This window comes from Oncorhynchus clarkii, unplaced genomic scaffold (assembly GCF_045791955.1).
Source record: "Oncorhynchus clarkii lewisi isolate Uvic-CL-2024 unplaced genomic scaffold, UVic_Ocla_1.0 unplaced_contig_13757_pilon_pilon, whole genome shotgun sequence".
Lineage (NCBI taxonomy): Eukaryota > Metazoa > Chordata > Actinopteri > Salmoniformes > Salmonidae > Oncorhynchus > Oncorhynchus clarkii.
The window spans coordinates 2,446-74,534 of NW_027260989.1; the positions used below are offsets into that span (position 1 = coordinate 2,446).

General features: G+C 44.1%; 4 protein-coding genes across 6 annotated transcripts in view; 3 read left to right on the plus strand and 1 right to left on the minus strand.

Annotated features, from left to right (window-relative positions):
- Window positions 1–7,758, plus strand: part of LOC139402812 (protein unc-93 homolog B1-like) — a 10,138-nt gene extending 2,380 nt beyond the window's left edge. The window contains exons 6-12 of one of the 3 annotated variants that reach the window (XR_011633271.1): window positions 1,861–1,985; window positions 2,168–2,350; window positions 2,889–3,162; window positions 3,328–3,446; window positions 4,804–4,926; window positions 5,193–6,280; window positions 6,347–7,758. Coding sequence is in view for 1 of the 3 variants with exons in the window: in XM_071146738.1 (XP_071002839.1) it covers window positions 1,861–1,985; window positions 2,168–2,350; window positions 2,889–3,162; window positions 3,328–3,446; window positions 4,804–4,926; window positions 5,193–5,441 (1,073 nt within the window). In the remaining 2 variants the exon portion in view is untranslated. Of the gene's footprint in view, window positions 1–1,860; window positions 1,986–2,167; window positions 2,351–2,888; window positions 3,163–3,327; window positions 3,447–4,803; window positions 4,927–5,192 lie in introns of all 3 variants that reach the window. The other 2 variants (XR_011633270.1, XM_071146738.1) reach the window with 2 other exon arrangements.
- Window positions 7,759–13,478: 5,720 nt separating this feature from the next.
- LOC139402810 (beta-crystallin A1-like) lies at window positions 13,479–20,682 on the minus strand. The gene is made up of 6 exons (XM_071146736.1): window positions 20,586–20,682; window positions 19,749–19,825; window positions 19,355–19,473; window positions 18,425–18,566; window positions 14,479–14,621; window positions 13,479–14,068 (listed from the first exon to the last, which is right to left on the minus strand). The coding sequence occupies exons 2-6, from the start codon at window positions 19,821–19,823 to the stop codon at window positions 13,921–13,923; spliced, it is 627 nt and encodes a 208-aa protein (XP_071002837.1). The 5' UTR covers window positions 19,824–19,825; window positions 20,586–20,682; the 3' UTR covers window positions 13,479–13,920.
- Window positions 20,683–32,393: 11,711 nt separating this feature from the next.
- LOC139402813 (beta-crystallin B1-like) lies at window positions 32,394–38,321 on the plus strand. Its single transcript, XM_071146740.1, has 6 exons — window positions 32,394–32,444; window positions 33,111–33,205; window positions 34,242–34,360; window positions 34,777–34,909; window positions 35,499–35,641; window positions 37,341–38,321. The coding sequence occupies exons 2-6, from the start codon at window positions 33,116–33,118 to the stop codon at window positions 37,510–37,512; spliced, it is 657 nt and encodes a 218-aa protein (XP_071002841.1). The 5' UTR covers window positions 32,394–32,444; window positions 33,111–33,115; the 3' UTR covers window positions 37,513–38,321.
- Window positions 38,322–64,848: 26,527 nt separating this feature from the next.
- On the plus strand, window positions 64,849–68,440 carry LOC139402811 (reticulon-4 receptor-like 2). Its single transcript, XM_071146737.1, has 4 exons — window positions 64,849–64,977; window positions 66,244–66,470; window positions 66,704–66,937; window positions 67,238–68,440. The coding sequence occupies exons 1-4, from the start codon at window positions 64,920–64,922 to the stop codon at window positions 68,111–68,113; spliced, it is 1,395 nt and encodes a 464-aa protein (XP_071002838.1). The 5' UTR covers window positions 64,849–64,919; the 3' UTR covers window positions 68,114–68,440.
- The last annotated feature ends 3,649 nt before the right edge of the window (window positions 68,441–72,089 follow it).

Below are 72,089 nucleotides of genomic sequence, written 5' to 3' on the forward strand. Positions count from 1 at the left end.
CCCCCGACACATAAACTACTGCAGCATAAATACTGGAGGCTGAGACAGGAGGGGTCAGGAGACACTGTGGCCCACTCCGAGGACACCCCCGGACAGGGCCAAACAGGAAGGATATAACCCCACCCACTTTGCCAAAGCACAGCCCCCACACCACTAGAGGGATATCTTCAACCACCAACTTACCATCCTGAGACAAGGCTGAGTATAGCCCACAAGACCTCCGCCACGGCACAACTTAAGGGGGGGGGGGGGGGGGGGGGGGGCGCCAACCCAGACAGGATGACCACATCAGTGACTCAACCCACTCAGGTGACGCACCTCCTCCAGGGACGGCATGAGAGAGCCCCAGTAAAGCCAGTTAAACACTGTGGTAAACTGACCAGTAGTCTGTTATTATCTGTACAAGGTTAAACACTGTGGTAAACTGACCAGTAGTCTGTTATTATCTGTACAATGTTAAACACTGTGGTAAACTGACCAGTAGTCTGTTATTATCTGTACAATGTTAAACACTGTGGTAAACTGACCAGTAGTCTGTTATTATCTGTACAAGGTTAAACACTGTGGTAAACTGACCAGTAGTCTGTTATTATCTGTACAATGTTAAACACTGTGGTAAACTGACCAGTAGTCTGTTATTATCTGTACAATGTTAAACACTGTGCTAAACTGACCAGTAGTCTGTTATTATCTGTACAATGTTAAACACTGTGGTAAACTGACCAGTAGTCTGTTATTATCTGTACAATGTTAAACACTGTGGTAAACTGACCAGTAGTCTGTTATTATCTGTACAAGGTTAAACACTGTGGTAAACTGACCAGTAGTCTGTTATTATCTGTACAAGGTTAAACACTGTGGTAAACTGACCAGTAGTCTGTTATTATCTGTACAATGTTAAACACTGTGGTAAACTGACCAGTAGTCTGTTATTATCTGTACAATGTTAAACACTGTGGTAAACTGACCAGTAGTCTGTTATTATCTGTACAAGGTTAAACACTGTGGTAAACTGACCAGTAGTCTGTTATTATCTGTACAATGTTAAACACTGTGGTAAACTGACCAGTAGTCTGTTATTATCTGTACAATGTTAAACACTGTGGTAAACTGACCAGTAGTCTGTTATTATCTGTACAATGTTAAACACTGTGGTAAACTGACCAGTAGTCTGTTATTATCTGTACAACGTTAAACACTGTGGTAAACTGACCAGTAGTCTGTTATTATCTGTACAATGTTAAACACTGTGGTAAACTGACCAGTAGTCTGTTAACTTCCATTTCCTTACCCTGACTCTCAGGGGAGAAGCAGGATCTATGGTTTTAATAGCATTGTTTTTGTGCACCTCAATCTCTCTCATCCCCCCTCCCCACTCCTCTCTCTCTCTCTCTCTCTCTCTCTCCCCACTCCTCTCTCTCTCCCCCTCCCCACTCCTCTCTCTCTCTCATCCCCTCTCCTCCTCCCCTCCCCACTCCCCACTCCTCTCTCTCTCTCTCTCTCTCTCTCTCTCTCTCTCTCTCTCCCCACTCCTCTCTCTCTCCCCCTCCCCTTCCCACTCCTCTCTCTCTCTCTCTGATCAATGGTTTAACAAATATACAGGTTTTTGTTTCATCACTTTCTTTATCCCTCTCTCTTTATTGGGTTCAGAGGACAGTGCTATGATTGGTGGTTTTAATAACTCCTCCCCCTCCCCAGGTGCGGAGGGCAGTGGTATGATTGGTGGTTTTAATAACTCCTCCCCCTCCCCAGGTGCGGAGGGCAGTGGTATGATTGGTGGTTTTAATAACTCCTCCCCCTCCCCAGGTGCGGAGGGCAGTGCTGTGATTGGTGGGTTTAATAACTCCTCCCCCTCCCCAGGTGCGGAGGGCAGTGGTATGATCGAGGGTTTCAACAGGACCGTCCTGAAGCACCTCCCTCGCTCCCTGCTGCTCATCCAGGTGGAGAGTGTTCTCATGGGCGCCGCCTTCCTCTCCATGATCATCGTAAGACACACACACACACACACACACACACACAGGTAAAGACACGTGTGTACACGCGTACCTAAAATGATCATCCTAACAACCTAGCGTTATTTCACCCAACAATCAATACAACACCCTCCGAGATTACCCAGAGTCCATTGCTTGCTTTCCCACAGTCGTTCACTGTGTTTTACCGATAGTTCCTGGCGGTGTGCGGGGCTGCGTACCGCCCCACAGAGGAGATCGATCTGAGGAGTATCGGCTGGGGGAACATCTTCCAGTTGCCCTTCAAACACCTGAGAGACTACAGGCTGAGACTCCTCATCCCCTTCTTCATCTACAGTGGACTGGACTCACTCTTCTCTGTCACGGGACTCACTCTGGTAGTCATTACAGGAAGTCCTTTAGTAACTGTCGTAGCTGGAGTCTGAATGTTGTCCATGTAGCTTTCACAGACCTACTGTGTCACTTTACCTGGTGTGGACATAGATTCTGCTGGAGGGCAGCTATATTCATGATGCTCGATCTCTCCTCTCTCTCTCTCTCTCTCTCTCTTTCTCTCTCTTTCTCGCTCTTTCTCTCTCTCTCTCTCTCTCTCTCTTTCTCTCTCTTTCTCGCTCTTTCTCTCTCTTTCTCTCGCTTGCTCACTCACTCACCCACTCACTCACCCACTCACCCACTCACCCACTCACTCCCTCACTCACTCACTCACTCACTCACTCACTCACTCACTCACTCACTCACTCACTCAACTCACTCACTCACTCACTCACTCACTCAACTCACTCACTCAACTCACTCAACTCAACTCAACTCAACTCACTCACTCAACTCACTCTCTGTCCTGTTCAACCCCCCCTTTCTCCTACTTTCCCTGTCTTTGTCTCTCCTCTAATCTATCCTCATGTCTCCCCCTCCCAGTCGTATGGTGTGTGTACGGTGGGTCTGGAGTGGCTGTATCTCCTGGTGATGGTCTATGGTCTGTCCTGCTCCCTGTTCTCCTGCCTGTCCCTGTCCCTCCTCAGGCTGCCACGCTACGTCTCTCTGCTAGGGGGCGCTGTGATCCACGGTCCTCTGCTGGTGTTCTTGCTGTTTTGGTCCCCGGCTCCACGCTCACCTGATCAACTGCCTTACCTGCTGGTGGTGATCGCCCTCTGGGGAATGGGGTCTGCATTGAATAAGACTGGACTCAGCAGTGAGTTTTAGTACTATGATCACACACACACACACACACCTCTTTTATTTCCTAGTGTAACAGTATAACTTTAGACCGTCCCCTCGCCCATACCCGGGCGCGAACCAGGGACCCTCTGCACACATCAACAACAGTCACCCCTCTCTCTCTCTCCGTGTCTGTCAGTTCTCCTGGGTATGTTGTATGAAGATAAAGAGAGACTGGACTTTGTCTACACCATCTACCACTGGTGGCAGGCTATCGCCATCTTCATAGTCTACCTGTGGACTGGACTCATCATGAGGGTATGTGTGTGTCCCCATGTCCCCGTGTGTGTGTCCGTGTGCGTCCTCATGCGTGTGTGTCCTCATGCGTGTGTGTCCCTGTGTGCGTCCTCATGCGTGTGTGTCCTCATGCGTGTGCGTCCTCATGCGTGTGCGTCCTCATGCGTGTGTGTCCCCGTGTGCGTCCTCATGCGTGTGTGTCCCTGTGTGCGTCCTCATGCGTGTGCGTCCTCATGCGTGTGTGTCCCCGTGTGCGTCCTCATGCGTGTGTGTCCCCGTGTGCGTCCTCATGCGTGTGTGTCCCTGTGTGCGTCCTCATGCGTGTGTGTCCCCGTGTGCGTCCTCATGCGTGTGTGTCCCCGTGTGCGTCCTCATGCGTGTGTGTCCCCGTGTGCGTCCTCATGCGTGTGTGTCCCCGTGTGCGTCCTCATGCGTGTGTGTCCTCATGCATGTGTGTCCCCGTGTGCGTCCTCATGCGTGTGTGTCCCCGTGTGCGTCCTCATGCGTGTGTGTCCCCGTGTGCGTCCTCATGCATGTGTGTCCCCGTGTGTGTCCTCATGCGTGTGTGTCCCCGTGTGCGTCCTCATGCGTGTGTGTCCCCGTGTGCGTCCTCATGCGTGTGTGTCCCCGTGTGCGTCCTCATGCGTGTGTGTCCCTGTGTGTGTCCCCATGTGTCCGTGTGTGTCCACGTGTGTGTGTGTCCGTGTGTGTGTGTGTGTCTGTGTGTGTGTGTCCCCGTGTGTGTCCCCATGTGTCCGTGTGTGTCCACGTGTGTGTGTGTCCGTGTGTGTGTCCCCGTGTGCGTCCTCATGCGTGTGTGTCCCCGTGTGCGTCCTCATGCGTGTGTGTCCCTGTGTGCGTCCTCATGCGTGTGTGTCCCCGTGTGCGTCCTCATGCGTGTGTGTCCCCGTGTGCGTCCTCATGCGTGTGTGTCCCCGTGTGCGTCCTCATGCGTGTGTGTCCTCATGCATGTGTGTCCCCGTGTGCGTCCTCATGCGTGTGTGTCCCCGTGTGCGTCCTCATGCGTGTGTGTCCCCGTGTGCGTCCTCATGCGTGTGTGTCCCCGTGTGCGTCCTCATGCGTGTGTGTCCCTGTGTGTGTCCCCATGTGTCCGTGTGTGTCCACGTGTGTGTGTGTCCGTGTGTGTGTCCGTGTGTGTGTCCGTGTGTGTGTCCGTGTGTGTGTCTGTGTGTGTGTGTCCCCGTGTGTGTCCCCATGTGTCCGTGTGTGTCCACGTGTGTGTGTGTCCGTGTGTGTGTCCGTGTGTGTGTCCGTGTGTGTGTCCGTGTGTTACAACAAGTGTAAAAACGATTCATTTAAAGTGCTTATTTCACTCCTCTCTTTCTCTCCTTTCTCATTCCTGGTCCCTCCTCCTCAGGCCAAACTCTCCATTCTATTGGTCATCTTGCTGCTGGCGTGCTTCTGCTATTGGACGATGGAGCGACGCCTGGCCAAGAACATGCTTTTCAGACTGCCTCGCATTCCCCGCCCCAAACACAAGGTAACCTATCACAATCTGTACATTTTTTTCTTTAAAATACCATTTGGCTGGAGAGAAAAGTGCAAATATCACCTTCACTAGTAATGTGATAAAGACAAGCAAAACAGAACATTGAAATGAAACAGTCTTTGTTTAAGGTTTGGCATTGGCAATAAAGACAATTAAAAGAGCAATATCAATGTGTCTTCGATAGTGACACAAAGTCATCAATTGACATGTTTGGTCTGTAATGTAATATAATGTTGACTGTGTCACTTACTCCTCAGGTCAAAGGTTATCGTTACCTGGAGGAGGAAAACTCAGATGAGTCGAATTCGGAGGAGAGTGATGAGGATGATGATGAAGAGCAGCAGGAGGAGGTGATCAGGGAGGACTTTGGCGGAGACGCAGGGTCGCAGGGCTCTGATTCGACCAGGGAGAGGAGAGGAGGGGCTAGGGGTCGGCGCAGGAGGCGAGACGATGATTATGAGCAAGCAGGGGCAAGGGAGGAGAGAGAGGAGGAGAGAGAGGGATAGAGAAGGAGTGAATGAGCGAAAAATAGTTAGAGAGACAGAGAGAGAGTGAGTCCTTTAGCTATCCTCTAGGTATCCTCTAAGTATCCTCTAGGTGTCCTCTAGCTATCCTCTTGGTGTCCTCTAGCTATCCTCTAGCTATCCTCTAGGTATCCTCTAGCTATCCTCTAGGTGTCCTCTAAGTATCCTCTAGGTGTTCTCTAGCTATCCTCTTGGTGTCCTCTAGCTATCCTCTAGGTATCCTCTAGCTATCCTCTAGGTGTCCTCTAGCTATCCCCTTGGTGTCCTCTAGCTATCCTCTAGCTATCCTCTAGGTATCCTCTAGGTGTCCTCTAGCTATCCTCACGCTATCCTCTAGGTATCCTCTAGCTGTCCTCTAGCTATCCTCTAGGTGTCCTCTAGGTATCCTCTTGGTGTCCTCTAGCTATCCTCTAGCTGTCCTCTAGCTGTCCTGTAGCTATCCTCTAGCTGTCCTCTAGGTATCCTCTAGCTGTCCTCTAGGTATCCTCTAGCTGTCCTCTAGCTATCCTCTAGCTGTCCTCTAGCTATCCTCTAGGTATCCTCTAGCTGTCCTCTAGGTATCCTCTAGCTGTCCTCTAGGTATCCTCTTGCTGTCCTCTAGGTATCCTCTAGCTGTCCTCTAGCTGTCCTCTAGGTATCCTCTAGCTGTCCTCTAGCTGTCCTCTAGGTATCCTCTAGCTGTCCTCTAGCTATCCTCTAGCTGTCCTCTAGGTATCCTCTAGCTGTCCTCTAGGTATCCTCTAGCTGTCCTCTAGCTATCCTCTAGCTGTCCTCTAGGTATCCTCTAGCTGTCCTCTAGCTATCCTCTAGCTGTCCTCTAGGTATCCTCTAGCTGTCCACTAGGTATCCTCTAGCTGTCCTTTAGCTGTCCTCTAGGTATCCTCTAGCTGTCCTCTAGGTATCCTCTAGCTGTCCTCTAGCTATCCTCTAGGTATCCTCTAGGTATCCTCTAGCTGTCCTCTAGCTGTCCTCTAGGTACTTTCCCCAGTCCAGCTCTCTTACATCAGTGCAGATTAAGGAAAGGAGTTGAATCAGAAGAAGAGAAAAAACAGGTGTGTCTCAAATGTAACCCTTTTCACTTCATAGTGCCCTACTTTTGACCCCGAACTTTAACCCTGGTCAAAAGTTGTGCACTATGAATAAGGTCCCATTTGGAACGCAGACAATACTGTATGTCTAGGCTGTTGACATGCACCTAGAGGGGGATTGACATATATAGATAATAAGCCCAGTCATAATTGAAGAGGTTCATCCACAGGAGGATAAAAGAGAGCGGTACAGGAGGATAAAACAGAGTGGTACAGGAGGATAAAACAGAGCGGTACAGGAGGATAAAACAGAGCTGTACAGGAGGATAAAACAGAGCGGTGTAGGAGGATAAAACAGAGCTGTACAGGAGGATAAAACAGAGCGGTACAGGAGGATAAAACAGAGCGGTACAGGAGGATAAAACAGAGCGGTACAGGAGGATAAAACAGAGCGGTACAGGAGGATAAAACAGAGCAGTACAGGAGGATAAAACAGAGCGGTGCAGGGGGATAAAACAGAGCGGTGCAGGAGGATAAAACAGAGCGGTACAGGAGGATAAAACAGAGCGGTACAGGAGGATACAACAGAGCGGTACAGGAGGATAAAACCAGAGCGGTACAGGAGGATAAAACAGAGTGGTACAGGAGGAAAGAGAAGAACAGGGGATTTTACACAGAAGGAAAGAGGATGGAGAGAGGACAGGAATTCAGTTTCGAAGGATTCTCATAACACAACTGAAAAGGGAAGAAGTTATTTACTCCACTTCAAATATAAACCAGTTTCCCTCCGGTGCATGATCACATGGGGTATGGCCCAAATGGCACGCTATTCACTATATAGTGCACTCATTTTGAACAGGGCCCATTAGGGCTCTGGCCAAAAGTAGTGTACTATATAGGGAATGGGGTGCCATTTCGGACTCACCCATACTGTATAGACACCTGAAACATATGTGAAGTTGGGTACATCACAGGCACTTTTGACAGGGCACATACCCAGGGCTCTGGTCAAAAGTAGTGCACTATAGAGGGAATAAGGTGCCATCTGGGACATAGCCTTTGTATTTCAACAGTATCACTGTATTGTTAGTCAGCTGTGTTGTCATGGTTCCTAGCTCAGGTGTTTTGAGTGGCCTACATTTAATGTTATCAATGATTTTGAAAAAGTTTAATTATAGTCATGAATTATAATGAGAATAAATTGATTGTAATTGTTTTTTATGACTGTTTTGAAGTTGTTTTCTGAGTATAAAGCTGGTTTTGTGCCTCTTGATGTGGGTGTTCTGTTATCAAAGACCAACTAATATCACCATGGAAACTCAGTTCATAAAAGTGAACACCTTATATGCTTAGTTAAATAAAAAGTCACTCCTACACTGTAAGTAAGCCGGAAAGATATAATTAACAAAAAAATATTCACTTATTTTATAAGACTTGATCTTTATTTGTATCCCCATGAGCTGACTCCATGACAACAGCTAAATGTGTATCCAAGCATACAGTCAACACACACACAGTCATTTAAAGGTGCACCGTGAGTGTAAAATGCATTTATTTATTTTTACTAACATTTTGGTTTGAGAGGTGACTATGTTTCATATACACATATGGTATTATATGAATATGTTTTTTTCCTTGTTAAACCACACAGCCCTTAGTAGACGAGTAATAAAAGCTTTAAGTCATGGGCGTGGGGAGGTATGCCCCTTTGTGTGTGCTCCAATGAGGTCATTCCTGGGCTACTTCTGTCCATTGAGTTAAGGCAGTGTTTCCCAGCCCTCTCCTTGGGCCTCCCCAGACGTTTCACATTTTTGTTTTAACCTTAAATTGTCACACCTGGTTCAATTAGTCAAAGGCTTGACGATTAGTTGACGAATTCAATCATGCGTGCCAGTTTAAGGTTAAAACGAAAATGTGAAATGTATGGGGGAGCCCAAGGAGATGGTTGGGAAATCCTGATTTAAGGGACCTATTTTGGATCAGGAGCACCCCCCAGAGGCAAAACGGATGTATAGTACAATAGATGTTGAGTACAGATGTACAGTATAATACAAGTATATACTATATGTAGTAGATGTATTGTATATATGTGTATGAAGACATATAGTACAGTATATAGTAGATATGTGTATGAAGACATATAGTACAGTATATAGTAGATGTGTGTATGAAGACATATAGTACAGTATATAGTAGATATGTGTATGAAGACATATAGTACAGTATATAGTAATGTGTGTATGAAGACATATAGTACAGTATATAGTAGTACAGTATATAGTAGATGTGTGTATGAAGACATATAGTACAGTATATAGTAGATATGTGTATGAAGACATATAGTACAGTATATAGTAGATATGTGTATGAAGACATATAGTACAGTATATAGTAGATGTGTGTATGAAGACATATAGTACAGTATATAGTAGATGTGTGTATGAAGACATATAGTACAGTATATAGTAGATGTGTGTATGAAGACATATAGTACAGTATATAGTAGATGTGTGTATGAAGACATATAGTACAGTATATAGTAGATATGTGTATGAAGACATATAGTACAGTATATAGTAGATGTGTGTATGAAGACATATAGTACAGTATATAGTAGATATGTGTATGTAGACATAGTACAGTATATAGTAGATGTGTGTATGAAGACATATAGTACAGTATATAGTAGATATGTGTATGAAGACATATAGTACAGTATATAGTAGATATGTGTATGAAGACATATAGTACAGTATATAGTAGATATGTGTATGTAGACATAGTACAGTATATAGTAGATGTGTGTATGAAGACATAGTACAGTATATAGTAGATGTGTGTATGAAGACATATAGTACAGTATATAGTAGATGTGTGTATGAAGACATATAGTACAGTATATAGTAGATGTGTGTATGAAGACATATAGTACAGTATATAGTAGATATGTGTATGAAGACATATAGTACAGTATATAGTAGATGTGTGTATGAAGACATATAGTACAGTATATAGTAGATGTGTGTATGAAGACATATAGTACAGTATATAGTAGATGTGTGTATGAAGACATATAGTACAGTATATAGTAGATGTGTGTATGAAGACATATAGTACAGTATATAGTAGATGTGTGTATGAAGACATATAGTACAGTATATAGTAGATGTGTGTATGAAGACATATAGTACAGTATATAGTAGATGTGTGTATGAAGACATATAGTACAGTATATAGTAGATGTGTGTATGAAGACATATAGTACAGTATATAGTAGATATGTGTATGAAGACATATAGTACAGTATATAGTAGATGTGTGTATGAAGACATATAGTACAGTATATAGTAGATATGTGTATGAAGACATATAGTACAGTATATAGTAGATATGTGTATGAAGACATAGTACAGTATATAGTAGATATGTGTATGTAGACATAGTACAGTATATAGTAGATATGTGTATGAAGACATATAGTACAGTATATAGTAGATGTGTGTATGAAGACATATAGTACAGTATATAGTAGATATGTGTATGAAGACATAGTACAGTATATAGTAGATATGTGTATGAAGACATATAGTACAGTATATAGTAGATGTGTGTATGAAGACATATAGTACAGTATATAGTAGATGTGTGTATGTAGACATAGTACAGTATATAGTAGATATGTGTATGAAGACATATAGTACAGTATATAGTAGATGTGTGTATGAAGACATATAGTACAGTATATAGTAGATGTGTATGAAGACATATAGTACAGTATATAGTAGATATGTGTATGTAGACATAGTACATTATATAGTAGATATGTGTATGTAGACATAGAACAGTATATAGTAGATATGTGTATGAAGACATATAGTACAGTATATAGTAGATATGTGTATGAAGACATATAGTACAGTATATAGTAGATATGTGTATGAAGACATATAGTACAGTATATAGTAGATATGTGTATGAAGACATATAGTACAGTATATAGTAGATGTGTGTATGAAGACATATAGTACAGTATATAGTAGATATGTGTATGAAGACATATAGTACAGTATATAGTAGATATGTGTATGAAGACATATAGTACAGTATATAGTAGATGTGTGTATGAAGACATATAGTACAGTATATAGTAGATATGTGTATGAAGACATATAGTACAGTATATAGTAGTACAGTATATAGTAGATGTGTGTATGAAGACATATAGTACAGTATATAGTAGATATGTGTATGAAGACATATAGTACAGTATATAGTAGATATGTGTATGAAGACATAGTACAGTATATAGTAGATATGTGTATGTAGACATAGTACAGTATATAGTAGATATGTGTATGAAGACATATAGTACAGTATATAGTAGATGTGTGTATGAAGACATATAGTACAGTATATAGTAGATATGTGTATGAAGACATAGTACAGTATATAGTAGATATGTGTATGAAGACATATAGTACAGTATATAGTAGATGTGTGTATGAAGACATATAGTACAGTATATAGTAGATGTGTGTATGTAGACATAGTACAGTATATAGTAGATATGTGTATGAAGACATATAGTACAGTATATAGTAGATGTGTGTATGAAGACATATAGTACAGTATATAGTAGATGTGTATGAAGACATATAGTACAGTATATAGTAGATATGTGTATGTAGACATAGTACATTATATAGTAGATATGTGTATGTAGACATAGAACAGTATATAGTAGATATGTGTATGAAGACATATAGTACAGTATATAGTAGATATGTGTATGAAGACATATAGTACAGTATATAGTAGATATGTGTATGAAGACATATAGTACAGTATATAGTAGATATGTGTATGAAGACATATAGTACAGTATATAGTAGATGTGTGTATGAAGACATATAGTACAGTATATAGTAGATATGTGTATGAAGACATATAGTACAGTATATAGTAGATATGTGTATGAAGACATATAGTACAGTATATAGTAGATGTGTGTATGAAGACATATAGTACAGTATATAGTAGATATGTGTATGAAGACATATAGTACAGTATATAGTAGTACAGTATATAGTAGATGTGTGTATGAAGACATATAGTACAGTATATAGTAGATATGTGTATGAAGACATATAGTACAGGATACTGTAGATATGTGTATGAAGACATATAGTACAGTATATAGTAGATGTGTGTATGAAGACATATAGTACAGTATATAGTAGATGTGTGTATGAAGACATATAGTACTGTATATAGTAGATGTGTATGAAGACATATAGTACAGTATATAGTAGATGTGTGTATGAAGACATATAGTACAGTATATAGTAGATGTGTGTATGAAGACATATAGTACAGTATATAGTAGATGTGTGTATGAAGACATATAGTACAGTATATAGTAGATGTGTGTATGAAGACATATAGTACAGTATATAGTAGATGTGTGTATGAAGACATATAGTACAGTATATAGTAGATGTGTGTATGAAGACATATAGTACAGTATATAGTAGATATGTATATGAAGACATATAGTACAGTATATAGTAGATATGTGTATGAAGACATATAGTACAGTATATAGTAGATATGAATATGAAGACATATAGTACAGTATATAGTAGATGTGTGTATGAAGACATAGTACAGTATATAGTAGATATGTGTATGAAGACATATAGTACAGTATATAGTAGATGTGTGTATGAAGACATATAGTACAGTATATAGTAGATATGTGTATGAAGACATATAGTACAGTATATAGTAGATGTGTGTATGAAGACATATAGTACAGTATATAGTAGATATGTGTATGAAGACATATAGTACAGTATATAGTAGATATGTGTATGAAGACATATAGTACAGTATATAGTAGATGTGTGTATGAAGACATATAGTACAGTATATAGTAGATATGTGTATGAAGACATATAGTACAGTATATAGTAGTACAGTATATAGTAGATGTGTGTATGAAGACATATAGTACAGTATATAGTAGATATGTGTATGAAGACATATAGTACAGGATACTGTAGATATGTGTATGAAGACATATAGTACAGTATATAGTAGATGTGTGTACAGTATATAGTACAGTATATAGTAGATGTGTGTATGAAGACATATAGTACAGTATATAGTATGATATGTGTATACTGTATATAGTAGATGTGTATGAAGACATATAGTACAGTATATAGTAGATGTGTGTATGAAGACATATAGTACAGTATATAGTAGATGTGTGTATGAAGACATATAGTACAGTATATAGTAGATGTGTGTATGAAGACATATAGTACAGTATATAGTAGATGTGTGTATGAAGACATATAGTACAGTATATAGTAGATGTGTGTATGAAGACATATAGTACAGTATATAGTAGATGTGTGTATGAAGACATATAGTACAGTATATAGTAGATATGTATATGAAGACATATAGTACAGTATATAGTAGATATGTGTATGAAGACATATAGTACAGTATATAGTAGATATGAATATGAAGACATATAGTACAGTATATAGTAGATGTGTGTATGAAGACATAGTACAGTATATAGTAGATATGTGTATGAAGACATATAGTACAGTATATAGTAGATGTGTGTATGAAGACATATAGTACAGTATGTATCCCTTCTCTACACACCAGTCAGTGAAGCAGGTAAGTGCCCACTCTGTTTTGTTTCACGGTGTTCTTTCCGTTTTGTTTTCTCTCAAATTCATCAAACGCTTATTTTCTACATCGTCATGCCAACCTATTGTTGATGTAGCCATTTTAATAAAGGGGAAAAGACGCAACGTCATAGTCATGGTATACGGTCTCACATACACACGGCTGAATGCTGTTTTAGCCAATCATCATCCAGTATCCAAACTACCCAGTGTATAGTACAGTATATAGTGAATGTGTACAAACATATACTACCCAAGAAGAACACAGGACCCAGGTCTGAGTTGAGCATGAGTTTATTGGTCAGTGATGATCTCCCTCCTCCTCCTCTCTCACCACTACTGTCTATTGCTGTTATTGGTGCTGGTGAACCAAAGTCCCTGATATGTATCTGTGATATATATACTAGAACCTGCAAGACCGTTATTACACTATAACGGTCCTCTATAACGTGTTACAGTGATGACTTAACTCGTCTCACGTTGCTGTTGACGTTATGGCACTGATATACGAGTCGCCTCTCGTAGGAATAATACCCTGTTGTGTTATCAACCAGAGTATCTGAGGACGTCCGTGACGGAGTTGAGATGTGTTAGTAGAAACTGTGGGATGGTTCTGACTGACTGTGTTTGTGTTGGCCGTGCTGTGACAAGGCCCCAGTAGACCCAGCCCTAGGCCGAAGCCTGGGGCTCTGTTAGGGGTACGGTCCGCTCTGGGCCCGGTTAGTGCTGGATACGGCGGATAGACTGGATCTGGGGGGTCTGGCAGTGGGAGCCCCAGTTCTTCCAGTGCTGGTAATCTCCACTGTGTCTCTCACACTCCATGATGTACTGCTGGCCCCTGTAGCCAGGGAACTGGTAGCACACAAAGCTGTGGGGATGGAGGGAGAGAGGAGAGAGGGAGCGGAGGGGGAGGGATGGAGGGAGGGAGAGACATGTTTGGCTTAGAGTGGAGTTTCACTTGACATTGAATAGAATTGTCACACGTTTTTCTTTAATTGTTTCACTATAGCAAGATTGGAGTGTGTTTGTGTTTGTGTCAGTGGAGGCTGCTGAGGGGATGACGTCTCATAATAACAGCTGGATCAGAGCAAATGGAATGGCATCAAACACATAGAAACCACGTGGTTGATACCAATACACTTATTTCGATCCAACAGTCACCACAAGCCCCCCCCACACACAAAAATAAGGTACCACCAACCTCCTGAGGTTTGTGCCATTGTGTTTTTGTACAGTATCTAATTAGTGAGTGTGTGCTTGTGTTTAATGTTGACTTACGCGCCACACTGAATGTGCATGGATCCGACCTCGGGCATGCACCAGCCCATGGCCCTCAGAGAGGGGTAATCATCACACAGCTCAGCGCTGCGGCCCATGAAGTTCTCTGTCTCAAAGATCTGCATACGACTGCTCTGGTGGGACTGGGAGGGGAAGGAGGAGAGAGGATAGAGGGGGAGGGTGGAGCGAGGATACAGGGAGAGCGAGGATAGAGGGGGAGAGAGGATAGAGGGGGAGAGAGGATAGAGGGAGAGAGAGGATAGAGGGAGAGAGAGGATAGAGGAGGAGGGTGGAGCGAGGATAGAGGGAGAGCGAGGATAGAGGGGGAGAGAGGATAGAGGGAGAGAGAGGATAGAGGGGGAGAGAGGATAGAGGGGGAGAGAGGATAGAGGAGCGAGGATAGAGGGAGAGAGAGGATAGAGGGGGAGAGAGGATAGAGGGAGAGAGAGGATAGAGGGGGAGAGAGGATAGAGGGAGAGAGAGTGGGAGGGATAAACACGATAGGACACAATCTCAGTTAGTTAGTTTCCTTTTTGCTTTCTCATACAGACTGACACATACTGTACTCTATCCTTCTATCTGTCTTCTATAAACACTAACATAGAATCCTGTCTTCTATAAACACTAGCATAGAATCCTGTCTTCTATAAACACTAACATAGAATACTGACCACTGTCTTCTATAAACACTAACATAGAATACTGTCTTCTATAAACACTAAAATAGAATACTGACCCACTGTCTTCTATAAACACTAACATAGAATACTGTCTTCTATAAACACTAACATAGAAAACTGTCTTCTATAAACACTAACATAGAATACTGTCTTCTATAAACACTAACATAGAATACTGTCACGTTCTGACCTCTATTTCTGTTGTTTTGTATTTATTTAGTATGGTCAGGGCGTGAGTTGGGTGGGCAGTCTATGTTTGTTTTTCTATGTTTTGGGGCATTTTTATGTTTTCGGCCTAGTATGGTTCTCAATCAGAGGCAGGTGTCATTAGTTGTCTCTGATTGAGAATCATACTTAGGTAGCCTGGGTTTCACTGTGTTTGTGGGGGATTGTTCCTGTCTTTGTGTAGTGTTCACCAGATAGGCTGTATTAGGTTTTGAGTTCTCACGTTTCTTGTTTTTTCGTTAGTTTGTTCTTGTATAGTGTCGTAAATAAAGTACAATGAACAACCACCACGCTGCGCTTTGGTCCGCCTCTACTTCACAAGAAGAGAATCGTTACAGAATCACCCACCGCAACAGGACCAAGCGGCGTGGTAACGGGCAACAGCGGCACAAGGAGGAATGGACTTGGGATGATGTGTTGGACGGCAAGGGTTGCTACACATGGGAGGAGATCCTGGCGGGAAAGGATCGCCTTCCATGGGAACAGGTGGAGGCAGCGAGGAGAGCAGAGGCAGCCGGAGAGAGGAGCCGGCGATATGAGGGAACACGGTTGGCAAGGAAGCCCGGGAGTCAGCCCCAAAAATGTCTTGGGGGGGGGCTAACAGGGAGTATGGCTACGCCAGGTAGGAGACCTGAGCCAACTTCCTGTGGTTACCGGGGGGCTAGAGAGACCGGGCAGGCACCGTGTTATGCTGTGGAGCGCACGGTGTCCCCAGTGCGGGTGCACAGCCCGGTGCGGTACATTCCAGCTCCGCGTATCGGCCGGGCTAGAGTGGGCATCGAGCCAAGTGCCATGAAGCCGGCTCTACGCATCTGGTCTCCAGTGCGTCTCCTTGGGCCGGCTTACATGGCACCAGCCTTGCGCACGGTGTCCCCGGTTCGCCTGCATAGCCCAGTGCGGGCTATTCCACCTCGCCGCACTGGCAGGGCGACCGGGACCATTCAACCGGGTAAGGTTGGGCAGGCTCGGTGCTCAAGAGCTCCAGTGCGCCTGCACGGCCCGGTCTATCCGTCACCACCTCCACGCACCAGCCCTCCGGTGGCAGCTCCCCGTACCAGGCTGTCTCTCCGGCCCATCCTTGCAGGGGCTCTCTCCTCTCCAGCGCTGCCGGAGTCTCCCGCCTCTCCGGCGCTACCAGAGCCTTCCTCCTCTCCAGCGCTGCCGGAGTCTCCCGCCTGTTCGGCGCTACGAGAGCTACTCAGTCCGGCGCTTCCAGAGCCTTCCTCCTCTCCAGCGCCGCCAGTGCCGCTCGTCAGCCCAGCGCCGCCAACGCCGCCCGTCTGCCCAGCGCCGCCAGTGCCGCCCGTCTGCCCAGCGCCGCCAGTGCTGCCCGTCTGCCCAGCGCCGCCAGTGCTGCCCGTCTGCCCAGTGCCGCCAGTGCTGCCCGTCTGCCCAGCGCCGCCAGTGCTGCCCGTCTGCCCAGCGCCGCCAGTGCTGCCCGTCTGCCCAGCGCCGCCAGTGCTGCCCGTCTGCCCAGCGCCGCCCGTCTGCCAGGAGCCGCCAGTGCCGCCCGTCTGCCAGGAGCCGCCAGTGCCGCCCGTCTGCCAGGGGCCGCCAGTGCCGCCAGTCAGCCAGGGGCCGCCAGTGCCGCCAGTCAGCCAGGGGCCGCCAGTGCCGCCAGTCAGCCAGGGGCCGCCAGTGCCGCCAGTCAGCCAGGGGCCGCCAGTGCCGCCAGTCAGCCAGGGGCCGCCAGTCAGCCAGGGGCCGCCAGTGCCGCCAGTCAGCCAGGGGCCGCCAGTCAGCCAGGGGCCGCCAGTGCCGCCAGTCAACCAGGGGCCGCCAGTAAGCCAGGGGCCGCCAGTGCCGCCAGTCAGCCAGGGGCCGCCAGTGCCGTCAGTCAGCCAGGGGCCGCCCGAGCAGCTGCCCCTCTGTCCAGAGCTGCTGTCGCCCCTCTGTCCCGAGCTGCTGCCGCCCCTCTGTCCCGAGCTGCTGCCGCCCCTCTGTCCCGAGCAGCTGTCCCTCTGTCCCGAGCAGCTGTCCCTCTGTCCCGAGCAGCTGCCGCCCCTCTGTCCCGAGCAGCTGCCGCCCCTCTGTCCCGAGCAGCTATCGCCCCTCTGTCGCCCCTCTGTCCCGAGCAGCTATCGCCCCTCTGTCCCGAGCAGCTATCGCCCCTCTGTCCCGAGCAGCTGCCCCTCTGTCCCGAGCAGTTGTCCCTCTGTCCCGAGCAGCTTTTTTTCGTTAGTTTGTTCTTGTATAGTGTCGTAAATAAAGTACAATGAACAACCACCACGCTGCGCTTTGGTCCGCCTCTACTTCACAAGAAGAGAATCGTTACAGAATACTGTCTTCTATAAACACTAACATAGAATACTGTCTTCTATAAACACTAACATAGAATACTGTCTTCTATAAATACTAACATAGAATACTGACCCACTGTCTTCTATAAACACTAAAATAGAATACTGTCTTCTATAAACACTAACATAGAATACTGTCTTCTATAAACACTAACATAGAATACTGTCTTCTATAAACACTAACATAGAATACTGTCTTCTATAAACACTAACATAGAATACTGACCACTGTCTTCTATAAACACTAACATAGAATACTGTCTTCTATAAACACTAACATAGAATACTGTCTTATATAAACACTAACATAGAATACTGTCTTCTATAAACACTAACATAGAATACTGTCTTCTATAAACACTAACATAGAATACTGTCTTCTATAAACACTAACATAGAATACTGTCTTCTATAAACACTAAAATAGAATACTGACCCACTGTCTTCTATAAACACTAACATAGAATACTGTCTTCTATAAACACTAACATAGAATACTGTCTTCTATAAACACTAACATAGAATACTTACCACTGTCTTCTATAAACACTAACATAGAATACTGTCTTCTATAAACACTAACATAGAATACTGTCTTATATAAACACTAACATAGAATACTGTCTTTTATAAACACTAACATAGAATACTGACACTCTTTCCCACGCTCTCTATGTATCCATCTCTCGCTGTATTTCTCTCCCACACACACACACACACACACACACACACAGTCCTCACAGCGCAGTAGATGGGGCGCAGGGACATGAGGCGCTCCACGTGGTAGGACAGGGAGCCGCTGTAGGCGTCCCAGTGGGGGTACTCTCCTCTCTCCAGGATGAACTGCTGGCCCTGGAAGTCATGATGTTCAAAGCCCACCCAGCTACAGGGGTAGGGAGAGAGAGTTACTGACATGTTACATTCAGAGATAGAAGGGGACAGAGAGGGTGGAGAGAGAGTTACTGATATGTTACATTCAGAGATAGAAGGGGACAGAGAGGGAGGAGAAAGTTACTGATATGTTACATTCAGATATAGAAGGGGACAGAGAGGGAGGAGAGAGAGTTACTGATATGTTACATTCAGAGATAGAAGGGGACAGAGAGGGAGGAGAAAGTTACTGATATGTTACATTCAGAGATAGAAGGGGACAGAGAGGGAGGAGAGAGAGTTACTGATATGTTACATTCAGAGATAGAAGGGGACAGAGAGGGAGGAGAAAGTTACTGATATGTTACATTCAGAGATAGAAGAGGACAGAGAGGAGAGAGTTACTGACACGTTGCATTTCATTCAACGAGAGAAGGGGACAGATGAAAATACAATGAGAAAAGAGCAGGACAGAGGGACACCACCCTGGTGGTCAATGGTTGACCATGCATGACAACAGGCTACAGCACAGAGAATCATACCCCCACCCACACAGACAAACACCAAACACAGATACCCCCACTCACCAACACACACACACACACCGATACCTCCACTCACACACACAGCCTCCACAGACAACCAGGGTTGTAAGAGACTCACGCTCCACCAACACACACACACAGATACCTCCACTAACACACACAGCCTCCACAGACAACCAGGGTTGTAAGAGACTCACGCTCCACCACCACACACACACACAGCCTCCACAGACAACCAGGGTTGTAAGAGACTCACGCTCCACTCTCCACTCTGATAGAACGGATGTTGTCCAGACCACAGTTCTGGATGTTACAGCACTCAGAGGTAAACTCCTGGCACTTGCCCTGGAAGTGCTCCTGCTCAAACACAGTCACCTACAGGGACAGATAGATAGATATTAGTGTGTTTGTGTAAATCATATAATCGATTATTTAAATATGTGTGTGTGTGTGGGTGTGTGTGTGTGTGTGTGTGTGTGTGTGTGTGTGTGTGTGTGTGTGTGTGTGTGTGTGTGTGTGTGTGTGTGTGTGTGTGTGTGTGTGTGTGTGTGTGTGTGTGTGTGTGTGTGTGTGGGTGTGTGTGTGTGTGTGTGTGTGTGTGTGTGTGTTTGTGTGTGTGTGTGTGTGTGTGTGTGTGTGTGTGAGATCACCTTGAAAAAAGGGGCCATACCCATGCCAGGGAAAAACATGGGGGAGGTCATGTGGGTTTTAGTAGCTCTATTCATGTCTATAGAGAGAGGGGGAGGGAGAGAGGGGAGAGAGAGAGGGGACAGATGAAAATACAATGAGAAAAGAGCAGGACAGATGAAAATACAATGAGAAAAGAGAGGGGGAGAGGGGGAGAGAGAGCGAGAGAGGAGAGAGCGAGAGAGGTGGCATGAGAGGGAAGTTTCATCATTTAAACTAGGTTAGATTACAATTCAATGTATTAAAATCCTTTAATATTGTTTAAGCATTCCCAGTAATCTATGAAATATGTTAATGATGATATCTGGAAATGTCCTCATGTTCGAGATGTCACTCGGATATTATTTCCATTCTGATGGAACCAACTGATGGAGCCACAACCAACTAACATTACTGCCAGCATCCAAAAACTCTAATAAAAGGTCATGGTAGGGTAGTATAGCATATCCCCAAAGATGTTGTGACAATCCTTACAAAAAGGTTTTTTTTTTTTTATGTAAAAGTTAAAAACTGGTTAAAACCATTTTATAAAACGTACTGTAACATAAGCCAACACAAAATCCAATAACTTAATTTCTAATCAATTTCTAATAACAGCTTATATTTATTCCATCACCAACAACGAACCCTATTTGGACTAGGCCTACAATTACATTTAATATTTTTATAAATATAGGCTAAGAAATACTTCTCAAAATGTTTGTACAATTATGAGTGTCACGCGGGTGGATTGCATAGGCCTAAATCTGTTCTGTTGAAACACCATGGGCTATTCGGTTCAACCAGGACCGGGGGCTTACCTGGTTCGTCTCCTCTCCTCTCTCACGCGCCAATCCTTTTACATAGAGTTTTGTGAGAATCTGGCTCTTCTGTTTTATACCGCAGTCCACGGTGGCCCGCGTGTCTCCACTGGCGACAACGTGCGTGCGTGTGCGCGTTTCATCATGTCTGTGTGAGTGAGGTGTAAGTGAGTTGGGGGTAAAGTTAGCACGCCCGTGAGCGTGTTTCTATGTCGGCACCTCTCTGTGTATCCGTGCGTAAATGTGTCCTATGGTGCGCGCGGCCGTGTGAGCAATACACGAGTCCCCCCCCCCCCCCCCCCCCCCCCTCCCTCTCTCCCTTTATTTGTTTCCTATGCGGTCGGGTGTGCGCCTTGTTGACTCAGCAGATAATATAGTACCGGTTGAATGCATGGTGGGACAGTGATGTTCGCGGTCCGTTCAGAGTGAATGGGGGGGCCCAGTGTTGGGCCGAATGCCGTTATATTCGTATAGGTCAGCAGTGCCATCGTATAGCATTAACAATGGCCGGACTGTAGGTAGAGCGTTAACAATGACCTGGCTGTAGGTAGAGAATGACAAGAATTTACCTCTCCTGTGCTGTGGTCAGACCACTGTGTGCTTTTAGAGGAAAACATTTAGGAAAATGATGGAAACTAGAAATTAGTGTCAAAGAGTGTGACTTCAGTTAAATGTAGAGATAATGTTATGAAATAGCTGCCTTGCCTATCACAATGACTTCAATCAAATTAGATGTTAGTATTGATATAGCATAATATACTAACCCTAGTTATATAGCCTATTCTGTAGAAGCAAAATGTCAAGTCACAGCCATACATTTTTTAAAAGTGAGGTAAAATTGTAGTAGGTTACTGCAGTAGGTTAGGCTATACTAGAGATGTTAGGCCAAGAAATGATGTTCTGTTTATCCAAGCCCATAGTACTGGTAAGTTCACACGGTTGTCATGGTGACCCCCCCCCCCCCCCCTCCACACACACACAGTTCCTGATGACCTCATTTAACCCTTGACCTCTGAGCTAGAACATTTGAGGAGGTTATGGCAGGCTGGTGGCCGGCTGTTTACATACAAACTTCATATTTGGTATATTGCATGTGCAACAATATTATTTGAACAGTGAGGTTGCAGATTTTAGACTAAGAACATTAAGGTAGGAATTCCACATTTACATACCAGAGAGGCTATTTTTAAATCATGTTGATGCAGGCCGCAAATTGATGACTGAAATGTCAAGATTTTAATAGTGGTCGAGAGGAGAGAGCCGAGCCTCGAGCCTATTTCTTTCCAAATGGTGCAGATAGAAATGTCTTGTAACTGACATGATTCCTATATGAATGAGTAGCATGTATATTCTACATGATATATTTCTATCTGAATGTGCTGTACTTAGATGTTGCAGATGAAAATGCCTTTCATAGAGCTGTTGTGATTCCTTAATCAAATCAAATCAAATTGTGTTTTATTAGTCACATGCGCCGAACACAACAAGTGTAGACCTTACAGTGAAATGCTTACTTACATTCCCCTAACCAACAGGGCAGTTTCAAAAATATGGATAAGAATAAGAAATAAAAGTAGCAAGTAATTAAAGAGCAACAGTAAAATAACACTAGCGAGGCTATGTACAGGGGGGTACCGACACAGAGTCAATGTGCAGGGGGCAGTGGTTAGTTTCAATTTTTTATTTTTATTTTTTTTATATAGCCCTTCGTAAATCAGCTGATATCTCAAAGTGCTGTACAGAAACCCAGCCTAAAACCCCAAACAGCAAGCAATGCAGGTGTAGAAGCACGGTGGCTAGGAAAAACTCCCTAGAAAGGCCAAAACCTAGGAAGAAACCTAGAGAGGAACCAGGCTAACCACATTTCTACCAGGCTAGTTGAGGTAATATGTACATGTAGGTAGAGTTATTAAAGTGACAATGCATAGATGATAACTACAGAGAGCAGCAGTGGTGTGAAAGAGGGGGGGGGGGGCAATGCAAATAGTCTGGGTAGCCATTTGATTAGATATTCAGGAGTCTTATGGCTTTGGGCTGTTTAGAAGCCTCTTGGACCTAGACTTGGCGCTCCGGTACCGCTTGCCATGCAGTAGCAGAGAGAACAGTCTATTACTAGGGTGGCTGGATTTTTAGGGCCTTCCTCTTACACCGCCTGGTATAGAGGTGCTGGATGGCAGGAAGCTTGGCCCCAGTGATGTACTGGGCTGTTTGCACTACCCTCGGTGGTGCCTTGTGGTCGGAGGCCAAGCAGTTCCATACCAGGCAGTGATGCAAACAGTCAGGATGCTCTCGATGGTGCAGCTGTAGAACCTTTTGAAGATCTGAGGACCCATGCCAAATCTTTTCGGTTTCCTGAAGGGGAATAGGTTTTGTCGTGCCCTCTTCACGACTGTCTTGGTGTGCTTGGACCATGTTAGTTTGTTGGTGATGTGGACACCAAGGAACTTGAAGCTCTCAACCTTCTCCACTACAGCCCCGTCAATGAAAATGGGGGCGTACTCGGTCCTCTTTTTCATGTAGTCCACAATCATCTCCTTTGTCTTGATCACATTGAGGGAGAGGTTGTTGTCCTGGCACCCCACGGCCAGGTCTCTGACCTCCTCCCTGTAGGCTGTCTCGTCGTTGTCGATGATCAGGCCTACCACTGTTGTGTCAACGGCAAACTTAATGATGGTGTTGTAGTCGTGCCTGGCCATGCAGTCGTGAGTGAACAGGAGGGGACTGAGCACACACCCCCTGAGGGGCCCCTGTGTTGAGGATCAGCGTGGCGGATGTGTTGTTACCTACCCTTACCACCTGGAGGCGGCCCATCAGGAAGTCCAGGATCCAGTTGCAGAGGGAGGTGTTAAGTCCCAGGGTCCTTAGCTTATTGATTGAGTTCTGAGGGCACTATGGTGTTGAATGTCGAGCTGTAGTCAATGAATAGCATTCTCACATAGGTGTTCCTTTTGTCAAGGTGGGAAAGGGCAGTGTGGAGTGCAATAGAGATTGCATCATCTGTTGATCTGGTGGGGTGGTATGCAAATTGGAGTGGATCTAGGGTTTCTGGGATAATGGTGTTGATGTGAGCCATAACCAGCCTTTCAAAGCACTTCATGGCAACAGACGTGAGTGCTACGGGTCGGTAGTCATTTAGACAGGTTACCTTAGTGTTCTTGGACACAGGGACTATGATGGTCTGCTTAATACATCTTGTTATTAAGGACTTGGACAGGGAGAGTTTGAAAATGTCAGTGAAGACACTTGCCAGTTGGTCAGCGCATGGTCACAGTACATGTCCTGGTAATCCGTCTGGCCCTGTGGGCTTGTGAATGTTGACCTGTTTAAAGGTCTTACCCACATCGGCTGCGGAGAGCGTGATCACACACTCTTCCGGAACAGCTGGTGCTCTCATGCGTGTTTCAGTGTTATTTGCCTCTAAGCGAGCATAGAAGTAGTTTAGCTCGTCTGGTAGGCTCGTGTCATTGGGCAGCTCTCGGCTGTGCTTCCCTTTGTAGCCTGTAATGGTTTGCAAGCCCTGCCACATCCGACGAGCGCTAGAGCCGGTATAGGTCGATTCGATCTTAGTCCTGTATTGACGGTTGGCTGTTGTATGGTTCGTCAGAGGGCATAGCGGGATTTCTTATAAGCTTCCAGGTGAGAGTCCCGCTCCTTGAAAGCGGCAGCTCTAGCCTTTAGCTCAATGCGGATGTTGCCTGTAATCCATTGCTTCTGGTTGGGGTATGTACGTACGGTCACTGTGGGGATGACGTCATCGATGCACTTATTGATGAAGCCGATGACTGATGTGATGTACTCCTCAATGCCATCGGAGGAATCCCAGAACACATTCCAGTCTGTGCTAGCAAAACAGTCCTTTAGCTTAGCATCTGCTTCATCTGACCACTTTTTAATTGACAGAGACACAGGTGCCTCCTGCTTTCATTTTTGCAGGAATCAGGAGGATATAATTATGGTCAGATTTGCCAAATGAAGGGCGAGGGAGAGCTTTGTATGCGTCTCTTTGTGTGTGGAGAAAAGGTGGTCCAGAGATTTTTTTCCCTCTGGTTGCACATTTAACATGCTGAAATTTGGTAAAACGGATGTAAGTTTCCCTGCGTTAAAGTTCCCGTCTGCTAGGAGTGCCGCCTCTGGGTGAACGTTTTCTTGTTTGCTTTTGGCGGAATACAGCTCATTCAATGGGGTCTTAGTGCCAGCCTCAGTCTTTGGTGGTACATAAACAGCTATGAGAAATAAAGATGAAAACTCTCTAGGTAGATAGTGTGGTCTACAGCTTATCATGAGATACCTTACCTCAGGCGAGCAATAGCTCAAGACTTCCTAAGATATCGTGCACCAGCTGTTATTTACTAAAATAACATTATGTACAAAATAATAATAAAAAAAAGAGTTACAAACAACGCAAAGAAACAAACAAAAAAACACAATTGGTTGGGGACACCTAAAACGCACATGACCACCAAATTGACCCTAGAAAATGGAGAGGACACCATTCAGAAATGCTTTATCCCTTAGTTAACGCTGTGGGTTCATATCATAGAGATATTTAGTGGAATCAACTCGGATATAACCCATTTTAGCATGGACATTGTCATTGAGGGCTTCCACCATTTTGAAGTAGTCAACTGGATGGGGATTCCTAAGGGTTTGGAGGGAGCAGAGCGTCTTCAAATTGGTTTGCCTCTGGTTTGTTAATGGCTGTTATTCTATATCATCATTTAGTGGCCACAATGAATGAATGACACACAACATTTGGTTCAGGACTCCAGCACCACAGGTGAGGATAAGTCACTATTATAAGCTTGACAGTTTTATCAAACACAAAAGTAGAACATTTACTATTTTCAATGGAGATAGCCTCAATGGCACTGACCATGCTATCGCAGTTTCCATAATGGCACAGATACAAAGATGAGACCTCTTTCCATCTCTATGGTTGATATTCACACAATGTTAGGTCCAGCAGCCTGGCCCAACACATAATAATGTCACGAAAGCGTATTCTAATAGTGTAGTTGACCATAATATGTTCTATGCCCATTTGAATAGGGAAAGGGTGTTCATTTGTTTGATGAGGTTACAGATTTTCTCAGGGAATCCCAATTCAATTTTAAGGGATGCCACATGGAGTCCTGACCCCCAAGTATGGGAACCACTGCCCTAATCCCTATTCTATGTGATTGTTCTACTTGATACATATCTATCTGAACATTCTGTTGTGTGGCATAGCACTGAACTCGGCCCCCTGTTCTATGGCCCCACAGACTCCTCCCATCCAGACATGCTACTGTTCAGAAGTGATGAGGGCACAGATCCAAAATGGCTACTGTACACACCATGAACCTCTGGTATGAGGTGGAAACTGTGACTATGTTCCAAATGGCACCCTATTTCCTATGGGTCCCGGTCAAACATTGTGCACTAAGGGGCATCCCGGGTGGCGCAGTGGTCTAAGGCTGTGCCACCAGAGACTCTGGGTTCGAGCCAAGGGTCGGTCGCAGCCGGCCGCGTTAGTTAGGGAGGGTTTGGGGATAACCTCACATCACGCACTAGTGACTCCTGTGGTGGGCTGGGCGCAGTGTACGCTGGCTAGGTATACAGTGTTTTCTCCGACACATTGGTGTGGCTGGCTTCTGGGTTGGATGTGCGCTGTGTTAAAAAGCAGTGTGGCTTGGGTTGTGTTTCGGAGGACACATGGCTCTTGACCTTCGCCTCTCCCGAGTCCGTACGGGAGTTGTAGCGATGAGAAAGAAAGTAACTACTAACAATTGGATACCACGAAATTGGAGAGACATAGGGGGTTAAAAAAATAAATAATTGTGTACTAAAATAGGGAACAGGGTGCCATTTAGGATTCAGATAACTGTCTCTAGGCACAGTTCTAGGATCAGCTTACCCTCTCCATATTCTAAGCTGTATCAGTAGGAGGGAAATCATATAAACTGACCTTAGATCTAATTGGTCCTACTCTATGTCACAGAGTCGTGAAGTATTTTGTATATTTGGCATGTTGGTATAGTTCAGCGGTGTCTAATATGAGGCCTGCTACTTGATAATGTGTCATTAAATGGTTTTATCCAATGTAAAAAGACGTACAATTTAACATGAACATGTCCATGTTGGGGAGATGACAATTCACTCAATAGCTGTACATTTACTGACGATGCTACTTGGGCAGTGAGATGATTCATGTTGTGTACCTCACCAAAAGTAGGCCAACTATCTATAATAGGGATGTAGAAGTCCCTTTACCTGCACTAAGGGGCCGTTTTAAAAAACAACCGCTGAAAAGCTACATTGTTATGTTCTAACCCATTCACATGATGTTCTTGTTGGTGTAGCTACAATGACAAAATAACAGGGGGACTACCATAGACCATACTACCATACCACCATACTACCATAGACCATACCACCATACTACCATACTACCATACTACCATAGACCATATTACCATAGACCATACTACCATACTACCATACTACCATACTACCATAGACCATACTACCATAGACCACACTACCATACTACCATGCTACCATAGACCAAACTACCATACTACCATACTGCCATAGACCATACTACCATGCTACCATGCTACCATAGACCACACTACCATACTACCATACTACCATAGACCATAATACCATACTACCATAGACCACACTACCATACTACCATATTACCATAGACCATACTACCATAGACCATACTACCATACTACCATACTACCATAGACCATACTACCATACTACCATAGACCATAGACCATACTGCCATACTACCATAGGCCATACTACCATAGACCAAACTACCATACTACCATACTGCCATAGACCATGCTACCATGCTACCATAGACCACACTACCATACTACCATACTACCATAGACCATACTACCATGGACCATACTACCATAGACCATACTACCATACTACCATAGACCATACAACCATAGACCACACTACCATACTACCATACTACCATAGACCATACTAACATACTACCATAGACCATACTATCATACTACCATAGACCATAGACCATACTACCATAGACCATACTACCATAGACCATACTACCATATACCATACTACCATAGACCATACTACCATAGACCATACTACCATACTGCCATAGACCATACTACCATACTACCATACTACCATAGACCATACTACCATAGACCATACTACCATAGACCATACTACCATACAACCATAGACCATACTGCCATACTACCATACTACCATAGACCATACAACCATAGACCATAATACCATGCTACCATGCTACCATAGACCACACTACCATACTACCATACTACCATAGACCACACTACCATACTACCATATTACCATAGACCATACTACCATAGACCACACTACCATACTACCATAGACCATACTACCATACTACCATACTACCATAGACCATAGACCATACTGCCATACTACCATAGGCCATACTACCATACTACCATAGACCAAACTACCATACTACCATACTGCCATAGACCATACTACCATGATACCATGCTACCATAGACCACACTACCATACTACCATACTACCATAGACCATACTACCATGGACCATACTACCATAGACCATACTACCATACTACCATAGACCATACAACCATAGACCACACTACCATACTACCATACTACCATAGACCATACTAACATACTACCATAGACCATACTATCATACTACCATAGACCATAGACCATACTACCATAGACCATACTACCATAGACCATACTACCATATACCATACTACCATAGACCATACTACCATAGACCATACTACCATAGGCCATAGACCATACTACCATACTACCATACTACCATAGACCATACTACCATAGACCATACTACCATAGACCATACTACCATACAACCATAGACCATACTGCCATACTACCATACTACCATAGACCATACAACCATAGACCATAATACCATGCTACCATGCTACCATAGACCACACTACCATACTACCATACTACCATAGACCCTACTACCATACTACCATACTACCATACTACCATACCACCATAGACCATACTGCCATACTACCATACTACCATAGACCATACAACCATAGACCATAATACCATGCTACCATGCTACCATAGACCACACTACCATACTACCATACTACCATAGACCATACTACCATAGACCATACTGCCATACTACCATAGGCCAAACTACCATAGACCATACTACCATAGACCATACTACCATGCTACCATGCTACCATAGACCATACTACCATAGCCCATACTACCATACTACCATAGACCATAGACCATAATGCCATACCACCATAGGCCATACTACCATACTACCATAGACCAAACTACCATACTACCATACTGCCATAGACCATACTACCATAGACCATACTACCATACTGCCATAGACCATACTACCATACTACCATACTACCATAGACCATACTACCATAGACCATACTACCATAGACCATACTACCATACAACCATAGACCATACTGCCATACTACCATACTACCATAGACCATACAACCATAGACCATAATACCATGCTACCATGCTACCATAGACCACACTACCATACTACCATACTACCATAGACCACACTACCATACTACCATATTACCATAGACCATACTACCATAGACCACACTACCATACTACCATAGACCATACTACCATACTACCATACTACCATAGACCATACTACCATACTACCATAGACCATAGACCATACTGCCATACTACCATAGGCCATACTACCATACTACCATAGACCAAACTACCATACTACCATACTGCCATAGACCATACTACCATGCTACCATGCTACCATAGACCACACTACCATACTACCATACTACCATAGACCATACTACCATGGACCATACTACCATAGACCATACTACCATACTACCATAGACCATACAACCATAGACCACACTACCATACTACCATACTACCATAGACCATACTAACATACTACCATAGACCATACTATCATACTACCATAGACCATAGACCATACTACCATAGACCATACTACCATAGACCATACTACCATATACCATACTACCATAGACCATACTACCATAGACCATACTACCATACTGCCATAGACCATACTACCATACTACCATACTACCATGCTACCATACTACCATAGACCATACTACCATAGACCATACTACCATACAACCATAGACCATACTGCCATACTACCATACTACCATAGACCATACAACCATAGACCATAATACCATGCTACCATGCTACCATAGACCACACTACCATACTACCATACTACCATAGACCATACTACCATACTACCATACTACCATACCACCATAGACCATACTGCCATACTACCATACTACCATAGACCATACAACCATAGACCATAATACCATGCTACCATGCTACCATAGACCACACTACCATACTACCATACTACTATAGACCATACTACCATAGACCATACTGCCATACTACCATAGGCCAAACTACCATAGACCATACTACCATAGACCATACTACCATGCTACCATGCTACCATAGACCATACTACCATACTACCATAGACCATAGACCATAATGCCATACCACCATAGGCCATACTACCATACTACCATAGACCAAACTACCATACTACCATACTGCCATAGACCATACTACCATAGACCATACTACCATGCTACCATGCTACCATAGACCACACTACCATACTACCATACTACCATAGACCATACTATCATACTACCATAGACCATAGACCATACTACCATAGACCAAACTACCATAGACCATACTACCATACTACCATAGACCATACAACCATAGACCATACTGCCATACTACCATACTACCATAGACCATACTACCATAGGCCATACTACCATAGACCATACTACCATAGGCCATACTACCATAGACCATACTACCATAGACCATACTACCATACTACCATATACCATACTACCATACTACCATACTACCATAGACCAGACTACCATACTACCATACTACCATACTACCATGCTACCATGCTACCATAGACCATAGACATACTACCACAGACCATACTACCATACTACCATACTACCATATGCCATACTACCATACTACCACAGACCATACTACCATACTTCCACAGACCATACTACCATACTACCATACTACCATAGACCAAACTACCATACTACCATACTACCATGCTACCATGCTACCATAGACCATAGGCCATACTACCATAGACCATACTACCATACTACCATACTACCACAGACATACTACCATACTACCATACTACCATACTACCATAGACCATAGTCCCATACTACCATACTACCACAGACCATACTACCATACTTCCACAGACCATACTACCATGCTACCATGCTACCATAGACCAAACTACCATACTACCATACTACCATGCTACCATGCTACCATAGACCATACTACCATAGACCATACTACCATACTACCATACTACCACAGACCATACTACCATACTACCATACTACCATACTACCATACTACCATACTACCATACTACCATACTACCATAGGCCATACTACCATGCTATCATAGACCATAGTCCCATACTACCACCGCCCATACTACCATACTACCATACTACCATAGACCATACTACCATACTACCACATACCATACTGCCATACTACCATAGACCATACTACCATACTACCACAGACCATACTACCATACTACCATACTACCATAGACCATAGAACATATGATTTTCAACATGTATCTCCTTGTCCATAAGACAATTTTATTATCCATCAAATATTATCAAATGAGATCCATCTATCTCTCTGCTCTCTCAACCAATCTCTCTCCAAACAGATGTTACCTCTAAGCACTGATCTAGGATCAAATGTCCCCACCCCAACACCAGTGTGTTGAGACATCTGTGAATGTACTGTAATGTTTTTAAACTGCCTTAATTGTGTTGGACCCCAGGAAGAGTAGCTGCTGCCTTGGCAGGAAGTAATTGGGATCCATAATAAATACAATTACAAATACCAATCATAACCTTTAGCTCGGATCTAGGATTTAGGGCCGTATTCATAACGCGTCTCAAAGTAGTGCTGATCTAGGATCAGTTTTTCCTGTTAGATCATAATAAATAAGATTAGACCGGGGGACCTGATCCTAGATCAGCACGCTTTATGAATATGGGAGTGAAACAGAAGCGGTAGAACCAAGGATGAATAAAACTGATGAGAAGGAATAAGGACTTCATGTATAGTGGAGGAAATGACAGTGTTCCATGAAAACACGTTCCTGATAACAACAGGTCCAAAATGTTGTCCTATATTCATATTGTATTTTTTATTTGTTTTTAATCCCAGGCCCCCGTCCCCGCAGGAGGCATTTTGCCTTTTGGTAGGCCGTCATTGTAAATTAGAGTTTGTTCTTAACTGACTTGCCTAGTTAAATAAATGTAAATAAATAAATAAACTTACAAAAGTTTAAAAACTTCTCAGACAGACCTGTGCATCATGACAACACTTCACTCACCAACTACCATACATATCTCTGTACTCATGCAGTAGTTACATCTCTCTCCCTCTCTCTCTCTCTCTCTCTCTCTCTCTCTCTCTCTCTCTCTCTCTCTCTCTCTCTCTCTCTCTTTGATGATGGGGGGATTTCTATTCTTCCCTGGCTGTGAGCTCAGCGGGTTTCTCTCTGTCACTCTAATCCCCCCTCTCTGGGCGCCAGCATATAAAAGGTCCGGGAGGGCCCTCTCCTCTCACACACTGACCGCCTGAGCCCACTCCTGTACCCACACACTGAGCAGAGGTAAGAGACGGGCACACAGAGATACAGAGAGATGGGGGATGAGGGAAAATGGGGGATGAGAGAGGGATAGATTAGGTATCTCAAACGTCAAATTCAAATACAGGTCACTCTTAAATGGCATCATAGTAACTAGACAGAACACATAAATAACTTATTTTCCTTCATTGACGTGTTTCTAGTTCCACAGGGATTGTTTAATACATCTGTAGGTTCTTGTTATCTATAATATCTGGTTGACTCTTTTACATTGGAGATTCATTTACTTTTTAAGTGGCCATGCTTTACATGGGCAAAACAACAACAACAACAAACTGTTCATTTCTGTTCTTACTGCCGTTTGGATCGTAAGGGAACTCGAGGAAACATTTCAAGTGGCCAGTAGGGGTCATGTGGTTAAACTTCATCCAAGATGGCTACTCATGTTTTTCTGTTCCGTTGATCAGTTACAGGCTTTGCTAAGGAGCTAAGGAGTAAAGCAGGGGTACCGTCTACTGTCTAGAACACAGTACGTTTGGGAAAAAGTTGTAGACTTCAATGGGATAAAGTGGTAAATGAGCTGTGTCTGTTTAAACAGCATTAGACTTAGCAGCAGTGTGTTGAACCCTCGTACATTTATTTACCTCCTTTAATTTCCTTCCCTCCGTCATCCCTCTGTTTTTGTTCCAGTCATCATGTCTGGAGATAAGTCGAAATCTGCTTCCCAGACCGACGGCAAGGCCGCCCAGGGGAAGAGATCTGAGATGGGCATGAACGCCTACAAGGTAACACACCTGCATGCATATACACACGCACACACACACACACACACACACACACACACACACACACACACACACACACACACACACACACACACACACACACACATGCACGCATTCACACACATACACACACAAACACATTCATGCATACACACACACACACACACATACACACACACATGCACGCACATACACACACACATGCACGCATTCACACACATACACACACAAACACATTCATGCACGCATTCACACACATACACACACAAACACATTCATGCATACACACACACACACGCACACACACACACACACACACACACATACACACACAAACACATTCATGCATACACACACGCACACACACACACACACACACACACATGTATATATACACACACACATAATGTACGCATACAAAACCAGATGGCCACACATATATGTTATATAATTGTTGGTACTTTGACACTCGTACATAACTACTCACACACTGTTTCCACACAATGCCTGTAGTTGCCTGTGGTGGTAAGTCACAGTTGCCATAGCTATGTGTGTGTGGAGGCGTTCTAAGAGAATCACACAAGGACAGTGTCTGTGTCCAAAATGGCCCCCTATTTCCTATGTAGAGCACTACTTTTGACCAGAGCCCAAGTGCACTATATAGGGAATAGGGGACCATTTGCGATTCAAAAAGTGTTTGTTTTGTTACATTACACAGTTCAGCCTCAAAGAAAAAGATGTGAGAATTAAACTGTAATTTCTCTCTTTTTCCCAATCTCTTTTATCTTTCTCCTCTCTCTCTCTCTCTCTCTCTCTCGCACTCTCTCTTGCTCTTCCCCCCCTCCCTCCCTCCCTCCCTCCCTCCCTCCCTCCCTCCCTCCCTCCCTCCCTCCCTCCCTCCCTCCCTCCCTCCCTCTACCTCTTTCTCTCTCTACCCCTCCCTCCCTCCCTCCCTCCCTCTCTCTCTCTCTCTCTCTCCCCCTCCCTCCCTCCCTCCCTCCCTCCCTCCCTCCCTCCCTCCCTCCCTCCATCTCAGATGTGCGTCTTCAACCAGGAGAACTTCCAGGGTCGCTGTATGGAGATCACCAATGAGTGCATGAACGTGTGTGACATGGGCATGGACAGGGTCCGCTCCCTGCGTGTCGACTGCGGGCCGTGAGTACCAGCCTGTCCCTCGACACACACACACACACCTCATTTGTGTCACACACACACACACCTCAGCTTCACCAACACACACCTAATTCCCACATGCACTTGTAGTGAAATATTTTCCTTACACTAACATTACTATGACACACCCATAACTGTTTGTCAATCTAACACAAACTAACATGTATTCCTATCAAATGTTGCTGCAACCATGGTTCTCAATGTGTTTCTGCCTCTCTCTCTCCCCCTCTCCTCCCCCGCCCTTACCCCTCCTCTTCCCCTCTCCCTCTCTCTCCCCCAATCTCCACCCCCACCCTTACACCTCCCCCTCTATCCTCCCCCTCCCTTACCCCTCTTCCCCTCTCCCTCTCTCACTCCCTCTCTCTCCCCCCCTCTCTCCCCCTTTCTCCCTCTATCAGTTTTGTGGGTTATGAGCAGATGAACTTCTGTGGTGAGATGTTCATCCTGGAGAAGGGAGAGTACCCTCGCTGGGACTCCTGGAGCAACTGTCAGAAGAACGACTACCTGCTGTCCTTCAGGCCCGTCCGCATGGTATGTCACACACTCCTCCATTTGTCTCTCCCCATCACTCTGTCCTTCCATCTCTCCAGCGCTACATCTCTGTCATTGGCCAGAATAAATTTACATGCACGTATCTGATAGTCATGTATTTCTGCTGTTAGTAATCATCTCTCTTAACATCCATCCATATTCATCTATTCATTCATTTATCCATCCATCCATCCATCTACTCATTCATTCATCCATCCATCCATATTCGTTCATCCATTCATCTATTCATTCATTCATCCAACCATCCATTTATCCATTTATCCATCCATCCATCCATCCATCCATCCATCCATCCATCCATATTCATTCATCCATCCATCCATTCATCTATTCATTCATTTATCCATCCATCTACTCATTCATTCATCCATCCATCCATATTCATTCATCCATTCATCTATTCATTCATTCATCCAACCATCCATTTATCCATCCATCCATCCATTAATTTATCCAAATTGATCAGTTCGGCCTGTTATCTGTTAGTTATGTTATGTTAGTTTGTAACTCCACCTCTCTCTCTCCCCCACCTCCCTCCCCCTCTTTCCCCCTATCCCCTCTCTCTCAGGACCCTGAGAAGCACAAGATCTGCCTGTTCGAGGTTGGAGAGTTCAAGGGTCGTAAGATGGAGATCATGGATGATGATGTTCCCTCTCTGTTCTCCTACGGATTCACCGATAGGGTCGGCAGCATCATGGTCAGCTGCGGAAGGTGAGTGGTACTCGCTGCGGCAACAGGACACACCCACATCGCAGACAAACATGCCATTGGTCTATAGGATGAGATAGAGCAGGAAGTGGATGAGACAGTAATGTCATTATGACATAAACAACCAGGCATTACCAAACCTATATACCTTAGATCGTTTGTAATCTATTGTACAAATGATTCATTCATTTCAAATGGCTGAGTCGTTCCACCGTTTATATGTAAATAATAGAATTCAGAAACTGTTCCTAAAATAGTTTGGAATGACGAAAGTTTCCACAATAGTTTTAATTGTCAGAGGGATTCCATTTAGAAGATCATTTAATATATAGGCTCTCTGTTTCCCTCTGGCTTCCTGTGTCTACATACTTCAAATAGAATCTAGTCTGCCTCTCAAATGGCACCCTATTCCCTTCATATGCACTATGGGCCCTGGTCAAAAGTAGTGTGCTAAATAGGGAATAGGGCACCATTTGGGACGTATCCCTGAAGATCTGTGATTCACTTTCCGAAAGGCAGCAGGACTGATGTCAGGATGTCTTTCCTGTTTTAAACAGCCTCTTCAGAATCAGAACAAAGGGTTTTATATAGCACCGTTTGTTTGTGTGTGTTTGTTCATGTACATGTGTGTGTGTGTGTGTGTATCTGTGTGCATGTACATGTGTGTGTGTGTGTATCTGTGTGCATGTGATCTTCGTCTCTCCAGTGTATCTGCACAGTGAGAGAGGAGATCGGTCCAGTTCCTTCATAGATGTGTTTGGCCCACAGTGAGTAGACAGGTTCCCCTCTGGTTGAAACATCAAACGGACAGACAGGTACCTGTGGCACAACAGGCAAAACGTGACAAACAGATCAATACCTCTATTTAACAAGACATCTCTCTCCCTCACAGCTCCCAGCTCCCCTGCCTGTTCCTCTGATGCTGTCGGCTTCTCATCTTTTCTCTCTGTCTCCATCAGTTCTCTCCCTGGGTTCTCGCTTTCTTTCCTACTTTACTCTTCTTTGCTAATTTCTCTACCTCTGTGTCCCTCCTGCCCTCTCTCTCTATCTCACACTGTTGATTCTCTCTCTCGTCTTTATTTCTCTACCTCTGTGTCCCTCCTGCCCTCTCTCTCTATCTCACACTATTGATTCTCTCTCTCCGTCTTTATTTCTCTACCTCTGTGTCCCTCCTGCCCTCTCTCTCTATCTCACACTATTGATTCTCTCTCTCTGTCTTTATTTCTCTACCTCTGTGTCCCTCCTGCCCTCTCTCTCTATCTCACACTGTTGATTCTCTCTCTCCGTCTTTATTTCTCTACCTCTGTGTCCCTCCTGCCCTCTCTCTCTATCTCACACTATTGATTCTCTCTCTCCGTCTTTATTTCTCTACCTCTGTGTCCCTCCTGCCCTCTCTCTCTATCTCACACTATTGATTCTCTCTCTCTGTCTTTATTTCTCTACCTCTGTGTCCCTCCTGCCCTCTCTCTCTATCTCACACTGTTGATTCTCTCTCTCCGTCTTTATTTCTCTGCCTCTGTTCATCTCTTCTTCATCCTCTCTCTTTCTCCCATCTATGTCCCTCTCTTCCCCCATTCCAGCCCTCATTCACTCAGCCCTTTCCAACTTCTCCTCTCTCTCCCATCTCTCTCCCATCTATCTCTCTCCCTCCATCCCTCCATCCCTCCACTCATCCCCCTTCTCCTCTGCTGTTTTCTTCCAGCTGGGTGGGTTACCAGTTCCCTGGATACCGTGGTTCCCAGTACCTCCTGGAGAAGGGTGAGTACCGGCACTTCAACGAGTTCGGTGCCCGGCACCCCCAGTTCCAGTCTGTGAGGCGTATCCGCGACATGCAGTGGCATCAGCACGGCTGCTACACCTTGTCCAGCAAGTGAGGGTCCCAGAGGGCGAGAAAGAGAGTGAGCGGAGGAGAGGCGGAGGAAGGGCACAGTAGAGGAGGAGGAGGAGGAGGGGGGAAGGCTAAAAGGGACAGGAAGAAAGCACCCTATCTATAGGAAGATAGAAAGCTCCCTCCATCCCTCCATCCGACCCCTCACCCCCCCCGGTGATCCTCTCCGTGGTTAAATCTTTTTTTTTAGAGCGAGGGAGAGAGCGAGGGATGGAGGGAGGTACTTGTTTTTTTCCCCCTCTTGAGACGACGCCCTCTACCTGTTTGAGAGATGTAAGACTTGTGGCGTACAGCCACCCTGATTGGACAGATACGTCAACACCACGAAACAACAATGGATTCTAAGACTGTTGACGTAAATAAACAACGACAACAACTCACAGATCAACAAAGACCAGAGGTGGTGGGTTGATAGGTAGATAGCTAGATATTCTCTCTATTTTTCTCTCTCTCTCTCTCCCCGTCTCTGTTATTTTCAGACCCCTCCCTTCCCCTCTCTCTCTCTCTTTTTCCCCCTCGCATAATTTACTTTTCATCCAACCATCCTGTTTCTCTTCAAACGTAAATTCAGCCCAAAACGAGACGACTAATGTGTCTCCTTTGACTCTGATCTATGGGGTACGGATGTGTGTGTGGGTCTGTTGTCGTGGCTAGAAGAGGGAACGGTATCTAGGGTTCTAGACTTCTAGGATTCAAGGAAATGTGCTGCGTACCTCTGCCACAGTCACTGTAAAAGCTTTTCCTCAGACCCTGCACCCTCTTCTATCCTAACCCAAATAAAGAGACTAAACTTGACCTGATTTCTCCTCGGATTCTTTATTTAATCAAATGTTTATCTTGTGGTGGTGATTGTGTGACAGAGAGGAGGTCCAGCAACTCTTAGAGGACAGTGGAAGTTAATAAGAAAGTTTCTTAATTGTTAAAAGCAAAACCAACGTGTTTCGTGTCTTGGACTTCATCAGGTTTTAGACAGAACAAATAATGAGCCTTTTATACATAGCAATAGCAGTGGAGGGGTTCTTTATCTAGCCACAGTCTAGTTAGAATACAGTGGAGGGGTTCTTCATATAGCTACAGTCTAGTTAGAATACAGTGGAGGGGTTCTTCATATAGCTACAGTCTAGTTAGAATACAGTGGAGGGGTTCTTCATCTAGCTACAGTCTAGTTAGAATACAGTGGAGGGGTTCTTCATATAGCTACAGTCTAGTTAGAATACAGTGGAGGGGTTCTTCATATAGCTACAGTCTAGTTAGAATACAGTGGAGGGGTTCTTCATATAGCTACAGTCTAGTTAGAATACAGTGGAGGGGTTCTTCATATAACTACAGTCTAGTTAGAATACAGTGGAGGGGTTCTTCATATAGCTACAGTCTAGTTAGAATACAGTGGAGGGGTTCTTCATATAGCTACAGTCTAGTTAGAATACAGTGGAGGGGTTCTTCATATAGCTACAGTCTAGTTAGAATACAGTGGAGGGGTTCTTCATATAGCTACAGTCTAGTTAGAATACAGTGGAGGGGTTCTTCATATAGCTACAGTCTAGTTAGAATACAGTGGAGGGGTTCTTCATCTAGCTACAGTCTAGTTAGAATACAGTGGAGGGGTTCTTCATATAGCTACAGTCTAGTTAGAATACAGTGGAGGGGTTCTTCATATAGCTACAGTCTAGTTAGAATACAGTGGAGGGGTTCTTCATATAGCTACAGTCTAGTTAGAATACAGTGGAGGGGTTCTTCATATAGCTACAGTCCAGTTAGAATACAGTGGAGGGGTTCTTCATATAGCTACAGTCTAGTTAGAATACAGTGGAGGGGTTCTTCATATAGCTACAGTCTAGTTAGAATACAGTGGAGGGGTTCTTCATATAGCTACAGTCTAGTTAGAATACAGTGGAGGGGTTCTTCATATAGCTACAGTCTAGTTAGAATACAGTGGAGGGGTTCTTCATATAGCTACAGTCTAGTTAGAATACAGTGGAGGGGTTCTTCATATAGCTACAGTCTAGTTAGAATACAGTGGAGGGGTTCTTCATATAGCTACAGTCTAGTTAGACTACAGTGGAGGGATTCTTCATATAGCTACAGTCTAGTTAGAGTACAGTGGAGGGGTTCTTCATATAACTACAGTCTAGTTAGAATACAGTGGAGGGGTTCTTCATATAGCTACAGTCTAGTTAGAATACAGTGGAGGGGTTCTTCATATAACTACAGTCTAGTTAGAATACAGTGGAGGGGTTCTTCATATAGCTACAGTCTAGTTAGAATACAGTGGAGGGGTTCTTCATATAGCTACAGTCTAGTTAGAATACAGTGGAGGGGTTCTTCATATAGCTACAGTCTAGTTAGAATACAGTGGAGGGGTTCTTCATATAGCTACAGTCTAGTTAGAATACAGTGGAGGGGTTCTTCATATAGCTACAGTCCAGTTAGAGTACAGTGGAGGGGTTCTTCATATAGCTACAGTCTAGTTAGAATACAGTGGAGGGGTTCTTCATATAACTACAGTCTAGTTAGAATACAGTGGAGGGGTTCTTCATATAACTACAGTCTAGTTAGAATACAGTGGAGGGGTTCTTCATATAGCTACAGTCTAGTTAGAATACAGTGGACGGGTTCTTCATCTAGCTACAGTCTAGTTAGAATACAGTGGAGGGGTTCTTCATATAGCTACAGTCTAGTTAGAATACAGTGGAGGGGTTCTTCATATAGCTACAGTCTAGTTAGAATACAGTGGAGGGGTTCTTCATATAACTACAGTCTAGTTAGAATACAGTGGAGGGGTTCTTCATATAGCTACAGTCTAGTTAGAATACAGTGGAGGGGTTCTTCATATAGCTACAGTCTAGTTAGAATACAGTGGAGGGGTTCTTCATATAACTACAGTCTAGTTAGAATACAGTGGAGGGGTTCTTCATATAACTACAGTCTAGTTAGAGTACAGTGGAGGGGTTCTTCATACAGCTACAGTCTAGTTAGAATACAGTGGAGGGGTTCTTCATCTAGCTACAGTCTAGTTAGAATACAGTGGAGGGGTTCTTCATATAGCTACAGTCTAGTTAGAATACAGTGGAGGGGTTCTTCATATAGCTACAGTCTAGTTAGAATACAGTGGGGGGGTTCTTTATCTAGCTACAGTCTAGTTAGAATACAGTGGAGGGGTTCTTCATATAGCTACAGTCTAGTTAGAATACAGTGGAGGGGTTCTTTATCTAGCTACAGTCTAGTTAGAATACAGTGGAGGGGTTCTTCATATAGCTACAGTCTAGTTAGAATACAGTGGAGGGGTTCTTCATATAGCTACAGTCTAGTTAGAATACAGTGGAGGGGTTCTTCATATAGCTACAGTCTAGTTAGAATACAGTGGAGGGGTTCTTCATCTAGCTACAGTCTAGTTAGAATACAGTGGAGGGGTTCTTCATGAAAACGTTAACAGCTCACATGCTGTACCACCTGTGTTGGACTGACATATGTTCTAGGCGGGTTATGAACCCCAGTCTGCCGCTGTAGAAACCAACGTGTAAACCATCAGACCAAGAGGAAATCCTTTGTTGACCAAGGGCCACATGAAATCCCCATGCAGGGCTTGCTACCTCCTCACGTTAACTTGAACAATCATGACCGACTCATGTCCACTGCACATACGCAGGTCAGAAACGATCAAATCAAACTTTATTTGTAAAGTTATTTCTTTACAAAATGCAGTTCAAAGTGCTTAGCAAATAAAATAATAACAGGTGAGAAAGAAAAACACCAAAATAATGTACAGAAATAGTTTAAAAAAGTAAAACAAGAGTAGAACAGATATTCGTGTTTCTATGTGTACATTGTACAAACAAGCAGGGCTGTTCTGAGAGTGTCGATGACGTAGTCTGTCCTCTATTTACACTCCAAAGTTTAATATTCATCTTATTTCAACACAAGGTAGCTAACATGGCTTCTCACTCACGGCCATCAACATTGTACATAAACTACTGACAGATTCTTCATAACACCCACACCTTTGGTCTAATAATAATATAGAACCGATGACATCAGTCTAAAGCTAGCACCCCCCCCCCCCCCCCCCCCCCCCCCCAACTGCCTTATATAAATGCAATGTTACAGGTTCACCACCCAACTAACAAGATAATTAAAAAGTTGACAATATTTTAATATTAGTTGGGCTTAAACCCTCAATGGCTGGGTGAAGTCGGGTGTAGGGTTTACACTCAAACACCTCAAGTAAACATGAACATAGTGTTTTCTAGGAAAGGAGGTAAGGAGGTAGATTGATGTAGACCAGGGATTCGGCCTGCGGGCAGATCGTTTTCTCAATCTAGGAAAGGAGGTAAGGAGGTAAGGAGGTAGATTAATGTCGACCAGGGATTCAGCCTGCGGGCAGATCGTTTTCTCAATCTAGGAAAGGAGGTAAGGAGGTAGATTAATGTTGACCAGGGATTCAGCCTGCAGGCAGATCGTTTTCTCAATCTAGGAAAGGAGGTAAGGAGGTAGATTAATGTAGACCAGGGATTCAGCCTGCGGGCAGATCGTTTTCTCAATCTAGGAAAGGAGGTAAGGAGGTAGTTTAATGTCGACCAGGGATTTAGCCTGCGGGCAGATCGTTTTCTCAATCTAGGAAAGGAGGTAAGGAGGTAAGGAGGTAGATTAATGTCGACCAGAGATTCAGCCTGCGGGTAGATCGTTTTCTCAATCTAGGAAAGGAGGTAAGGAGGTAGATTAATGTAGACCAGGGATTCAGCCTGCGGGCAGATCATTTTCTCAATCTAGGAAAGGAGGTAAGGAGGTAGTTTAATGTAGACCAGGAATTCAGCCTGCGGGCAGATCGTTTTCTCAATCTAGGAAAGGAGGTAAGGAGGTAGATTAATGTCGACCAGGGATTCAGCCTGCGGGCAGATCATTTTCTCAATCTAGGAAAGGAGGTAAGGAGGTAGTTTAATGTAGACCAGGGATTCAGCCTGTGGGCAGATCGTTTTCTCAATCTAGGGAAGGAGGTAAGGAGGTAGTTTAATGTAGACCAGGGATTCAGCCTGCGGGCAGATCATTTTCTCAATCTAGGAAAGGAGGTAAGGAGGTAAGGAGGTAGTTTAATGTAGACCAGGGATTCAGCCTGTGGGCAGATCGTTTTCTCAATCTAGGGAAGGAGGTAAGGAGGTAGTTTAATGTAGACCAGGGATTCAGCCTGCGGGCAGATCGTTTTCTCAATCTAGGAAAGGAGGTAAGGAGGTAAGGAGGTAGTTTAATGTAGACCAGGGATTCAGCCTGCGGGCAGATCGTTTTCTCAATCTAGGAAAGGAGGTAGTTTAATGTAGACCAGGGATTCAGCCTGCGGGCAGATCGTTTTCTCAATCTAGGAAAGGAGGTAAGGAGGTAAGGAGGTAGTTTAATGTAGACCAGGGATTCAGCCTGCGGGCAGATCGTTTTCTCAATCTAGGAAAGGAGGTAAGGAGGTAGATTAATGTCGACCAGGGATTCAGCCTGCGGGCAGATCGTTTTCTCAATCTAGGGAAGGAGGTAAGGAGGTAGATTAATGTAGACCAGAGATTCAGCCTGCGGGCAGATCGTTTTCTCAATCTAGGAAAGGAGGTAAGGAGGTAGATTAATGTAGACCAGGGATTCAGCCTGCGGGCAGATCGTTTTCTCAATCTAGGAAAGGAGGTAAGGAGGTAGATTAATGTCGACCAGAGATTCAGCCTGCGGGCAGATCGTTTTCTCAATCTAGGAAAGGAGGTAAGGAGGTAGATTAATGTAGACCAGGGATTCAGCCTGCGGGCAGATCGTTTTCTCAATCTAGGAAAGGAGGTAAGGAGGTAGATTAATGTCGACCAGGGATTCAGCCTGCGGGCAGATCGTTTTCTCAATCTAGGGAAGGAGGTAAGGAGGTAGATTAATGTAGACCAGAGATTCAGCCTGCGGGCAGATCGTTTTCTCAATCTAGGAAAGGAGGTAAGGAGGTAGATTAATGTAGACCAGGGATTCAGCCTGCGGGCAGATCGTTTTCTCAATCTAGGAAAGGAGGTAAGGAGGTAGATTAATGTCGACCAGAGATTCAGCCTGCGGGCAGATCGTTTTCTCAATCTAGGAAAGGAGGTAAGGAGGTAGATTAATGTAGACCAGGGATTCAGCCTGCGGGCAGATCGTTTTCTCAATCTAGGAAAGGAGGTAAGGAGGTAGATTAATGTCGACCAGGGATTCAGCCTGTGGGCAGATCGTTTTCTCAATCTAGGGAAGGAGGTAAGGAGGTAGTTTAATGTAGACCAGGGATTCAGCCTGCGGGCAGATCATTTTCTCAATCTAGGAAAGGAGGTAAGGAGGTAGATTAATGTAGACCAGAGATTCAGCCTGCGGGCAGATCGTTTTCTCAATCTAGGAAAGGAGGTAAGGAGGTAGATTAATGTCGACCAGGGATTCAGCCTGTGGGCAGATCGTTTTCTCAATCTAGGGAAGGAGGTAAGGAGGTAGTTTAATGTAGACCAGGGATTCATTCTGCGGGCAGATCATTTTCTAAATCTAGGGAAGGAGGTAAGGAGGTAGATTAATGTAGACCAGGGATTCAGCCTGCGGGCAGATCGTTTTCTCAATCTAGGAAAGGAGGTAAGGAGGTAAGGAGGTAGTTTAATGTAGACCAGAGATTCAGCCTGCGGGCAGATCGTTTTCTCAATCTAGGAAAGGAGGTAAGGAGGTAAGGAGGTAGATTAATGTCGACCAGGGATTCAGCCTGCGGGCAGGTCGTTTTCTCAATCTAGGAAAGGAGGTAAGGATGTAAGGAGGTAGTTTAATGTAGACCAGGGATTCAGCCTGCGGGCAGATCGTTTTCTCAATCTAGGAAAGGAGGTAAGGAGGTAAGGAGGTAGTTTAATGTAGACCAGAGATTAAGCCTGAGGGCAGATCGTTTTCTCAATCTAGGAAAGGAGGTAAGGAGGTAAGGAGGTAGTTTAATGTAGACCAGGGATTCAGCCTGCGGGCAGATCGTTTTCTCAATCTAGGAAAGGAGGTAAGGAGGTAAGGAGGTAGTTTAATGTAGACCAGGGATTCAGCCTGAGGGCAGATCGTTTTCTCAATCTAGGAAAGGAGGTAAGGAGGTAGATTAATGTAGACCAGAGATTCAGCCTGCGGGCAGATCGTTTTCTTCAGCGGATGGTCGGGGGACCGGAACATCAATACAAATCATTTTTAGACAGAAAATGAACCACCAGAAAATATAAAAACAGATATAATGTTTGACTAAAACTGAATAATTTCAAACCTTGATTATATTTGTATATGAGTGTACAGGTGGATTCAAAGGACCAGGCAGGGTAGAGATAGACAGAGGACTCATCTTTGTGTCTGTGCCATCATAGTGTCTGTGACAGCATGGGCAGTGCCATTGAGGCTATCTCGTTTTTAAAGTAGTACATGTTCTTCTTGTTTAGGCTGATTGCTCCAAATTCATCCAGTTGACTACTTTAATATTGTGAAAGACCTCTTTGATAATATCCATGATGAGTGCTCTATCTATCTCTATGGGTCTTTCCAAGTCTATTAGCAGAATCGCGTTAGTGGAAACAAGCTGTTCGCAGGGTTATATGTCCGAGTTGTGTCGAAGACAATTTTGCATTTTATCTAACCCTAACCAATTTCCTAACCCCTAATTCTCCTAACCTGCTACAAAAAGTAAGGTGCACGGAGAACAGCCTGAGTTTCATCTATGACTTGCTTGGGCTGGACAGAGCTACCAGTAAGTGAACATGTTGTTGGATTCCTAGGGGAGACAGGGCTGATAAAGTTAATTTGTTTTAGGTACAAATGTCTTTATTTCATTCTACCTACAACTCCAAACATTGCAATGACTCACTGAAGAAGCTCCAGGAATCTCCACTATTCCCTCCCTCCCTTCCTTCTTTCCAACCTGAAAGGATAAAACATTTCCCAGCTAACCATTGGTTCTGGAGAGGAAGCCATGCTTTTCATGACTGGTAAAACTGAACGTTTTTTAAACGTTCTGAGAGCGGAAGTGAAAATGTAGCCTGTCCTGGGAACGTTCATTCTTAGGTTCCAGGGAGGTTCCGAGAACATTTTGCTATGGTTCCCTGAACGTTTTCCTGGTTGGTTTTATTAACGTTCTGAGAATGTAAATTGTAGGTTGTTTGAAGATAATTCAATATGGTTTCTGAGAACATGTTTCAATAAGACTTTTAACAACACTGCTAGCTTAGGTTAACTGTTCTGAACTCCCAGCACAGACAGACAGGTAAGACTTTTAACAACACTGCTAGCTTAGGTTAACTGTTCTGCACTCCCAGCACAGACAGACAGGTAAGACTTTTAACAACACTGCTAGCTTAGGTTAACTGTTCTGAACTCCCAGCACAGACAGACAGGTAAGACTTTTAATAACACTGCTAGCTTAGGTTAACTGTTCTGCACTCCCAGCACAGACAGACAGGTAAGACTTTTAACAACACTGCTAGCTTAGGTTAACTGTTCTGAACTCCCAGCACAGACAGACAGGTAAGACTTTTAACAACACTGCTAGCTTAGGTTAACTGTTCTGAACTCCCAGCACAGACAGACAGGTAAGACTTTTAACAACACTGCTAGCTTAGGTTAACTGTTCTGAACTCCCAGCACAGACAGACAGGTAAGACTTTTAACAACACTGCTAGCTTAGGTTAACTGTTCTGCACTCCCAGCACAGACAGACAGGTAAGACTTTTAACAACACTGCTAGCTTAGGTTAACTGTTCTGAACTCCCAGCACAGACAGACAGGTAAGACTTTTAACAACACTGCTAGCTTAGGTTAACTGTTCTGAACTCCCAGCACAGACAGACAGGTAAGACTTTTAACAACACTGCTAGCTTAGGTTAACTGTTCTGAACTCCCAGCACAGACAGACAGGTAAGACTTTTAATAACACTGCTAGCTTAGGTTAACTGTTCTGCACTCCCAGCACAGACAGACAGGTAAGACTTTTAACAACACTGCTAGCTTAGGTTAACTGTTCTGAACTCCCAGCACAGACAGACAGGTAAGACTTTTAACAACACTGCTAGCTTAGGTTAACTGTTCTGCACTCCCAGCACAAACAGACAGGTAAGACTTTTAACAACACTGCTAGCTTAGGTTAACTGTTCTGCACTCCCAGCACAGACAGACAGGTAAGACTTTTAACAACACTGCTAGCTTAGGTTAACTGTTCTGCACTCCCAGCACAGACAGGTAAGACTTTTAACAACACTGCTAGCTTAGGTTAACTGTTCTGAACTCCCAGCACAGACAGACAGGTAAGACTTTTAACAACACTGCTAGCTTAGGTTAACTGTTCTGAACTCCCAGCACAGACAGACAGGTAAGACTTTTAACAACACTGCTAGCTTAGGTTAACTGTTCTGAACTCCCAGCACAGACAGACAGGTAAGACTTTTAATAACACTGCTAGCTTAGGTTAACTGTTCTGAACTCCCAGCACAGACAGACAGGTAAGACTTTTAACAACACTGCTAGCTTAGGTTAACTGTTCTGAACTCCCAGCACAGACAGACAGGTAAGACTTTTAACAACACTGCTAGCTTAGGTTAACTGTTCTGAACTCCCAGCACAGACAGACAGGTAAGACTTTTAATAACACTGCTAGCTTAGGTTAACTGTTCTGAACTCCCAGCACAGACAGACAGGTAAGACTTTTAACAACACTGCTAGCTTAGGTTAACTGTTCTGAACTCCCAGCACAGACAGACAGGTAAGACTTTTAACAACACTGCTAGCTTAGGTTAACTGTTCTGAACTCCCAGCACAGACAGACAGGTTGGTTGTTTAGCTACAAAACAAATGCATGGGCAACTATGGGGCAAAACAGTTTGGGTTGGCTTAGAATGTTGACAACATGTAAACGATATTTAGTCTCCAATGTTTATTGTAAACGTAAATACATTTGCACAGTGAGCACTTATTGTCTCTTATACACAATTACCTGTTGGCTAGTTAGCTAGCAAATCTGCCATAATTAGCATTGACATGGTATCAAGAACAAGATGAAAAGGTCCTCTTGGATTCCCCACTTGGCAGTTTCTTCTCATTGTTGCTATCCATCTGGCCATCCAGAATCACAACAACTGACTAACTTCTGCCCCATTGAAGCGTGTTCACGTTGTTTTCCTGACATTGTCAGCTAACCCATCTATAGGGCACATGGAAATGAATCTGCTTAGGCACTAATCCTGCAAACACATTTATTATCTATTGTGGCATGGCGTCAGTGAGATTCAAACCTAGGATCCTCTGTTCTCTGTTTGTTTAACTCGTACAAAGCTGTTAATTTTACTCTATTCAAACAGAGCCCATTTCAAAGGAGACAAGCGTTCACTAGGATGGGTGTGGCCAACACACCTGACCACACTTAACAAGATAGAGGATAGAGTTTTGTTGATGCTTAGAATGGTACATATATGGCAAGGTTCAACATTCTTTCAACCTTGCAAATTTTTTCTAATGTGTTTTTTATGGAACATTTTCTTAATTTTCTGAGAACATGACTTTAAATAGAACCATGAGGAAACCAGCGAGAAAACGTTATGCTGAAGTACTGAGATTCCCACCTAAGAAACATGGTTCTCAGAACGTTATGTGCTTGCTGTGTACCCTGAGCCATTCCCAGAATGTTGTGGAAGGGTAGTACGCAAAATAACCACACTCTTGCAGGGCAGCCCTGAAGAGTCTCTTCTCATCAACTGTATGTCCTCTGTGTGGTCTTAGCAATTCAGCATGCTTTGTGTTGTTTTGCCAACCCAATTGTCTCATCTCCGAGAAGCTGAGGTTCTGTTGTGATTCAGTCATGTAGGTCTGGTTTCTGATTGGTGGCTGACTTTACAGTAATACTATTGGTCGACAACTCATTTAGAATCCAAACAACTCAGAAGCTTATAAAAGGGTCTTAGATTCATAGTTCTTTCTCTTATGTTCCTGTCCTTCTGTGGTGAGATACCTACTCTCTTTCTCTCCCTCTCCCATGAGCTATGGCTTCTCTCTCTCTCTCTCTGACCATGCTTAGAATAATGCCTTGTCATGTTTGTAACTTAAGCTTTATGCTTAAGAATCCATTCATTTCACAAAGTAATTAAATACAATTCCATTCTCAGACATTTCTTGATTGCCATTTACCTTAACTCAACTATAGTGTTATATTACTGTAACTCAACTATAGTGTTCTATTACTGTAACTCAACTATAGTGTTATATTACTGTAACTATAGTGTTCTATTACTATAACTCAACTATAGTGTTATATTACTGTAACTCAACTATAGTGTTATATTACTGTAACTATAGTGTTCTATTACTATAACTCAACTATAGTGTTATATTACTGTAACTATAGTGTTCTATTACTGTAACTCAACTATAGTGTTATATTACTGTAACTCAACTATAGTGTTATATTACTGTAACTCAACTATAGTGTTATATTACTGTAACTCAACTATAGTGTTATATTACTGTAACTATAGTGTTCTATTACTATAACTCAACTATAGTGTTATATTACTGTAACTCAACTATAGTGTTCTATTACCGTAACTCAACTATAGTGTTCTATTACTGTAACTCAACTATAGTGTTATATTACCGTAACTCAACTATAGTGTTATATTACCGTAACTCAACTATAGTGTTATATTACCGTAACTCAACTATAGTGTTATATTACTGTAACTCAACTATAGTGTTATATTACCGTAACTCAACTATAGTGTTCTATTACTGTAACTCAACTATAGTGTTATATTACCGTAACTCAACTATAGTGTTCTATTACTGTAACTCAACTATAGTGTTATATTACTGTAACTCAACTATAGTGTTATATTACCGTAACTCAACTATAGTGTTCTATTACTGTAACTCAACTATAGTGTTATATTACCGTAACTCAACTATAGTGTTATATTACCGTAACTCAACCATAGTGTTATATTACCGTAACTCAACTATAGTGTTATATTACCGTAACTCAACTATAGTGTTATATTACTGTAACTATAGTGTTCCTGCATTCTGCTATTGATCTTATGGAGTCAGATAATTCATTTAATGGGCTAATTGCAGAGTCTCACTATGAGCCGCATGTGAGGTGTATATATAATATAAAACTGTATGTCGTATTACCACCACACTCTCACCAAGCTCTAAGAAACATATGGTGGTCATTATGTTATGTGCTAGCAGGGTTAACTTCTCCACCTGCTTCACCTACCGACTTCCCATTACATCAATCTATAAATACTTGGTGGCGCTGGTGGCAGAAACACCTACAGGGTTTCAGCATCCTCCTCTCCCCTCATCTGTGAGAAGGCCAAATATGGGTACTGAGAAGTGTTGACGTCAGTCTCTTGTCTCCCGTCCGAACCCCAGAGATACACGCACGAGCGCACTCACTCACTCACTCACTCACTCACTCACGCACGCACGCACGCACGCACGCACGCACGCACGCACGCACGCACGCACGCACACACACACACACACACACACACACACACACACACACACACACACACACAGCCCTCGCTCCAGACACACTTATGATGATCAGTTGTTAGTGACGTCACACAGGGAGTCTCTTAAGAGCCGGGGATTGTGGGATATCTTGTATCTGGTCTTATCTACGACCCATGGGGGTGAGGATAAGTGTGTGTTTCAGAAAGCTGTGTTTAAAGGCCCAGTGAATGTGTTTAATGGCCCAGTGTATGTGTTTAAAGGCCCAGTGTATGTGTTTAATGGCCCAGTCTATGTGTTTAATGGCCCAGTCTATGTGTTTAATGGCCCAGTCTATGTGTTTAAAGGACCAGTGAATGTGTTTAATGGCCCAGTCTATGTGTTTAATGGCCCAGTCTATGTGTTTAATGGCCCAGTCTATGTGTTTAAAGGACCAGTGTATGTGTTTAATGGCCCAGTCTATGTGTTTAAAGGCCCAGTGTATGTGTTTAATGGCCCAGTCTATGTGTTTAAAGGCCCAGTGTATGTGTTTAATGGCCCAGTCTATGTGTTTAAAGGACCAGTGTATGTGTTTAATGGCCCAGTCTATGTGTTTAAAGGCCCAGTGTATGTGTTTAATGGCCCAGTCTATGTGTTTAAAGGACCAGTCTATGTGTTTAATGGCCCAGTCTATGTGTTTAAAGGACCAGTGAATGTGTTTAATGGCCCAGTCTATGTGTTTAAAGGCCCAGTGTATGTGTTTAATGGCCCAGTGTATGTGTTTAAAGGCCCAGTCTATGTGTTTAATGGCCCAGTCTATGTGTTTAATGGCCCAGTGTATGTGTTTAAAGGACCAGTCTATGTGTTTAATGGCCCAGTCTATGTGTTTAAAGGCCCAGTGTATGTGTTTAAAGGACCAGTCTATGTGTTTAATGGCCCAGTCTATGTGTTTAATGGCCCAGTCTATGTGTTTAAAGGACCAGTCTATGTGTTTAAAGGACCAGTCTATGTGTTTAATGGCCCAGTGTATGTGTTTAAAGGACCAGTCTATGTGTTTAATGGCCCAGTCTATGTGTTTAAAGGCCCAGTGTATGTGTTTAATGGCCCAGTGTATGTGTTTAAAGGCCCAGTCTATGTGTTTAATGGCCCAGTCTATGTGTTTAATGGCCCAGTGTATGTGTTTAAAGGACCAGTCTATGTGTTTAATGGCCCAGTCTATGTGTTTAAAGGCCCAGTGTATGTGTTTAAAGGACCAGTCTATGTGTTTAATGGCCCAGTCTATGTGTTTAATGGCCCAGTCTATGTGTTTAAAGGACCAGTCTATGTGTTTAAAGGACCAGTCTATGTGTTTAATGGCCCAGTGTATGTGTTTAAAGGACCAGTCTATGTGTTTAATGGCCCAGTCTATGTGTTTAAAGGCCCAGTGTATGTGTTTAAAGGACCAGTCTATGTGTTTAATGGCCCAGTCTATGTGTTTAATGGCCCAGTCTATGTGTTTAAAGGACCAGTCTATGTGTTTAAAGGACCAGTCTATGTGTTTAATGGCCCAGTCTATGTGTTTAAAGGCCCAGTCTATGTGTTTAATGGCCCAGTCTATGTGTTTAATGGCCCAGTCTATGTGTTTAATGGCCCAGTCTATGTGTTTAAAGGACCAGTCTATGTGTTTAAAGGACCAGTCTATGTGTTTAAAGGCCCAGTGTATGTGTTTAAAGGCCCAGTCTATGTGTTTAAAGGCCCAGTGTATGTGTTTAAAGCCCCAATGTTTGTTTTTAAAGACCCTGTGTTTTGTATCATATTCTACAACAGTTGATGAAACTAACACTGAAAAAGTCTGAAAACATTTGATCAGTGTTATTTCCTGAAAGTTTATGGTTGAAAATACAATCTACACAGGACCTTCTAATCAGCAGGTTTGCATGGCGGGTGTTTTGGCTTTTGGTGGTGACATCATCATGAGGTAAATTGGTTAATAGCAGAGTTCTCAACCTCTCTGCCAATAGCATCTAGTTTTTGGTTTTACCCTCCCCACTCCCAGACAGTCCTAGCAAAATGTTTCTCTAAAAATATATATTACTGTAAGGTATTTAATTGTTACCCAGAAATGATTTGATATTGATATAAAAATGGCTGTGTTTGTCCTTTAAGCATACTGTGTGTGTGCGTATGTGTGTGTTTAAGCAAACCATATGTGTGTGTGTTCTCTGTGTATCTAGTTCTGCACCTTCCCACTGTCATTTCCCTCGCATCTTTCACTCTCTCGCACCTCAGGAGTTTATTGGCTTTGTGTGTGCTTGCATGTGTGTGCACTCGTACTTCAGTATTTGTTTTTGTGTACTCCCGGAAGTGTGTGTGTGTGTGTGTGTGTGTGTGTGTGTGTGTATGTGTGATTGCTTGATTAGAGGACTGGTCACTGCTAGAGAGATAGTCAACATGCAGGTCTGTGGGAGGTCTCAAGATGATAGGCTATTACGTATTCTACTGGTAACGGTCGCCCTCAGGCACAGATCTAGGATCAGCTTACTCTCTCCAAAACCTACCCGTAACCATTAGGGAGAGAAACACACACGTCTGACCTTGATGGCTTTGGGCAACTTCACTCTAGTTGCTCTGAGGCTGCGTTTCGATTCGTCACTCAAGGATTTAAAAGCATGGGATTAGAGTAAGCATTCGCTGGATGGAGTTTCAGACGCTGTTAAATTCATGTGAGAAAGCGTGCAAGTGTACTTTTTGGGAGAAGGGTGGAGAATGGGGAAACACACACACACGCGCGCGCGCATTGCCTAGTCACTTTACCCCTACTATACAGTACCAAGGAAAAAGTTTGGACACACCTACTCATTCAAGGGTTTTTCTTAATTTGTACTATTTTCTACATTGTAGAATAATAGTGAAGACATCAAAACTATGAAATAACACATGGAATCATGTAGTAACCAAAAAAGTGTTAAACAAATCAAAATATATTTCATATTTGAGATTCTTCAAATAGCCACCTGCCTTGATGACAGCTTTGCACACTCTTGGCGTTCTCTCAACCAACTTCATGAGGTAGTCACCTGGAATGCATTTCAATTAACATGTGTGCCTTGTTAAAAGTTAATTTGAGGATTTTTTTCCCTTCTTAATGCGTTTGAGCCAATCAGTTGTGTTGTGACAATGTAGGGGTGGTATACAGAAGATAGCCCTATTTGGTAAAAGACCAAGTCCATATTATGGCAAGAACAGCTCAAATAAGCAAAGAGAAATGACACCCCATCATTATTTTAAGACATGAAGGTCAGTCTTGGTGATGTCATTCGGAAACACAATGTCAACTTTCACTGCTATGCAGACGACACACAGCTGTACATTTGGATGAAACATGGTGAAGCCCCAAAATTGTCTACCGTGAAAGCCTGTGTTTCAGACATAAGGAAGTGGATGGCGGCAAATTATTTATTTTTAAACTCAAAGAAACAGAGATCTGCTGTTTGATCCAACAATTAATCTCAAAGCTTGTACAGTCGTCTCAAATAAAACTGTGATGGACCTCTGCGTTACTCTGGACCCTGATTTCTCTTTTGACAAATATATCATCAATAATTAAAACATTTTTACACCCATTTTACTCCAGTACTAGCCTCTCTATGCAGGCTACCTGGTAAGGCTAAGGCTGATTTCAAGGTTTTTCTGCTAACCTACAAAGCATTACATGGACTTGGTCCTACCATCTCTCTGATTTGGTCATGTCGTACATACCTAAATGTACACTACGGTCACAAGACTCAGGCCTCCTCATTGTCCCTAGAATTTCGAAGCAAACAGCTGGAGGCAGGGCTTTCTCCTATAGAGCTAAATTTTTATGGAATGGTCTGCCTACCCATGTGAGAGACGCAGACTCAGGCTCAACCTTTAAGTCTTTATTGAAGACTCATCTCTTCAGTAGGTCCTATGATTGAGTGTAGTCTGGCCCAGGAGTGCAAAGGTGAACGGCAAGGCACTGGAGCCAGCGAACCGCCCTTGCTGTTCACCGGATCCCCTCTCTCCACTGGGATTCTCTGCCTCTGACCCTACTACAGGGTCTGAGTCACTGACTTACTAGAGCTCTTTCTTGTGGAGGGGTGCGCCACGTCGTGCCAGGCTTTTCTTTCACTATACCCGACATGAGTGGGTTGAGTCAGTGACGTGATCTTCCCCTCGGGCTCGTGCGGTGGAGGAGATCTTCGTGGGCTATACTCAGCCTTGTCTCAGGGTAGTAAGTTGGTTGTGTGTTGATATCCCTCTAGTGGTGTGGGAGCTGTGATTTGGCAATGTGTGTTGGGGGGGTTATCTCCTGCCTGGTTGGCCCTGTCCGGTATTGTTGGACAGGGCCACAATGTCACCCAACCTCCCCAGCCTCAGCCTCCAGTATTTATGCTGCAATAGTCTATGTGCCGGGGGGCTAGGGTCAGTCTGTCTTATCTGGTGTAATTGTGCCGGGGGGCTAGGGTCAGTCTGTCTTATCTGGTGTAATTCTCCTGTCTTATCTGGTGTAATTCTCCTGTCTTATCTGGTGTCCTGTGTGAACTTAAATATGCTCCTGAATACAAAGTGTTATGTTGGGGGCACATCCGACACAACATATCACTGAGTACCACTCTTCATATTTTCAAGTATTGTGGTGGCTGCGCTTGTCATCGGCAAGTTCGAGGGAGTAATTTAGGATAAAAATAAATGGAATAGAGCTAAGCACAGGAAAACCTGGTGTATGAATACTTTCTGAAGGCACTGTAAATATCTTAAAGCAAGAATATACACAAATAATACATTATCTGACTAAATTACTTTAGAAAGGGGCACAAGACAGGGATGTCCCCTCTCCCCCTCCTGTTTGCACTGGCAAATGAACCACTTGCAGAAAGAATTAGACAGTGCCCAAACGTAACAGATATGGTAAACATGAATATACGGTAAACTTATCTGCCGACAATATCCTGATATATCTGACTAATGTTGAAAACTCAATGCCCCACTTGTTATAATATTTTCAAAATACTCTAAGATCTCAGGATATAACATTAACGTGGAAAAAAAATGGCAATAGGAAAAATAATTACTCATGATCTACAGCAATCCTTTAAGTTGACCAACGAAAAATATTAAATACTTAGGATGCTTATTAATAAGTGACAACGAACAACAAATATATGAAGATGACTTTATCCCATTACTCAACAACATGAAAGCAGATCTGACTAAATGGAACCATCTCCCCATAAATATTATTGTTAGAATACACCTCTTTAGAATGGCATGGCTCCCAAAGTTCATATATTTATTTTCATTATTTTATTAGGCAAGTCAGTTAAGAACAAATACTTATTTTCAATGATGGCCTAGGAACAGTACAACAGATTTGTACCATGTCAGCTCAGGGATTTGAACTTGCAACCTTCTGGTTACTAGTCCAACACTCTAACCACCAGGCTACCTGGGCAGAGTTGGAAAGCTGTCTGTCAGAAGTTTTACAATGTAAGTGTACTTTTAAGTCCTCTGTCTGCATATTTCAAGACATGGCATATGGGGATGTGGTGAGATACCCATTGGGTTGAACACTACTATGGTTGTGACTTATATTAGAGCATCTATTACTTAACTACTGGAAGTCAAATGATACTCCACTGTAAAGAGAACTGAAGAATCAAATGCTTTATATGCTGACTACAATGCACATTTGTGTCAAGTTGGCTGGATGCCCTTTGGGTGGTGGACCATTCTTGATACACACAGGACACGTTTGCGCATGAAAAACCCTTCAGTGTTGCAGTTCTTGACACAAACTGGTGAGCCTGGCACCCTGTTCAAAAGGCACTTAAATATTTAGTCTTGCCTATTCACCCACACACATCCATGTCTCAATTGTCTCAAGGCTTAAAAGTCCTTCTTTAACCCGTCTCTTCCCCTACACTGATTGAAGTAGATTTAACATGTGACATCAATAGCTTTCACCTGGATTCTATGTGATGGAAAGAGCAGGTGTTCTTAATGTTTTGTAAACTCAGTGCATGGGCCTGTGTGTATGCCAAATTGCATTTTGCCAAATTGCATTTATTTATTTATTTAACTAGGCAAGTCAGTTAAGAACAAATTCTTATTTTGAATGACGGCCTAGGAACAGTGGGTGAACTGCCTGTTCAGGGGCAGAACGACAGATTTGTACCTTGTCAGCTCGGGGATTTGAACTTGCAACCTTTCAGTTACTAGTCCAACACTCTAACCACTAGGCTACCCTGCCGCCCCATTTTAAACGCATCATACTGTTTTGATGACAAGTGTTTGCTGTGATTCTTGATTGCATTTGGATTGATGTCAGAGTGGTTAGAGGGAAAATAGAGCCCTGAGTACCAGGCCATTAACCACCTCAGAGAGAGATCCAATTTTTAAAAGAGCAGAGAGTTGGGTCCTACCAATGCATGTCCAGAGTGCATAAAAGGCGATTACCATGGTCATGTGGAATTGGACTGCGGTCCTGACGCATGACTGCTGGTGTGGCAGTAATATGGTAACTGCAAAAGCCCCAGTCAGAACCGTTCCAGAACTACTCAAAGCCCCCTATATAGGAGACTTAACATCAATTCAATTATGAATATACTGAAATAAGACGTAATTGTTATCAGTCAATCGGTTTAAATCGGTTGTTGCTCTTTTAAAAATTGGATCTCTCTCTCTCTCTCCTTATCCCCATTCATGACTAGCTGATGAAAAACAAACTATTAATATGACATAAATCAGTTTGGTGTGAGTAACCCTTGTGCTCCCACAACACATTGGAAATGTATGCGCATAATGTATGTGGCCTACAAAACTGTACGTCAAACATGATGAAATGATGGAGAGGAGGAAAGGGTTGGCTGACACACACACATACACACCACACACACCACACACACACACACATTTGTGAGTTAGTTCTGACAGTTCTATGCGTCATAATGTTGATGCTCTGTCTCAGCTTCTATGAGAAGTCTTGTTTTCCATTCGTTGAGTGATATAAGATTGATATGTAACTCCTTGCTCTTTCTCTCCCTTTTCCACAGACAAACGAGTGGGTGTGTTCACTGTTCACAGAGAAAAGAAAGTGAGAGAGAGAGAGATGGGGGAAAGAAAAAGCTTGACAGTACAGAACAGAACTCAGGAGTAGAAGTTTGACAAGATTAGACTACAATGTATGACATCATAATGACAGGTAGTAGGTGAGTCCTGACATCATAATGACAGGTAGTAGGTGAGTACTGACAGGTAAATGACAGGTAGTAGGTGAGTGCTGACAGGTAAATGACAGGCAGGAGGTGAGTACTGACATCATAATGACAGGTAGTAGGTTAGTACTGACAGGTAAATGACAGGCAGTAGGTGAGTACTGACAGGTAAATGACAGGTAGTAGGTGAGTACTGACAGGTAAATGACAGGCAGTAGGTGAGTACTGACAGGTAAATGACAGGTAGTAGGTAGGTGCTGACAGGTAAATGGCAGGTAGTAGGTGAGTACTGACAGGTAAATGACAGGTAGTAGGTTAGTACTGACAGATAAATTACAGGTAGTAGGTTAGTACTGACATCATAATGACAGGTAGTAGGTTAGTACTGACATCATAATGACAGGTAGTAGGTTGGTACTGACAGGTAAATGACAGGTAGTAAGTTAGTACTGACAGGTAATTGACAGGTAGTAGGTGAGTACTGACATCATAATGACAGGTAGTAGGTTGGTACTGACAGGTAAATGACAGGTAAAAAAGTTAATGAACCTCATGGGGTACCCTTGGAATTTGTAATTCTGCTGTTGCCAAAAGGAACTGTGTGAGTTTGGTAAATGTCAGGTAGTAGATTAGTACTGACTGATCCAGTAGAGTACACTCTGAGACAAATAGAACCCTTTTCTGGTCATATGGAACCCTTGTAGGTTCCACATCGAATCATGAGTTCCAAATAGAACCCTTGAAAGGGTGCTATTTGTAACCAAAATGGTTTTTATCTGATTTAAAAGGGTTCTATCTGGAACCTTGGTTATGGGAGTTCTGCTACAGGGGCAAATGGTTCTAGATAGCACAATGTTTTTGAGAGTCCTGACTGTTCCAATGCCCCACATTGTTCCTGTTCAATGTAGGGAGGAAATGAATGGTGGAGCAGACTTTACTGCCAGTTGACAAGAAAGCCAGCAGGGATTTGTTTCCCAACTCCTTTTATTTGTGTTTCTCTATCTCCATTTCTCCCTCTTTTTCCCCTTCCTTTTTGTATTCCTATCCACCCGTATCTCTCTCCACCCCCCCACCCCCCCACCACCACCCCACATGGTTTGGTGCATTGCATTCCCATTTGCGTCATCCTTGAGATGTGCCTGTGTCTGAGAGTTTATAAATAAAGACGAGGGAGAGCAGAAAGAGGGAAGGAGTGGAGGGAGATTGGGATCTGGTGGGAAGGGCAGGCGGGAGAATAGAAGTGTGTGCGTGTGTGTGTGTGTGTGTGTGTGGGGGGGGGGGGGGGTTGTGTGTATATTCCACTGGGGCCCTATGACAGGTATGGAGAAAAAACATCCAATTGGGTGGTTCGATGAAATGATGGAGAGAGAAAGAGTGAGAGAGAGAGAAAGAAAGAGAGAGAGAGAGAAAGACAGAGAGAGATAAAGACAGAGAGAGAGAGAGAAAAGAAGGTAATCCTTGCTATTCCACTGAGTGAGCAAGATGAGAGGAGGAGAGAGGAGAGAGAGCATTAGTTCAGCACAGAGGGAGGAGGGATGGAGAGGGGGATGGATGGATGGAGTATGGAGAGAGGGAAGGAGAGGTGAAAAACTGGATAAGATGGACTTAATGTAGGCCAATATTTTACAGTACAAGCATCTGAATATCTCCATCCATCCTCCCTCCTCCCTTTCTCATCCCTCCTTCTCTCTCTCATCCCTTCTTGCCTGTCTCCAGCCCTCCTCCCTCTCTCTATCCCTTTCTCCATCCCTCCTTGCCTCTCTCCATCCCGCCACTCTCTCTCCATGCTCCCTCCTCCCTCTCTCCATCCCTGCTACCTCTCTCCATCCTTCCTACCTCTCTCCATCCCTCCTCCCTCTCTCCATTCCTCCTCCCTCTCTCCATCCCTCCTACCTCTCTCCATCCCTCCTCCCTCTCTCCATCCCTCCTACCTCTCTCCATCCCTCCTCCCTCTCTACATCCCTCCTACCCCTCTCCATCCCTTTCTCTATCCCTCCTTGCATCTCTCATCCCTCCTACCTCTCGCCATCCATTCTCCCTCTCTCCATCCCTCCTTGCCTCTCTCGATCCTTCCACTCTTTATCCATCCTCCCTCCTACCTCTCTCCATCCCTCCTCCCTCTCTCCTCCCTTTCTCCATCCCGCCTTGCTTCTCTCCATCTCTCCCTCCTCCCTTTCTCCATCCCGCCTTGCCTCTCTCATCCCTCCTCCCTCTCTCCTCCCTTTCTCCATCCCGCCTTGCCTCTCTCATCACTCCTCCCTCTCTCTATCCCTTTCTCCATCCCTCCTTGCCTCTCTCCCTCCCTCCTACCTCTCTCCATACCTCCTACCTCTCTCCATCCCTCCTTGCTTCTCTCAATCCCTTCACTCTCTCTCCATCCCCCTCCTCCCTCCTTGCATCTCTCTCCATTCTCCCTCTCTCCATCCCTCCATGCCTCTCTCCATCCCTCCACTCTCTCTCCATCCTCCATCCTACCTTTCTCCATCCTCCATCACCACTCTCTCCATCCTGCCTCTCTCCATCCCCCTCCCTCACTCCATCCTCCTTTTAGAGAGTAGGTAGATGCACACCCAAAAGGTTGAAACAGAAATTAAACTTCAGAAAAAGGAAGTTGCACTCGAAGTCCTAGTAAAAGAAGGTAGACATCCACCAAAGAAGAGCTGCTGAGGCACTGATCACCAGGAAATTCAACTTTACAACACTACAGTCGTGAACACTATCAACTCTTCATTGAATGGCTGGGAGTGTCTACTGCTTCTTTATAACGGCACAGAGCAGCATAGAGACAATCAAGTCAATAATGTTGACATGAGACTTTGACTTTGTCCAAAATGGAACCCTATCCTCTATATACTGTAGTGCACTACTTTTGAGCACAGCCCTATGGACCCTGGTCAAAAGTAGTGCACTATATAGGGAAAAGGGTGCCATTTCAGATGCATACTGTCTATTACAGCTGAGGGATAATGGAGCTCCTATGAAGAGTACACAGCAGAGCTGAGCTGAGGTCACATCTAAGTTAACTGAAATTCCAGTCAGTTGAGAAAAAGGGCTTCCACACACACACACACACACACACACACACACACACACACACACATCCTGTGCAGAAGGTATACACTACTTTCACAATGCTTCGATAGAGTGTGTGTCTACACTCTCCAGTCATGTAAGTGCACACGTGCCACGTGCCGTGGAAGGAAGTGAAATTAGATATGGTGAATCGGAAGTGGTGACGCCAAGGCTAGGAAAGAAAACTCCCGTAGAGGACAGAGTGAATGAAAGAGAGAGAGAGACAAAAGGAATGAAGAGCGAGAGAGCGAGAGAGAGAGGGGAAAGGAGCAAGACTATATGAAATTTTAAAAAAGCTCAATAGTTTTAGCCTTATAGCAGTGAGCTGCAGAGCGGAAGTCAAAGATGCTTCTGTGTCTGACTGGGAGTGTGTGTGTTTCTCCACGTCTGTAAACTGTATGAATGTGTGTGTGTGTGTGTGTGCGTGCGTGCGTGTGTGTACTGTACCTGACCGTGTGTGTGTGTGTGTGTGTGTGTGTGTGTGTGTGTGTGTGCGCGTGCGTGTGTGCATGTGTGTGTGTACCCGACCATGTGTGTGTGTGTCCACCTGTTTCTCCATCTGTCTCCACACCCCAGGGGTGTGTTGGCTCAGATGCGAACATCGACTCGCTCGACCCTCACCACACACCTCAGATCACCAGCCCCACCATCACCTCTGGTAGCACACCACCCCTTGCCCCCTTCATCCATCCCCCCACTCACCCACCTCACTCTCAATGGGGTCTTTATGACAGTGGGACTGTTTGACTTCATCCATCCATCCCCCCACTCACTGATTAACTGATAAGGTGGCAGGTTAATTCTAGCTGGTTAAGATCAGAGATGTTGAGTTTCGCTGTGCAGCAAGACATGACGGGCGGATACTGTACAGACAGATAGATAGAGAGAGAGAGACGCACGCACACTCACACAAGAAGGCAAACTATGTACAGCTGGTGGTGGTGGGGGTGGCAGGGGGAAGCCTCTATTTCTATTTGTCTATGTCACAAACATCAATTATTCACAGATATTGGAATGGCCACATAAAAAAACACACACATACACACTCACACACATACACACAAACACGCTCACAAATACCCACACACACAAATCAAGCATGCATCCATGAAAGCAAATGCACACACACACACACACACACACACACACGCACGCACGCGCGCACACACACACACGCACGCACGCACGCACGCACGCACGCACGCACGCACACACACACACACACACACAGAGCGGGTGGTGTGTGTAGGAGTGGTAAGGGAAAGCCTGTGTGTGTGTGTGTGTGTGTGTGTGTGTGTGTGTGTGTGTGTGTGGTTTATTCATGCATCATGGCAGTGGGCAGTAGAGTACTGAGCTCCAGATCTTCAGGAGGAGGAGGTGTAAAACAACAACATGGATTCCCTCTGATTAACGGGCTGTTCCTTCATCTGATTAACAGGCTGTTCCTTCATCTGATTAACGGGCTGTTCCTTCATCTGATTTGGTGGCTGTTCCTTCATCTGTTAAACTGACTGTTCCTTTATCTGATTAACTGACTGTTCCTTCATCTGATTAGGTGGCTGTTCCTTCATCTGTTAAACTGACTGTTCCTTTATCTGATTAACTGACTGTTCCTTCATCTGATTAGGTGGCTGTTCCTTCATCTGTTAAACTGACTGTTCCTTTATCTGATTAACTGACTGTTCCTTCATCTGATTTGGTGGCTGTTCCTTCATCTGTTAAACTGACTGTTCCTTTATCTGATTAACTGACTGTTCCTTCATCTGATTAGGTGGCTGTTCCTTCATCTGTTAAACTGACTGTTCCTTTATCTGATTAACTGACTGTTCCTTCATCTGTTAAACTGACTGTTCCTTTATCTGATTAACTGACTGTTCCTTCATCTGATTAACTGACTGTTCCTTCATATGATTAACTGACTGTTCCTTTGACTGTTAAACTGACTGTTCCTTTATCTGATTAACTGACTGTTCCTTTATCTGTTAAACTGACTGTTCCTTTATCTGATTAACTGACTGTTCCTTTATCTGATTAACTGACTGTTCCTTCATCTGATTAACTGACTGTTCCTTCATCTGATTAACTGACTGTTCCTTTATCTGTTTAACTGGCTGTTCCTTCATCTGTTAAACTGACTGTTCCTTCATCTGTTAAACTGACTGTTCCTTCTTCTGATTAACTGGCTGTTCCTTTATCTGTTAAACTGACTGTTCCTTTATCTGTTAAACTGACTGTTCCTTTATCTGTTGAACTGACTGTTCCTTTATCTGTTAAACTGACTGTTCCTTCATCTGATTAACTGACTGTTCCTTTATCTGTTAAACTGACTGTTCCTTCATCTGATTAACTGTCTGTTCATATATCTGATTAACTGACTGTTCCTTCATCTGTTGAACTGACTGTTCCTTCATCTGATTAACTGACTGTTCCTTTATCTGTTGAACTGACTGTTCCTTCATCTGATTAACTGACTGTTCCTTTATCTTATTAACTGACTGTTCCTTCATCTGATTAACGGGCTGTTCCTTTATCTGTTAAACTGACTGTTCCTTCATCTGATTAACTGACTGTTCCTTTATCTGATTAATTGACTGTTCATATATCTGATTAACTGGCTGTTCCTTTATCTGTTAAACTGACTGTTCCTTCACCTGTTGAACTGACTGTTCTTTTATCTGATTAACTGACTGTTCCTTTATCTGATTAACTGACTGTTCCTTTATCTGATTAACTGACTGTTCCTTTATCTGATTAATTGACTGTTCATATATCTGATTAACTGGCTGTTCCTTCACCTGTTGAACTGACTGTTCCTTCACCTGTTGAACTGACTGTTCTTTTATCTGATTAACTGACTGTTCCTTTATCTGATTAACTGACTGTTCCTTCACCTGTTGAACTGACTGTTCCTTCACCTGTTGAACTGACTGTTCCTTCATCTGATTATCTGACTGTTCCTTTATCTGATTAACTGGCTGTTCCTTTGACTGTTAAACTGACTGTTCCTTCATCTGATTAACTGACTGTTCCGTCATCTGTTAAACTGATTGTTCCTTTATCTGTTTAACTGGCTGTTCCTTCATCTGTTAAACTGACTGTTCCTTCATCTGTTAAACTGGCTGTTCCTTTATCTGATTAACTGGCTGTTCCTTTGACTGTTAAACTGACTGTTCCTTCATCTGATTAACTGACTGTTCCGTCATCTGTTAAACTGACTGTTCCTTTATCTGTTAAACTGACTGTTCCTTCATCTGACTGACTGTTCCTTTATCTCTTTACATGTGACTGACTGGGGTTAGAATCTGGGTCTTCTGAGTTCCACAAGACTGTGTTTGCCTGCTGAGCTAAAGCCTAGGGAACTAACACACTCAGCTGATAGTGTGGGAGAGGCAGGGGAATCCGGGTCTCCTGCATGTCACAAGACTGAGTTAGCCCGCTGAGCTAAAGCCTGTCTGTCTACCTTTGTCTGTTTGTCTCTTTACATGTCCGTCTGTATGTAGCCGACTGGGTCTCCTGTCCACCACAAGACTGTGTTAGTCCGCTGAACTAAAGCCTAGAGAGCTAAAGCAAGTCAGTCTTCAGGGGTTGTCATTGGGTTAGCTTGAAAGTATACAGCACCAAATGAGCAAAACACTATGCTGGACAGACCAGTTACACCAAAACGTTCTGAGTTTTACCAATTAGCCAGTTGGATCCATATAATGATAATCCCAATTATATCGTTAGAACCCCCACCTTCACATTCCAAAATCCTTCTGTATCTCAACCTGAATGTGTCCCACTCATAATATCTAAGACTACTCATTCATTCCTGTCTCATGTCGCATGTCACCAACTACTTCGGCACATATGAGAGTGTTGTGGGTTTTATTTACTAAGTCTCCACTCCTTATAGGCTAAGTAGAATTATTCATTCAAAAATGTCTGTGCGACAACCTCCCTTTGGCAGTAGGTAAATGTCCCCCCCCCCCCCCCCCCGTCTGTTTATTCAGATTTGGTTTTAATCCCACTGATCTCCTTTCCTCTCTCTTCCTTCTATTCTCTCGCTCTCCATTCATCTCTCTATCCCCCTTCTCTCTGAGGCGTGCCGTTGCCGCCCGGAAACAGACCATAGAGGCTTCTGATCGCGAGCCAGGCAGCGAACCTAGTGCTGCTTTCTCTACCCGTCCTCCGCTCCTCCACAAAGCGCAGTCATTACCGGGCATCGTGCCTACGTACCTACCTCCCTCCCTTCCTCTCACTCACTCAATCACTCACTCCATCCCTCCCTCCCGCGTGACTCTGTCTGAATCTACTCCTTTCTCTATCTTGGAGCGCTGTCCTCTAGGCTATCTGCGGTTGCGCGCGCGGTCTCTCCAAGAATCCTCTCATCACCCGCACGCACAGTGCACGGCCCCTCCTCTTTCCGTTTTTTCTCTTCTCTCAATTACCCCCCTCCCTCGATCTTGGCCCGTGACGTAGGGGATTCCGTGGTGCCCACAACCGTAGGCGCTAACGGGATTCTCGAGTATAAATGGGACACCGGGAGCCAACATTCGGTACTCTCTCAGTCGCTCCGACTCGGGAACCAATCGTCCAGAGTACCAGTCAGCGGAGATAGCAGGCAGTATTTTACCCTCTCAAGCTAACTCGCTTTCGGCTTTGGTTTGAAATGGACACCCCTACAACCGCTCGGAGCAGACAATGCTCATTCATGCGCACCTGCAAAAGTAAGTTTCTACGGATTTTCTTACCACCATCTATTGGTTTATACTGTTGTGCACGAGTTACTATGACTTTTAGAAACTATCTTACTTGATAGTTTTGAGTATCCTTCCTCCAGTTGACCTATTTCTACCACTTTTCTAACGGTTTCCCGTTATATTCTGTTTGTCTTCTGATGTAATAGTGTAAGAGGTGTTGTGCGTTAGTTGGGCTGCTATGACTTTGAGAAAGTATCTGATTTGATAGTTTGGTAATCATTCACCCAGTTAGCAATGGAATGCACGATTCACAGATAATATTTAAACAAAATGCGTGCTTTGCAGCCATGTTAGATGCAGCCATCAACATGGATTGTAATTCCAATACGTTTGTAAAATAGATTTAGTACGGGACGTTTTAAACTTGCAATTTTGCTATGATTGTACTTTGATTTGACTTTATGATGTAGGCCTACTTTTCGACTATTCAATAGACAGATATCGCCCGTGTAAGATATGGAACTTAACTTAGACTTTTAATATGTTTGTAATAGTTTTAGATGCAATTTACTTGGGTTTACTTTGAGATACTGCCGTGCGTAATGCCTTACGCAAGCAAAGAGAGACAGGCAGTTTTACGCACAGACTTGGTTACTCAATCACGCCTTCTAAAGTGATCAGACGTCATCTCTGTCATCATATGGGCTCATGATGCTGTAGTCTTTACTGATTATGAATTAACTGAGATTCATATTGTCTAAATTGAGCGTGAATTGTTTAATCAGTATTGAAATGACAATCTCATTCCACCAATATGATGATATTTTGCGAATGTTTTCAACAATTTCAAAATGATACATTTTAGGCATTCAGATTAGACAAAGGCTTTGCATAAAGTATTTGGCATCAACTGAAGGTAGCAATGTGGTTTTAGTGCAGCAGTTGAGTGTCTGCGTCAACGGTTTCAGCACCGTTGTTACTGGACAGCTCCAGCTATCTTTTCCTCATATCTCCGTATTCAAACGTGACAATTTAAACGGATGTTGGGGAGAAAAAAACTATTACTGCATCCATTACTACTTTGGTACATAAAGCAACACTTTGATTGTGATCTGAGATTTGACTGATCAGCTGTATTGGGATTCAACTGCCACATTTCCAGCAGCAGTTTGCCATCCGGGCCACCACCAAACAGTTTCAGAACCACAGCTAACGGACAGCTCCCGCTAGCTTCGCCTTCCCGACCCCACATCTAGACTGACTTCTTTCTCCCCGCTTCCCTCTCTCTCCCAGGCGGACTCTCCCTGTGGCTGGTGGTGTGGCTGGTCCTCGGCAAGCCCGGTCCGTCGGCGGCGTGCCCGCATCTATGCGTGTGCTACCCGACTCCCATGACCGTGAGCTGCCAGGCGCAGAACTTCACCTCCGTGCCCGTCGGCGTGCCCTACGACTCGCAGCGTGTGTTCCTACAGAACAACCGAATTACGGAGCTCAGAGTTGGCTCTTTCGGCTTCGGGACTCAGGTAAGAGACTATAGATTGTTTAAAGGAGACATGGCGGGTGTTTGAGTGTGTGATTATTTTGCCCTCTCTCTCTCTCTGCCTCTATCTTTGCTCCTAACCCTTGTTTTTCTTTTTGAGTTTGAGTCCAGAGTCTTACCTACAATATGACCATAGAATAATACCTGACCCTAGAATACATATTGATATTCACACTCTCCCTCCTCCTCCTCTCCCTCCTCCCCTCTCCCCTATAGGTCCTGTGGCTGTTCTCCAACAACATCACGTGGATTGAGGCTGGCTCCTTCAGTGAGCTGAGGGATCTAGAGGAGCTGGACCTGGGGGACAACTCTCACCTGCGCAGGCTGGAAGGAGGCGCCTTCAGGGGCCTGGAGAAACTCCAGAGTCTCCACATGCACCGCTGCAAGCTTACCGCCCTGCCCCACGACCTGTTCCACAAGCTGTACAGCCTGCAGTTCCTCTACCTGCAGGTAGGGCAGTACACATATATTCATGCACACAAGGGCACATATGAAAACACACACAACACGCATACACACACACTACAGGGAATTCTCATAGCTGTGAAAATTACATCATTTTATATAATCACAATCACAATTACATCATGTTGTATCATGATTCAAATCATGCTGCATCAGTGATAGTTATGAGATGCCCTTAGTGGAAGGTGCAAATGTTTCTCACCTCACCACTACTGAGATGTAGCCCATCATCACCTGATCCCACCTGACCACTTCCTCTTCCTGTTTCCTGTTTCGTCCTTGTAGGAGAACCAGCTCCACTTCCTCCAGGATGACCTCTTCTCTGACCTCATCAACCTGAGCCAGCTTTTCTTGCATGGAAACCGTATCCGTACTCTGTCGGAGAACGTGTTCCGTGGCCTGGTCAACCTGGACCGCCTTCTTCTCCACGACAACCGTGTGCGCCAGGTTAACCGCAGGGCGTTCCGCGACCTCGGACGCCTCACCATGCTCTTCCTGTTCAACAACTCATTGGCTGAGCTCCCCGGCCAGGCTCTCCGTGACACCCAGGGCATCGAGTTCCTCCGTCTCAATGGGAACCCCTGGTCCTGTGGCTGCGAGGCCCTCCCCCTGTGGGAGTGGTTCCGTGGCGCCCGCGTCTCATCGTCCGAGCTGTTGTGTTCCTCCCCGTCCCCCCGCCGCGGGATGGACCTCCGCTTCCTCCGTGAGATGGACTTCGCCCTCTGCCCTCTCCCCGACCCTGGCACCCTGGCCGGCTCCACCACGAGGACCTTCAGCACCAAGACAAGATGGTGGTTCTCCAAGCACAAGCCCCAGTCCCAGACCAAGGCAGTGTTCGAGAAGAGCTCCGAGACCATCAAGGCCTTCCCGTTCCCCCAAGGAAAGAACAACCCACCCATCGTGTCCTCCACCAACGTCAAGTACGAGCTCGGTGAGGAAGAGGCAGCCCTACCCAAACTCGACGCTGAGGAGTACTGGGCGAACTATGGGAACGAGGACGCCGGCACCACGCTGCGATGCTTCGAGCTCGAGTGTCCGCCTGACTTCGATGGCCTCCCTCCCAACTCCTCCTCCACCCTCACATCATCCCCCTCTCTCTCACTCCTCCTCGCCCTCTCGCTACTCGCCTTCTCCATCAATCTACACCTCATATTTGGCTGAATCAGACTGAGTACCCACTTCCCGTTCCTGTCTTCGCCCCGGCCCCTCTCAGGGCATGGGGAACCCACTTGTTAAAGACTCTGTACCTCCCTAGTTAACCCTCTGATGTCCTACTGGATAACCTCTGTCAGTAGTACAGGACAGCAGGGGATACAAAGGGGGGGGTTAGATTGTTACTTCTAACTTAATGCAGGGTTAAACAACAATGGCTGACAGTACATAGTACACTATTGTACATAGTACAATATAGTACAGTACAGTAGTCAACCAAGGCTGTTACTACAACAGGTGCATCTCACCTGTCTGGTGTGTTGGTTGCCGTGACGACGCCTGCAATCAGGGGTCAGGGGTCACCTGTAACGCTCTACAGCGAACACCAGTGCTACTTACTGTTGCGAATGCTACAACTGTTGTCACTTGGAGGAATATTACAACTACAAGTGCTACGACTCTTACATGCATGTTACGACTACTACTATTCAGAACACGTCTGCTACTACAAGTGCTACGATTACAGTTACGACAGTATCTACACTTCTACTGTTGTACTAACTCTGACAACTGTACTGTAAATAGGTGGGTGTACTTGATGGTGCAGTGCAGTTGGGATTTCCTTCTTATATGTTGTCTACCACGATGCCTACTTTATAATGGATTGTTTACAGAGAAATCTCTAAGGGGAGAGAGAAAAGAAGGGATGAAAGAGAGGCAGTCACCAGAGTACGAGAAGGTGAGAGAGGATATGTAGAGAGATATGTAAAGGTAGAGAGAGAGAAAGACACACAGAGAGGATATGTAGAGAGATATGTAAAGGTAGAGAGAGAGAAAGACACACAGAGAGAGGATATGTAGAGAGATATGTAAAGGTAGAGAGAGAGAAAGACACACAGAGAGAGGATATGTAGAGGTAGAGAGACAGAAAGGCAGAGAGAGTGATGAGTTAAAAAGTTACCAAAGGAAGAAGCTAGAGGACAGAGAGGGTGGAAGAGAAGAGAAGAAAGGGCAACAGGAAAGGACAGAGAGAGAGGGAGAGAGGGTTGTCGAGATTCTCAATAATAAAGAGAACGGAAGAGAGGGAGCAAGGACAGCGCAGGCAATATAAATAAAGCAAAGGAATGTGAGACACGGTGAAATGAAGAAAGAACGAAAGAAAGAAAGAGAGAGAAAATGACAGTACTGGCCTTTGACCATGAGATACTTAATAGGAGAGACAAGCAATCACTTCAGGTATTCAAGTTCAGTTTTTGTATAACTTCATGTCCTGTAAATATGACATAATCACCATAGAAGCCACAGGGGAAGGATGCTTCCTGTCTGGCAGTGTCAGTCGCTGTTCTGATTGGCTATCGCTGTTTGTTTGTGATGTCATTGACGGAATGTGTGACATGACCCGTTTGAGAGATAAAAAGACCTATTGAGATTCTGAATAACATTTGTGAGACTTTTCTTTGGGTGCAGCAGCTGTTGTGTTTCAAACTGATTTTACTTGATCAATAATTGATCTCTTTAAGTAATTTGTTCTCTCTCTTGGAATGCTCACTCACTTCTTTGGAAGGTGAAAGTAGTGCACTACATAGGGAACAGGGCGCCATTTCAGACGGAGCCCATGACTGCTTGTTAGTCCTATAGCCAAAAACTTGATGATGAGTAAACAAACAAATTAAGTGTTTTCAACTCAGCCCCTTAATTCCGACTACCATACCCACCCCAATATCTCTAGTCTAATACTCCCCCCATCAACTAAGCAGAATCAACTTAGTTCAACTCAAAAGAATCAACTTAGTTCAACTCAGAAGAATCAACCAGTAACTGAACTGCATAGAACTCAAGAAGAGATCTAGAAGTGGAACTGAAAGAGACATAGAATGGCACACGTGATGACTGGACTGGACTGGACAGTCCAAACCAGTAAGACCGACTAGTGATTGACCAGCCATATTATTCCAATAGGACTGTTCTGGACTACTGAGCTCAGAGATCCTGGCACAAAATGAATGGATGGAAAAGCCTGGCAGTTTTCCAGCAGGGAGAGACAAGGAGAGTTACATTGTGGCTTTACTGAGATTGATTGGCAGATGGACAGAACAACAGAGGGACCAAATTGTCACTCACAGACTTTGCTGACTCACAGAGAGACATAATTCCTTGACTTGCTGACAGAGACAGACTGACTGACCTATTCATGCCTTGGCGACCAGTGATCGACGGAAGACAGTTTAAAAGAGAGACTGGAATCTGATTGGCGGACAGCTGAAGCAACGTCAGAGAAAGGAGGAGGACCTCTGAGGAGGTGACCAAAAACAGACTTCCTCTCCTCTTCCTTTCCTCCTACTCGTTTTGTCTGAGTTTCTACAAGGCTTTGTAGGAGGGTGGGTAGGCGTGCTGACGAATCATCCCTCCCTCCCTCCTTCTTCCCCTCTCTCTCTGTCTCTCTCTCTTCCTTTCTTTATCCTACCGGTCACCTGTTTCTGTAAAGCACTCACCCCTGCGTGCTCCATCCCTCTGAAGAGAGAGAGAAATTAAAGGAGGGAGCGGAAGGAAGAAGGAGAGAGAGAGAAAGAGGGGAGGAAGGAGGGAGGGAGGAGAGAGACCGTTCCTTTTACATAGATGTTTTCAGTAGAGGTGAAGAGGGCAAGGAAAGGTTGAGATAGGGTATGAGTAGGAGGAGAACAGAGGCACACACACACACACACACACACACACACACACACACGCACGCACGCACGCACGCGCACACGCACACACACACACCTTATGTTATGAGTTTCTAGACTAAGTGGTGAGAAACAGACAGACAGAAAGAGAGAGAGAGATACAGACAGACAGACAGACACAGACAGAGTCTTGCAGCTCCATGTAATGTCATCCCAATCTATTTCTGTTACAGTAGTTACATAGATTGTGCTTTCTGAAATCACCTCGCTTTTAAAGAAAAGCATTACCTATGTTATTCAGTTGGAGATTTTGGGATGAATCCCAAATGGCACTCTGTCCCCTATGCATGGGCCTCATTCAAATGTAGACCACTAAATAGGGAGTAAGGTGCCCTTTGGGAAACAGCCTTTCAATACATGTGAGTCAACCATAGAAACAGGATTCTATGGACTCAACAATACGCTGTTCACTAATAATAGAGTCCAGGGATTGGTTTGTGTTCTGTTCTGCTGTGGTAACACTGTGTCCGTCCATATATGTCAGCCATTAGGGTGAGGTCAAACTGGGCCTCGGTGCTCTTCTGTGGCCATGACAGTCAGGTCACTTTCAGACGACCAAAGCCCCAGTCATACCATTTTACCCAATGATTGGACTGTAAATTAAACCTGCCTGCTTGACCTAGTGAGAGAGTGTGAGAGAGAGTGTATGTATGTGTGAAAAAACAATATTTTGGTATCTACTTGACTGTGTGAGGAGATTGAGTTGTCTTCTGCTGTCATCTTTCTCACTGTGGAAGGAAAGAGGCAACATTATATAAAGAAATAAATACTGAACTTTGTTTTGAAAAAATGATTTGCGTGGGCGTATCATTTGAAGGATTTGGATATCAGCCTTGGAAAGTCCAGAGGGACACACACACACACACACACACATACACGCACACACACACACACACACACACACACACACACACACACACACACACACACACACACACACACACACACACACACACACACACACACACACACACACACACACACACACACACACACACCAATACTTTCTTCGACTTCCAGGCAAATGTCCACTTGTAGATGATAACAGTTACCATGTAACACCATCAGTATTACAACAGGCTCTTAATGTACAGTACATCAATATTACAATAGTACATCAATATTACAATAGTCTCTTAATGTACAGTACATCAATATTACAATAGTCTCTTAATGTACAGTACATCAATATTACAATAGTCTCTTAATGTACAGTATATCAATATTACAATAGTCTCTTAATGTACAGTACATCAATATTA

Coding starts and splice junctions, on each gene's coding strand:
- LOC139402810 (XM_071146736.1), bottom strand. CDS start 19,823: ATGAATAGAGCTACTAAAACCCACATGACCTCCCCCATGTTTTTCCCT. Junction 19,474..19,748: donor GTATGGCCCCTTTTTTCAAG/GTGATCTCACAC, acceptor CTGTCCCTGTAG/GTGACTGTGTTTGAGCAGGA. Junction 18,567..19,354: donor ATCAGAGTGGAGAGTGGAGC/GTGAGTCTCTTA, acceptor CTACCCCTGTAG/CTGGGTGGGCTTTGAACATC.
- LOC139402813 (XM_071146740.1), top strand. CDS start 33,116: ATGTCTGGAGATAAGTCGAAATCTGCTTCCCAGACCGACGGCAAGGCC. Junction 34,910..35,498: donor CCTTCAGGCCCGTCCGCATG/GTATGTCACACA, acceptor CCTCTCTCTCAG/GACCCTGAGAAGCACAAGAT. Junction 35,642..37,340: donor ATCATGGTCAGCTGCGGAAG/GTGAGTGGTACT, acceptor GTTTTCTTCCAG/CTGGGTGGGTTACCAGTTCC.
- LOC139402811 (XM_071146737.1), top strand. CDS start 64,920: ATGGACACCCCTACAACCGCTCGGAGCAGACAATGCTCATTCATGCGC. Junction 64,978..66,243: donor ATTCATGCGCACCTGCAAAA/GTAAGTTTCTAC, acceptor TCTCTCTCCCAG/GCGGACTCTCCCTGTGGCTG. Junction 66,938..67,237: donor TGCAGTTCCTCTACCTGCAG/GTAGGGCAGTAC, acceptor TCGTCCTTGTAG/GAGAACCAGCTCCACTTCCT.